The sequence below is a fragment of the Esox lucius genome, chromosome 12 (genome assembly GCF_011004845.1).
Source record: "Esox lucius isolate fEsoLuc1 chromosome 12, fEsoLuc1.pri, whole genome shotgun sequence".
Lineage (NCBI taxonomy): Eukaryota > Metazoa > Chordata > Actinopteri > Esociformes > Esocidae > Esox > Esox lucius.
In genome coordinates, this window is record NC_047580.1 from 6,007,864 (window position 1) to 6,079,952 (window position 72,089).

Below are 72,089 nucleotides of genomic sequence, written 5' to 3' on the forward strand. Positions count from 1 at the left end.
CGTTTGATGGATCATTTTAGTCTTTTTCGAATACCTCTTAAGGGGGAAATAAATTATTTTTGCAAACACAGCCATTAACCAACTATGTGCCAAAAATGCCAGATATCCCACATCAGATTCATCACAACAAATTCTTCTTAAAAAAAACAAAAAAAACAATAGAAGCTTTAATGTGGGTGGATTAATTTCCTGCCTGTTGGGCCCTGTCCGGGGCCTCCCCCGGGTAGGGCCACAGTGTCGCTGGAACCCCCATCTCAGTTCCAAGGTCTTACACTGCTATACTATTGTGCTGGGGGATTGGGTCAGTTCTCCTTCCCCACTAAGTTCTCCTTCTCCACTATGAATCGTTGTTGATATGAGGAATGCATTTTCTGAATTTTCCCAGTCTCCTCCCATTTTAAACTTTAGGAGGACATGAGGTCCTGGTCCACACCTGCGGAATACCTGGTTTGGGGGGCCCTTTGCTGTCCCTGTCCTTGTCCATCTGGTCATACTTCTGACCTACTCTAAATTTAAATAGACTCTGGATTTAGCCCACATGCATTTATTAATTATTCCAACTGGACTCTTAATATCTCACCCGGCACAGCCAGAAGTGGACTGGTCACCCCTCTGAGCCTGGGTCTTCTCTAGGTTTCTTCCTAAAATTCAGCCTTCTTAGGGAGTTTTTCCAAGCAACTGAAATTCAACACTACTGTTGTTTGCTACTTGGGGTATAAGGCCGGGTGTCTCTGTAAAAGCACTTTGTGACAACTGCTGTTGTAAAAAAGTCTTTATAAATAAATTTGACTGATTGATTGATTTCAGTTTGTCAAACCCATTTCTAATCCTCTGCCCTGTAAGTTTATAAAATCGGTGGCAGCACACAGCAGTATAACAGTTACAGGGTCACAGCAACAAATTACAAAATCCAAACTGCAGTGTTTACCAAAGCATTAACATTTTAATTGCATTTAGTCACCATTTTTACTAGCCGGATGGTCCCGTACTGCTTGGTTCAAAAGGGGTGTACAGATATTTTACTCAGGGAGTATGGACTTCTTGCTGTACTTTATATGTTTGTGTGTCTACAATTATGGGAACACATACAGACAACTGACACATTTAAGGAAAAACCTGAATAAATGAGTAGAGGAACATAACGAATGCAGATGCTTACATACAGGTGTATGGCATAATGCATTAAGCAATTAATATCCTATCATGCTCGGTGGCAAGCATATAATGCTGAGCAGGCCCAGTTGACCACGATTTTAGATCCAGATAGCAAGAGGAAAGGAGTGACTTTGAAAGAGGGTTAATTTTTGGGGCACGGATGGCAGGAGCTTCACTCACTAAGACTGCTCAACTGGCTAGTGATTCAATAGGAACTGTGGCTAAACTTACATCTGCATTCAGATCTATGGGACATTCATAAGGTAAATATGACCCAAAATTGTGGTTGAAAATGTACATTGGATGACCGTGATGTTTGTGCATAACTGCAATACGTAAGGAAAAATATTTGAGAATAAGGTCATTTTTTGTGAGAAGGAAACCTTTATACTGCAGGCTAACCTTAGTCTCTAAAATACTAATAGTTTGTGAGAGGATTATCCACATTATTAAAAGAGTAAGGCAAAGTAACAGATTACCTTATTTTATTTGGTACTGTTGTGAAAAAGTAAAACCCCTGCAAATACTTTCTTTTTAATAGTTGTAATGTCATTTTCACATCAACACTATTTACAGGTAATGGTAATTTAATTTAACAAATGAGAGTGAAAGATTATACATTGCAATCAAAAGTCAACAGAAATGCATTTTCATAGGTGGTGTTGCCACCTCCTACTTCATGTAGCTGTTACTGAAGTCTATCAGTCTCTTACATCAACTGGGAGGATTTTTTGCTCACTTTTCTTCACAGCACTGCTTCAACTGTGTCATAGTTGAAGGCTCTCTTGCATGCACTGACCACTGCAAGCCCCCCAGCATTTCCATAGGATTGAGATCTGTGCTTTTACTCAGATGTTCCATTGCATAAGTTTCTATTTCAACTTTTTGAGCTATTCTCTATTAGCGTTGCTTGTGTGTTTTGTAACATTGCCCTGTAGGAAGATTTATGTTCGGTTCAGCTTTAGTTTTTTGACAGATGGTTTCACATTCAAGAATTCTTTGGTACAATATGGAATTAATGGTTGACACAGTTGTAGCATGTATGTCTGGCCCTGAGCCAGTAAAGCAGCCCCAAACCATAACACCGCCACCTCCATGCTTTCTAGCTGGTTTGAGGATCTTCTGTGTAAAGGCAGTGTTCAGTTTTCTCTAAACATGGAGACTTGTACTGCAGCCAAAATAATCCACTTGATTAAATCACATTGTTGCAGGAGTTTCAGTCTTTAGCCAGGTGTTATCTAGCAAACAGTGGTTGTGATTTTATTTTTATTTTTGAGAGTAAAGGCTTCTTCCTTCTAGACGTCCCAAATAGGCCACATTTGTGCAGTCTCTTTCTGACAATTTATTCATGATCTGTCGTACAGTCTCATGATGTACTTCATATTTCTTGGAAATTATTTTGAAACCCCTCCCAAACAAGATAATTTCTTACCACACACCCATATGATCAACCCAGGACAGGTTTTTAATCTTTATAAGGTACTGAAACCTCTGACTTCTATAATTATACTTGTTTTGGTGCATCTGATTCAAATTTTATGATGATATGATTTATGTGATGGTAAAGCTAGAGGTGTACTAAATTTCCCCCATAAGAAATTTGCATTTCTGTTCATTTTAATAGCAGGAATGGTTTCAAAGTTGTTGTTTTTTGCAATTTGATAAACTGGTTTCCCATTATCAATAAAAATGGTTAGAATTTAGCTCACATGACTGTAAATTGATGGAGAAGACATTGTCATTTGCAGTAGGCGACTTGGGGAGCTATTAGGGTTAAGTGCCTTGCTCAGTGAATGCATTTTTAACTTGGGATTTGCAGTAGCACGGATATATTCCACCCCGAAAACCTAAACTGATGAAGGTTTCCATTTCCTGTGGTGGGGGATTAAAGGCTGAAGGCAGTGGAGCAGTGTTTTCCTACTGCTCCACTGACTCAAGACTGCAGCCAACCTGGTGCCTTTGGCAGGTTCACTGTTGCTTGAAGGTATGGTAGGGCAGGGCATGCCTCCCACTTGTTGTGTCTTAGACTAATTCCCAACAGTGCACACTTACTGATGGGCTACACTCACCTTCTCATACAGATAATATTCCTAACATCCAACCAAGTAATTCACAACCAAGTAAAACAAGCTTTTTGGAAGAAACAAAACCAATTTGTGTGTGTGTGTGTGTGTGTTATAGGGAAGTAAGGGTTGGACAAAATAAATTGTCATTACAATTTAACTGCCAGTTAGTGATTAATTCAACTCAAAAGGCTGACTTTAAGAAAGCACAGTTCTACCATTACCCTCTTTAATGCCAAGTCAGCTGCAAATCATCTCACTTCTTCTCTGCCTAAGAACCCATTCTAATCTGACTGACAATACGAAGCATGGTCCACCTGTCAATACATACACCAACACCGCCTCCTGCTGTCCCTACAACACCATAAAGGATCTGTTGACCATCGGCAATATCAAGCACTGGCGGTTATTGGCAACCAACAGTGCACATCATCAGTTGATTGAAAGCTTGGATGTTTGATTGTGACAGGCATGGATCTCAGGAATTGGCCTCGGGATTGACCTCATATGTCACCAGACACAGACGTAGTCACTGAAATTTGACTGCTGACAAATCTCTCTGTCTGTCTGTTTCTCTGTTTCTCTCTCTCTCCATTTCTTTGTCTTAAAAACACTATTTATATGATATTTATATGCAGTAAGCAGGGCCGGCGGCAGGATGACATGACTGAGGGTGAATTTTGTATAAATGTTTCGATCACTTGTAAAGGCAATCGAAACGTGTTGGTCTATGATGATTGTAACATGTTGACTGTGACGAGCAGACTGGGTCGAACTCATCGGTTATGTATATGGAGAAACAGAACTGAGGGGGGCCACGAATAGCATACAATGCCCCCTTTTGCCCCCCCCCCCCGTGTAACCGGGCCTGGCAGTAAGACAAATCTAAAGAGAATAGTACACAGATTACACAATGTGGTCAATGTTCAATGCATTTCACAGGAATGTTTAAAATCTGACAATTTCAATTAAAAAAAGCTTAACATTTCATTTGAAATGTTTTATATTGAGTTAGATTACAATGCTCCTTTTTCAAAATATAATGCAAAAATGAAAATGTTAAAATCACAAGTAGACATTTAGCTAATTATGGCTAGAGGGCGCTACACGTCACATATTCAAACACATATTCACATCGCTGAACAATCTACTAGTTGAACAAACTGATGGTCAAAGTCCTTTTCATTAAGGAAAGTTATTCTTCTACCATTACTGGGGTGGAAGCAGGGACGATTTTAGGATTACATTCGTGACTAAGCATGATGCTGCCCTGGGCTTAAACCCCGGAAGACAACACTATCAGGGACGATTTTAGGATTACATTCGTGACTAAGCATGATGCTGCCCTGGGCTTAAACCCCGGAAGACAACACTATCAGGGACGATTTTAGGATTACATTCGTGACTAAGCATGATGCTGCCCTGGGCTTAAACCCCGGAAGACAACACTATCAGGGACGATTTTAGGATTACATTCGTGACTAAGCATGATACTGCCCTGGGCTTAAACCCCGGAAGACAACACTATCAGGGACGATTTTAGGATTACATTCGTGACTAAGCATGATACTGCCCTGGGCTTAAACCCCGGAAGACAACACCATCAGGGGCGTAAGAGTGAGTTTGATATCGGGGGGGACATTTCTTGATAAGTATTTTTATTATTGGGCTGCGGGGGCAATTCACTTGCTTCCAACGTTCCCTTTGTTGTAGATAGAACATTTTACCAGTAACCAAAATATTGGTTAATTCAATCTCTGAGCCTAGAAGTTGAGAAATATGTTGTTCTGTCCTTGAGGAAGACAGTTAACCACCATTATTGCTCCTGTAAGTAACTCTGGATGATAGTGACTTAAAATGTAAATTAGTTATTTCCTTTTGTGTTTTTCGTTTGATACTGATATTGATTGTATAATATTGCTTGGTCTTGTCATGCAGAGCTCACTTGTAAGATAGACATTGGTCTCAGTGGGAATTGCCTAAGTAAAGGTTTAATAAAATGAATAGTAATAATTGTTCCAGGCAATGGTAATTAAGTACATAATAGCCTATGGATCACAGTTTGGCAGTATAGTCAGTGAACACCTCAAACAAACAGAAGCTGCTAGTACTTTACATACATTCTAGATCAAAGCGCTAGAGGAACAATAGCAACAGTCATAATAGTCTCTGATTATGCCTTATTCCAGCACAGAGCAACACAGAAATGACACAAACAGAGCGGGTGTGATTCATTGTAGATAACAGGACACAACATGTGAAGTTAGGTAAACTCTGCTCATTTCTGACTAATTATCCTTCCAAACTGTACTAGAGCATTGCTACACTGTATGATTTCACCCCATTTCTACTCACTACACCAGCGACTCTACCTTTGTCAAGCAGCTACTCAACTTTGCAGATACACTGTAAACCCAAATAAGTGTTTACAAATGTTTTTAAAGCAACTGATTGCCTTAATAACTGTATTTACTCAAAAGCCATTTGTTTGTGGAACTTACATATTTGTAGTTACTTTTACATGCACCTTTTGATTACAAGTCAATCGAATGGCTAAAACAGTCAACTGAAATGTTTTCAGTTACTGAAACTTAAAATAGTAATTCTTCTCACTAAGTCAATATCGCTAAACAATTACAAAGTACAGTAAATGAGTATTTAATGTTGGAAAAACCCAATGTGTATGTGTCCATCATATTTATACTGTAATTTAAAGGAAATTAAATAATTGAAGTAATGACAACTAATATAAAACTTAAACAACTTCCTCAAACTAAACAGTTTGAAACCAAATCCACCCTCACCAAAACTGGCACCTTCAATCTCAGGATCGATGACACCGTTGTTTCTCCATCCCCCCACACACGTAACCTTGGCGTCATTCTGGACTCTACACTCTCCTTTGATCACGTCTAACAGACTGTAAAATCTTCATTGTTCCATCTTCGCAACATTGCCAAACTCAGACCTTCCCTCTCCCGTCCTACTGCTGAAACCCTAATACATGCATTCATTACCTCCCGTCTTGACTACTGCAACTCCCTACTCACTGACATCAAATCTACATCCCTCCATAAGCTCCAAATGGTTCAAAACTCTTCAGCCAGACTACTCACCTACACCAAGTCCCGGCAGCATATCACCCCTATCTTCTGTGAGTTACACTGGCTTCCTATCTCCCAACGCATCAACTACAAGATGATCCTATTGACATATAAAGCCCTAAACAATATCGCACCTGCCTCTCTCTCCGACCTTCTTCCTCCATATCAACCAACACACTCACTCCGTTCCAGTACTGCAGGCCACCTCCTAATCCTCAAGTCCAATCTCCAAGGCTTTGGTGACAGGGCATTCGCAAGGGTTGCTCCTCGTCTCTGGAACTCTCTCCCAAAACCATCCGTGTCTCTGAGACTATCCCCATCTTCCAGCAACGCCTCAAGACTCATCTGTTCAAAATCGCCTACCCATAGCCACGCCAAATCCCACACTCTGAATCTTTTTTGTTTTCTCATAGTATTTCTTTTGTTTCTGTTTGTTTTCTGTTCCATGTCACTTTTGTACAGCGTCTTTGGGTCCCTGAAAAGCGCTATATATATATATAATGTATTATTATTATTATCATTAAATAACTAAAAACCTTTTGGTTCTAAACTTTAGTGGCAGCTGATTGCATCAAAAGCAATTAGTACTACTCACTTACATTGTAAACATCAATAAATTCCCAGAACATTATTATAATTTTTTTATTCAACTTAAACAGATTTTCAAATTTGAGCTGAATTTGCTTAAAGGAATTGAGTAATATACTAAGCCACATTTAAAATATAATTTCCCAATATGCATTGACCTTTCAAGTGAACTCTAGAAATACCACCCATGACTGTATTTGTTAATGACAGAGACATGGTTACTGAACACATTTTCTGTAATTTAACTTCCTTGACTGTTAAAAATAAAACAGTCAACTGTGAATACTTAACATATCCCATAAATCCTTACTTAGAAGTCTTGCCACCCACCTAGCTCATGGACTTTTAATTTCAGATGTCCTCAAATACACTGTGCTGTCAGACTGAAATCTCAGCCCAGTTGCTGGAAAGCCATGGTTAAAAAAAATGTACTTCAGAAAAGTAGCAGATTACCAAAAGTGAAATCAAAGGTTCCGCTGAGATGTCTGGATAACCTGGAAAAGTCACCAGAATTTCACAAAGCTAACCACCAGGTATTAGGTTGCAAGAAGGAACTCACAATTCCCATTGGAATCCAGCTATGGTTTTGACAGGAAACATTTTTATGCAATTATTACAATCATTTCAATAGTGGGTGCAAAATATTTGTTTTACTACATGATTAGATTACTTTAGACAAATGTATGTGTTTGATGTTTGTGTAGCTAAGATGAATGAATCAGTCACTGTAAATGCAAAAAAAGGATAATAAAACAATTCCAAAATGTCAACCTGAAGCAGAGCACGCTGGGAACATTTTCATTTTAAACTTACAGAAACTGAGTAAAAGTCAGTAAAACATAAACATTTGAAGTTATTAGAAATATTTCTCTAACTTTGAGTTAGACTTAGTAGAAACATTTGAGTAAGAAATACATTAGGGTTTACAGTGTAACACCACTCTGGTCTGTGTCATCATTGAAAGTGACCAGTCCATGTACCTTAAAGAATAAGACCTGCTGGTGGCCTCTTTTATTCTGTAATACAGACAAACCCGTGGAGTTGGTGTTAATTGACCTCAGAAAATGATTCTCAGCGACTCTGAGGCCTAATTTGTCAAGAAATGAAGAGAAAAATATAGCAAAGTTTTCTATCAGTTTGGAACCTGACCTGCAATTGTGGGTATCTACATGCTAATCGTAGACCATAAGTTGGCCTACACACAGCATGGCATAGTGCTTTTTTATGCATGGGAATTATGATAGTCATAGGCTAATAACAAAAATATTAACATAGGACTCGGGCCTGATTCGAATCAAATGCACTTGGAAATATAAAAGCTAGCATACTAGTTTAGTGTAACTTTTTATTTGACTTTTATGATATAGCCTAGGCCTGAATCATAATCATATTGTTTACAATTATTAGAAAGCAGAATAAATATTGCATATTTTTTAAATCACTATAAAATATTAAAGGTTAATTATGCACACATCTCTACAGAAATGTCAACACATTAGAAGCATGACCAAGTTCTTTTCAAAATCTATCGTTCAAGATCTTACAAATGTCATGTAGGCTATTTGATTTTCAATACAGATACTCTATGTACACAAAAATGTTGGTAGCGGCAGTTTCATGAATCCGAATAGTTTGTTGAGCAGGACAATCCTAGAATCACTAGGGAACCGAGAATTTAGTAAGACATTTAGCCTAAGCATGGTTTATAAATCAGGCCACGATAGATTCGTTTTTTAGTTGAGATTTACCTTATTTAAGAAACTGTAGCTTTTGAAATAGGTTCCTGGAAAATGAAGGTACTAAAACATGTTCTTCAATATTTTCATTTACACAACATTTACATCTGCCCTCATATGTATCATTAAATAAAGTGCTGCAACTGACCCATTCCCAGGCTACAGCCAAGCTGGACTAGTGTTTGATGATACATGTAAACGCTGCTACCTCAAACAGAAATGTAAATATCTAGCAGCATGTAACACCTGTCCCGAGAATCCACCTGGTTAATACTAGATATCGTGACAGGCTATTCCATGATGAAGCACTTAATCTAATCGTGATCATCAAAATGGAAAACATTAGGATATTATTTTAGCTTACTGTAATTTTGGCCAAAAGCATTGAAATGGTCGTACAAATATATAGATGTTGTTTATTTTAAAAATTACTTTAAAAATAACAATACCATTTAAAATAGAACTGTTTCATTCCTACGCGGATTAGATGTTAAGCCAATTAAGCAGCAACCTTCTGTCAGACCCTCTGTAGCGTAAGAGAGAAAAGGTGGTGGTGGTGGTGGTGGTGGTGGTGGTGGTTGGGGGGGGCGGTGCGGTGCGACGCAAATATACAGGGATGCTTGATCCGCGGCCACTGGCAGCTATTCGGCTACAGTGATCTTCATTATTTGATGTCTAATTTGATAGTAATAATATTTTCATCCTTGATGCAGAAAATATATTTTGATTATTTTATCTCCATCTAGAGCTCTAAACCGCCTCTCACACTACGCGACACGACACCCATCATATTCCACATAGATGTTTTTGGTATCACCGTTTGTTCCAAAAACCCCATGTCTGTGTGCATCCCGCCTCCCTGCGCTCTCAAATAGATGGTGCAAGTCAAAATGTCCAAATCGTCCGCAGACCCACTGTCTGGTGTCGAAACAGGCTCACAGTCTCACAATTTTCAGGTAGGTATCTTCATTTTACATAGCTCTAAGCAAAGTATAGCTTTAAAATGGTTATCGTCTGGCTACTTGTTGTTAAAATGAAAGCGTACAGCCTTGGCAATACTTTCTACCTACGCCAATGGAATACCGTTTTTTAACTGCCGATTAATGCCAAAATAGCAGTATAAGCAATATCTGTGCCACACGATATGTTATACTTGATCAGTTGTCTACAGTATTTGTTTTTTTATAGACAAGTAGATAATATCCTTTGTAGGCCTACGGTGCCATTTGGTGAGTGTTCCCTTCCCTCTCTGATATAATAGCAAATCAGGCCATTATTATTCTGATGTTCTGTGCATAGTGCTTTTGAGTTTTATAATTTATTTTAATGCATTTGTTTGCATTTGTTTGCCTAAATGTGCTTAGAATGCGCTATAAGCCTACCAACCAAAACGGATCTATGACCATGTGTGGCAACATTGCATCGTTTCATCTGTAGCGATAAAGAAACCGTGAATATGAAGAACGTCTTGACAGGTGCATGTTGGAGTAGGCAGAGTTTGTCTCACCTGTAGCCTTCTTCTGAGAGCGCTTCCAATTAAAACTAAATTGCTAAGGCGATGCACCGTCTGATTTTTGGTGTAAAAGTAACTGGTAAAGCTGTGTAATTAAATAACACTTTGAGTTGAGTGGAGTCGGATGGGTTATGTGTTTTCTGTCTTTTGAACGCATGTCCAACGTTTTAACCTCTAAAATCCAGTGCTCCTACTCAGTTCACGCCAGGACAAGGTGTGTCTGTAGCCAATTCTCACCCTTACGTGTTCATTTTGTTCTGACACATCCTTTGTTTTCAACAGGCTTAAGTGTTCCATAATAGTTATTCTGCTGGGCCAGCATTGAAACTCATTGTTTTTGCTCCAGATATAACTATTGTGGGTGTACCACCTAGAACCTGGGTTTAGTTAAGTACCAATAACCACCTAGAACCTGTGTTAAGTATTTTACCAGTAACCAATTTCAGCCAGTAACCAAAAACAATTCTATTCAGAAAAAAATGGGTTCCCCCACAGAGAACAGACAAAAACTATTTTGGATCTTGTTTCTTTTAAGTGTACATTCAGAAAAAGTTGTTCCAAAGGGGTTATTTGTTTGTCCCAGTGCAGGAACCCCTTGAACAACATTTTATGGTGTACCAGCTAGGATCTTTTGATTTGCGAGCAGAACCCTTTATGTTCCAAGCAGAACCCTTTATGTTCCAAGTAGAACCCTTTTCGGTTTCGCATATAACCCATACCAAAGGTTTATGTATGGAGCATAAAAAGGGTTCTGTCTGAAACCAAAAATAGTTCTACCTAGAAACATAATTATTTCTCTCACCATCAGGACAGAATAAAAACTATTTTGTAAACATTTGTTCATTTGGTAAAAAAGTGTGTAGGTAAAAAGGACCAATCTATTAACTCAGCACTGTTGCCTTAACACTGTTGAACGCTACATGCAGGGTGAAGTGACTACCGTCTTTATAGTGATGCTGTCAAATCCTGATATCTGTCATGCAGTACTGCCTCTCATCCCCTTCTGTTATTTACTCAGTTCTCTTTCATTTTCATCCTTCATCCTCACCATGCTCTTTCCTCCTCCTCCTCTTGGCTCTTATTTCTCTCTTATCTTTGTCCTCATGTTTCTTTACACCATGTCTTTACCCCTATTCTTTTATGTGTTTCCTGTCTGCTTCTCATTCTTTTCGGTCTCCTTCCTCCCTTCTCTGCTTCAGCTGCCAAGGAAGTTGCCAAAGAGGAAGAGTCGTTTCAAACGTTCAGATGACAGCACATCCTCTGACACCACCTCCAGCTTCATCAAAAGACAGGTATCTTTAAAGTACTTCACTAGTTCCTATTGCAGTGGTCAGTCATTAAATAGCGCGAATGGCACAACTAAGGATCTTGTTTAATTTCATTAATGAAACAAAAGGGTGTTGAAATACTCAGAAGTTTCTGGGCCATTGGCTTTGTTTTCTTCCTAGTCTTATGCTAATTGACTGGTAACCCTGTGGAATTGGCTTCTAGTAGCTCAAGTATGTTGTTTCATTATTGTGATTCTCAAAAATGTCCAATAGAGTGCAGTGTTGCATTTGTAGCCGCAGTGTGTACATGAAAATCCCAACCCAGCCCTGATTTTAATTCATGTTTTCAGGTCAAGCTGGTGTGAGCTGCAGGGGATGAGATTGATGTTATTTAAAAGAAGCTCAAGAACTGGAGAGAAAAAGCAAGAGAAATTAGGTTAAGATAATACTGCATCCATATTCAGTTTAGTCATCATGCCTAAAAGACCAATTTCTTCGCTCTTTTCCTCCTAATAAATAGACAGTAAATTCTGTATGTTTTCCTCATCTTCTTTCTGTATGTTTGATCTGTGTTTAATTGCCTGGTTCTCCATGCTCTGTGTCTGCTGATGAATCCGTGCTGCTACTGTATGCATGTCAGTGCTGTATCCAGTCAGATGGAAGCAGTTTGTTTCTGCAGACTATTTCTATGCATTTAATCCTATCCAATAGGTGAATTTCACACACATTACTTATAAAACTGGGGCACTGACATACAAGAGCGCATGGTTCTGTGGCTTCCTCATCCAAACAGTATCCTGCAGTATTTCACCCATGTTAATTTAATAACATGGGAAAGTTTTTATTGGGCATTAGACCATCCCAAAATCTACCTTTAAAAAAGGTTTCACTTTAATATGTTAAATACACATTCTGTTAACAAGTCACCCAATGTATTTTTTCTTGCAATTTTTTGGCTATTTCCAGTGTACTACAACCCTATTTCCAAAGAAGTTGGGACACTACATAAAATGCAAATAAAAACAGAATGCAATGATGTGCAAATCATTTCTCCCTATATTTCATTGAGAATAGTACAAAAACAACATATCAAATGTTGAAATTTGATGCCAGCAGCACGTTTTGAAGAAGTTGGGACAGGGGCATGTTTACCACTGTGTTGCATCACCTCTTCTATAAACAATACTCTGTAAGCGTTTGGGAACTGAGGAGACCAGTTGCTGTAATTTTGAATGTGAAATGTATTCCCATTCTTGCTTGATATGGGATTTCAGCTGCTTAACAATTCTGGGTCTCCTTTGTCACAGTTTTTGTTACAAAAATGGGCCAAATATGTTTTCAATGAGTGACTGGTCTGGACTGCAAGTAGGCAAGTTTAGCACCTGGACTCTTTTACTAAAGCACCATGCTGTTGTGCAGAATACGTGCAGAATGTGGTTTAGTATTATCTTGCTGAAATAAGCCTTCCCTGAAAAAGACATCATCTGAATGGCAGTACATGTTGCTCCAAAACCAGTATATATTGTTCAGCATTAATGGTGCCTTCACAGATGTGCAAGTCACCCATGCCATATGCACTAATGCACCCCCATACCATCAGGGATGCTGGCTCTTGGAGTCAGCGCTGATAAGAAGCCTGATGGTCCCTCTCCTCTCTGCGGTGTCAATGATTCCACAGATCAACAGTTTTCCACTTCGCCTCAGTCCATCTTAAATGAGCTTGGTCCCAGAGAAGGCAGTGGTTCTGGATTTTGTTTTTATCTGGTTACTTCTTATCATGGTAGTTTTAACTTGCATTTATGGATGCAGCGATGTACTGTGTTTTCTAAAGTGTTCCTGAGCCCGTGCAGTGATGTCCACTACAGAATCATGTCTGTTTTTAATGCAGTGCCTCCAGAGGGCCCGAATATCACAGCCATCCAATATTGGTTTTCGGCCTTGTCCCTTGCATACAGAGATTTCTCCAGATTCTCTGAATCTTTTTATGGCATTATGTACCATAGAGGATGAGTTCCCCAAACTCTTTGCAATTGTACGTTGAGAAACATTATTCTAAAATTGTTGCACTATTTGCCCGCAGTCTTTCACAGAGTGGTGAACCCCTCCCCATCCTCACTTCTGACAGACCCATCCTCTCTGGAATGATCTTTTAATACCCAATCATGTTACTGACCTGTTGCCAATTGACCTAATTAGTTGTGTGATATTCCACCAGGTTTAGTTTTTTAGTATTAGACAACTTTTCCAGTCTTTTGTTGCCTCTGTCCCAGCTTTTTTAAACGTGTTGCTGGCATCAAATTCAAAGTGAATGATTTGCACCTTTTTATTTATATTTTACGCAGCGTCCCACCTTTTTTGGAAACGGGGTTGTGTATATATAAACATTTACAATGTAGTCTGGATGTGGTAAACTGCTTTTTCAAAATAACTGTTTCTCTAAGCATAGCTTTAGTTTAATGTTTTTCAGTGTAAAGTAATTGATGGCTTAATGAACAATCCTTTTAAAGTAACAACCCCAACACTGCTTACATCCTTTAGATTGCGTGCGTGCGTGTGCTAGACACCAGTTAGCAGGGTTGGGCTACCACATTATATGACACCTTTCGATCCTCTCACAGGACAGTGAAGTCTCAATTACTTCGCGCACAAAAATCTAAATGTATCCACTTATTCAGTCAGCATACATTGCAAACAGAAATATGTACAGTAGCAGGAAGAAAATGTGCATATATAAAGAAAGAAAGTGCAAAGAGTAACTAGTTGTCAAAAGTGTTGGTGCGAGGGACTGAGAAGAAATGACTGAACGCTTTATTTCTGATGGGATATTAGTTATAGGAGCTCGATGACAACCTCCAGATTCCCTGAGGATATCAGAGGTCCTGAAATTTTAATAGCACTAATTAGCAGGCCCAGTTTAAGCAGGCTTTAGGTGTTAAACATGATTTTAGATATCACCAGCTTCATGCCACACCTTTATAAACGTACTGTTTGGTAACTTGCTGTGAGCTCATTGGGGTTGAGTGTGTGTGAGTGTCTCTGTATCGGATGATTTGCTAGGTGGTTGTCAGTCATTTGCTTGATAATACCAAATTATCAAAAGAACAGAAAACTGCGGTAACTAGAAAGGTACTATGTACTGAAAAAGGTTTTCCTTGTGACAGGGATGGGGTGGGGTTCCTTCCCATAGAGGAGCAGTATGACTCATTACTGCAGTAGAATAACATATAGTGTTATGTTTCCACGAGTACAATGTATAGGACATTTATACAACAATGATGCAACACCCCCATGAACATAGCAGTGCTGGACATCCTGCTAACGTTAAAAAGGACCTGGTCCAGTTCTCAGTGGCTGTAGTGAGTGGAGGGAGTGTTCCAACTACCTTCCACATATCACATCCTTTGGGTGGGTTGGGACAACCATGATTAGGCTGACGTGGTGAGACATGATCACGTTTTCCTCTTACTACAGGACTCAGAAGACAGCAGGGACTCAAAGGCAAGGGACAGAGAGATAGAGAGAGAGAGAAAGAGAGAACAGAGCACAGGCAAGAAAGAGAAAGGTAGAGAAGAGAGGGAGGTAGAGCGTGAGGGAGTGTATTACAGGAGTACTTTCCACTGCATGTCCTCCTTGGTTCTGGGAAGGAGCACGTTTAAAAAACAGCAGTTAGCCCAGAGGAGGACACCAGAGTGACTGCATACAGCATGTAGCCCAGAGGAGGACAGGCTGCCTCCTCCACCAAAACAGTGAGTTCGTATACAGACTCCCTCTGGAGACATCTCCATTCTCCTCTCCTATTACTCTCCATCTCCCCCGTTTCTGTCGTCTCCCTCATTCTTTCATTCTCTTCTCACTCCACCTCCTCCACCTCCTCCACCTCTCTGTCAACCCTCTTTTTCTTTCCGACCCGTTCACTGCTGTAATTCTAGTCTTTCTGTTTCTCTCTGTTCTGTGTCTGTAATTCTAGTCTTTCTGTTTCTCTCTGTTCTGTGTCTGTAATTCTAGTATTTCTGTTTCTCTCTGTTCTGTGTCTGTAATTCTAGTATTTCTGTTTCTCTCTGTTCTGTGTCTGTAATTCTAGTATTTCTGTTTCTCTCTGTTCTGTGTCTGTAATTCTAGTTGTTCTGTTTCTCTCTGTTCTGTGTCTGTAATTCTAGTATTTCTGTTTCTCTCTGTTCTGTGTCTGTAGTTCTAGTTGTTCTGTTTCTCTCTGTTCTGTGTCTGTAATTCTAGTATTTCTGTTTCTCTCTGTTTTCTGTGTCTGTAGTTCTAGTCATTCTGTTTCTCTCTGTTCTGTGTCTGTAATTCTAGTATTTCTGTTTCTCTCTGTTTTCTGTGTCTGTAGTTCTAGTCTTTCTGTTTCTCTCTGTTCTGTCTGTATTTCTAGTCTTTCTGTTTCTGTCTGTTTTCTGTCTCTCTTTTACACCTTCCCCTTTCATTCCATTGAATCCATGTGAATTAATTAAAACAGTTAATCCTGTGAGTGTTCCAATTTCACACGGAACCTCAGTTAGTAGGGTTTGTCGACGCTGTGGTCTTTGATCTACGTATGTCTCGTTGGCTGTAAGAGGCACAAGTCGCCATCTTTTAACCACCTGTTTCACAACTTCTGCAGACGTACCCAGTGAGATTTGACACCTTGTGGCACCATACTTGGAATATTAGAAACAGTATTCTAAAGAAACAGAGTCATTTGTCACAATGATGTGTTTGTGTGTGTGTGTATTTCATGAACGTGTGTGCATCTGTCTATATGCTGATACTTTTAGCCTACTGATGATATTATTGGCTGATGACTGATACGCTTGTCAGTCACTACCCCTGTGCCCTAATAGACTTGTGGGTAATGAGCTCTGGGGTAAAATTTAGCAGACTAATCACACGCAGGCTGAGAGGAAAGTAGCTGATTTAGTTGGACTGAGATATTAGCAGTGAAAAGCTACTGTTTGGAGCCTGTGTTTCAGCCTGAAGGCAGTCTGTTACATGGTTTGGACCACAAAAAGCAGTGACTTATAATAATAAGTAGGCTGAATATGTATCATAATAATAAATCGATAAGAGACAAAGCCAAAACATTAGACATGCCAAAATCCACTGAGAAAAATAAAGGAAAGCTAAGGTGAGCTCAGCAATGACAGCTCAGCAATGGCAATTAAATGGGTATACCCAGGAAGTCCTTTAAGTGGATTACCAAAGAATGCTCACTATGAAATGTAACTGTTCAATAGATTAGGAAGACTCTCCAGAAGGTAGGATTGGATGTGTTAGCCACTACCATCTATAGCAAACCTTGTTTGGCAGTGCTTCATCATGAAGCATGACTTGGCCCCAAACACACTGCCCTAGCTACCAAGATACTTGTGTAAAGATCTTGAAAGTTCTCCACCCGATCTGCATCCAACTGAGCATGTCTTTCACAAAACCAAACTGAACACAAAAAGTGCCCAGAAACAGGCAGGAACTGCAGTACAGATGTTGCACAGCATCAACAAAGTTCTGGTGATGTCTATGGGTCCCAGCATTTAGTGCATGCAAATAATCTTTAAAAATGAATACTTTATCATTCATAATTTTAACATTTCTAAATACATTTGGCACCGAAAATGGAGGCAGTATGTACAAAGTGCCTTCATAAGTTATGTTTTTCAAGGGATAGTATGTGCCAGGGTGGGGTTGCGTGTGTCTGTGTTTGTGTGGGTGTGTTTTATGAAGCTCCCTATAATCATTAAGAAGCACTTAGACCCAGCCTTTTACTGTTTCCGCTCCTATCATGTACGGCTAGTGAACATCTCTGAGTGTATGTTCGATAATGTACAGTATGTCCGCACTGAAGGAAGTGCCTCTATATGCAGCAGGCATACAGTTTGATGTCTGTGTTAGGGCGCCAATGCCACTTTTCTAATCAGTTTGGTAATGGACAGCTTCTTGCCTGCCTGTCAACCTGCTTGTTTCTCTGTCTGCCTTTACATTGTTTTGTTTTGCACTGGTCTCCTAAGATCACCTGCTGAGATCACCTGTTTATACATTTTTATTTTCTCTGTCCACTGAATTTCCTTTAGTTTTAATATCAATGTGTATCAACTTGCTTATCTCTTTCTCACTGCTTTGTATGTATGCTCTCTCTGTTCCTCCCCTCTTTCACTCTCTCAGTAAGGGTCAGACCACACTGGCACCAGTGTTAGTTTGAAATGTTTGAGTGCTGAGAATCTGATTCAGTTACAACACCAAAACCTTGTTATAGAGCATTCTGTGTGTGTGGGTGTATGTGCTTATACATTGAAGGCTCCCCCTGTGGGTGTATTGAAATGACTATTGTGCTCCCTCAGCATTACATGCATAGCACTGTGCAGGTAAGAACATTTAAGGCACCGCTATAGATCTTTGTTATCGGGTACTGAGGCATTTCACTAGTACAGGTGTAGGAAATACAGTAGAAGTGTGTGTTCTTTCTTCTCTGCCTAGACACCCCCTCCCATGTACCTCCCTCCCTCACCGCGCTCAGTGTTCTGTAGTGTTGACAGATTTAGGGCTGAATTTCTTCATAGGAGCCAAATATAGGAGAGCAGAGATCTAAACCACCAGAACAGCACTAGACCACTTCTGTATGTCTCTTCTGTACAAATACTAGCAAGTGTTTCCCCTTTCTATTTCATTGGTGGATGGATTTTCATTTATTTCAAGGTTAAGAATTAGGGTTGATTCTTTTGAGAACCGGTGCTGTCTTTTGGCCTTAATCGGGTGAAAAACTTGACATGATTTGATAAATGGGCCTAGTGGTCAACTCATGGTGCAGGACCATTAGCTACAGCGCTCTGAGAAGAATAATATAAAGAAAGCACAGCAAAACATTTCTGGTGGTGTTTATCTACTAAGTCTTTGTTTTCACCTGCCTCTCTCACAATGCCGTTATATTCTGCAGACTGGATCCTGTGGTGTGCCTGTCCTGATAGTAGGCCACTGAATGGTTAATGAGAGGGACATTCAATATTTTACCCACCAGATTGAATGTGTGTACGGCACTGCATTGTCAGGCACTCATCGAGGCAGACGGGAGGGCAGAGGAAGCCTTAGTGGTGTTGTTGGTTTACAGCATAAGGAACTTGTGTTGGGGAGAGTAGACCAGTGAGAGAGTGGATGTTGAAGAGTAAGAGAGAAATCCACAGAAAGAAAAATACGTTAGGAACAAGGCTAGGTTGAGGGGCTGTGCTGTGGGGCTAACCGTGGCTGAGGGCTGTTCTTATGCGCGATGCTTGAACCACCTGATGGATACAATGTGCCTGTGTGTACCCCTGTCCTGAAATGGACCGCAAGCACGCCTTTTTACGTCTCATAGCTAACTACACTCCCTCCCTCCTCTCCCTCTTCTGTTCGTTCCTCTCCCTCTTCTGTTCGTTCCTCTCCCTCTTCTGTTCGTTCCTCTCCCTCTTCTGTTCGTTCCTCTCCCTCTTCAGGGGTCGGCTGATTCGTACACCAGTCGACCGTCGGATTCCGACCTGTCAGCAGAGGAGGACCGCGAGGCGTATCGGCGCGAAGCCGAGCGCCAGGCCCAGCTCCAGCTCGACAGAGCCAAAGTGGGTTTCGTTGTCACACTTGCAAAGACATACAGTTAGGTCTGGAAATATTTGGCCACTGACACAATTTTCATAATTTCGTCTCTATGCCACCACAATAGATTTGAAATGAAACCAAGATGCAATTGAAGTGCAGACTTTCAGTTTTAATTCAAGGGGTTGAACAAAAATATTGAATGAAACATTTAGGAATTGGAACCATTTTCATACACAGTCTCCTTATTTCAGGGGTTCAAATGTAATTAGACAAATTAACACAAACATAAATAAAACATTTTTAATACTTTGTTGAGAATCCTTTCCAGCCAATGATTGCTTGAAGTCTGGAATGCATGTACATCACCAAATGCAGGGTTTTTTCCATTGTGATGCATTGCCATGCCTTTACTGCAGCTGTCTTCAGTTGTTGTTTGTTTGTGGGTCTTTCTGCCTTAAGTTTTGTCTTCAGCAAGTGAAATGCATGCTCGATTGGGTTGAGATCAGGTGATTGACTTGGCCATTGCAGAAAATTCTACTTCTTAAAAAACTCCTGGGTTGCTTTCGCAGTATGTTTTGGCTCATTGTCCATCTGTAAAGTGAAGCACCATCCAATTAACTTTGCTGAAATTGGCTGAATCTGAGCAGACAATACATCCCTAACCCACTTCAGAATTCATCCAGCTGCTTCTGTCTTCCGTCACATCATCAATAAACACTAGTGACCCAGTGCCATTGGAAGCCGTGCATGGCCATGCATCACACTGTCTCCACTGTGTTTTACAGATGATGAGGTATGTTCCGGATCATGAGCCGTTCCAAGCCTTCTCCATACCCCCCCCCATCATTCTGGTACAGGTTGATCTTAGTTTCACCTGTCCAAAAAATGCTGGGTGGCCACATTGGTACATTCTGAGAAACAATAATGCAATGGTGAGCTCTGCAACACAAGAAGGCCTGGACGTCCACGTGGATGATTGTAGGATCCTTTCCATGGTAAAGAAAAACCTCTTCACAACATCCAGCCAAACGAAGAACACTCTCCAAGTCTACCATAAAGAGAATACTTCACAAGAGCAAATACAGAGGGTTCACCACATGGTGCAAACCATTCATAACCCTGAAGAATAGAAAGGCCAGATTAGACTATGCCAAAAAACATCTAAAAAAGCAAGCCCAGTTCTGGAACAGCATTCGTTGGACAGATTAAACTAATCAACCTGTACCTGAATGATGAGAAGAAAACAGTATGGAGAAGGCTTTGAATGGCTCATGATCTGAAGCATACCACATTGTCTGTAAAATATGGTGGAGGCAGTGTGATGGCATGGGAATGCATGGCTTCCAATGGCACTGGGTCACTAGTGTTTATTGATGATGAGACAGAAGACAGAAGCAGCCGGATGAATTCTGAAGTGTGTAGGGATATATTGTCTTCTCAAATTCAGCAAAGTTGAATGGACGGCACTTTCCTTTCCAGATGGACAATGAGCCAAAAGATACTTTGAAAGCAACCTGGCGTTTTTTAAGGCAAAGAAGTGGAATATTCTGCAATGGCCGAGTCAGTCACTTGATCTTAACACGATCCAGCATACATTTCACTTGCTGAAGACAAAACTTAAGGCAGAAAGACCCACAAACAAACAACAACTGAAGACAGCTGCAGTAAAGGCCTAGCATCACAATGGGGGAAACCCAGCATTTGGTGATGTCCATGAGTTTCAGACTTCAAGCAGTCATTGGCTGGAAAGGATTAAAAATGAAAATTTTATTTATGATTGTGTTAATTTGTCCAATTACGTTTGAGCCCCTGAAATAAGGAGATTGTGTATGAAAATGGTTGCAATTCCTAAACGTTTCATACAATGTTTTTGTTCAACCCTTTGAATTAAAGTTGAAAGTCAAATGCATCTCTGTTGTTTCATATCCATAGTGGTGGCATACAGAGACACAATTATGAAAATTGTGTCAGTGTCCAAATATTTCCAGACCTAAATCTATGTAACAATATCTGCCGTCCATGCAGTCTAAATCTGTAAAAAATATATATGTGCAGTCTCTGCAGTCTATATTAGAAACATTTGTTGTCTGCTATCCCTGCACTCTAAATCTGTTACATTTGTTGTGTACTCTCCTTGAAGTCTGTAGCTGTAACTCTTGTTGTCTGCTGTCCCTGTAGTCTAAATCTGTAACATGTGTTGTCAGCTGTCCCTGTAGTCTAAATCTGTAACATTTGTTTTCTGCTCTTCCTACAGTCGAAATCAATAGCATTTGTTGTCTGCTGTCCTTGAAGTCGAAATCTGTAACATTTGTTTTCTGCTGTCTCTGCAGTATACATTTTTAACATTTGTTGTCTGCTGTCCGTGCAGTTTAAATATTTTACATTTGTTGTCAACTTTCCATGAAGTCTGTAGCTGTAACTCTTGTTATCTGCTGTCCCTGTAGTCTAAATCTGTAACTTTTGTTTTCTGCTGTCCATGCGGTCTAAATCTGTAACATTTGTTGTCTTCTGTCCCTGAAATCTTAATCTGTAACATTTGTTGTCTGCTCATCCTACAGTCAAAATATATAGCATTTGTTGTCTGTTGTCCTTGATGTCGAAATCTGTAGCATTTGTTGTCTGCTGTGCCTGCAGTTTAAAGCTGTAATATTTGTTGTAAGCTATCCATGCACTCTAAATTTGTGACATGTTGTCTGCTCTCCTGGCAGTCTGTAGCTGTAACTCTTGTTATCTGCTGTCCCTGTAGTCTAAATCTGTAACATTTGTCGTCTGCAGTCTCTCTGCAGTATAATTTTTTAAAATTTGTTATCTGCTGTCCCTGCAGACTAAATCTATAACATTTGTTTTCTGCCGTCCCTGCAGTCAAAATTTGTAACGCTTGTTTTTTGCTGTCCCTGCAGTCTAAAGCTGTAGCGTTTGCTGTAAAGACCAATGTGAGTTACTGTGGGGCTCTAGATGAGGACTGTCCAGTTCAAGGAGCTGCAATAAACTTTGAAGCCAAAGACTTCCTCCACATTAAGGAGGTAAAAGACCATGGAAGGAGGACAAAACTCTTTCTCTCTCACTTCCTTTCCTCTCACTCTTTTTCTTTCACTCTCCTCATCTTACTATTCTCATTGCATTGTCTCCTTCAATAACACAGAATCTAGCTAGCAAGATATTTAATTAAAGTAATTTGTTCATTTGTGTTAATTTTGCTAAATGCTAATTTGCATGAACTATCTTCACTTTCAGCTTTGTGGTGTGGAGAGCTATCTGTCCAAAAATCTGTCCAGCATTCATCTTCCTGAAGTCATCAAAATAGCCCATCGTTGAAAGTAGCCCATAGTCACTGTTATCGAGACTTAAAGAAATAACAGCAGGTGTAGAAAAAGTCAATTGGTTCCATGTAATTCATGTTATAAAGTATCACCATACTGGTATCAAATGCCAGGTGATATTGTGTCGTAATGATGTGTTATATTTCCAAAAGTAGCTACAACAATGATAGGAATGAAATAGTGCCAATGGTGTCGTGCTGATATATGTTGTGTTGTAACAGAAGTACAATAATGATAGGAATGAAATAGTGCCAATGGTGTCGTGCTGATATATGTTGTGTTGTAACAGAAGTACAATAATGATAGGAATGAAATAGTGCCAATGGTGTCGTGCTGATATATGTTGTGTTGTAACAGAAGTACAACAATGATAGGAATGAAATAGTGCCAATGGGGTCGTGCTGATATATGTTGTGTTGTGACAGAAGTACAATAATGATTGGTGGATTGGTCGTCTGGTGAAGGAGGGTGCAGACATCACCTTCATCCCCAGCCCTCTACGCCTTGAGGCTATGAGACTCAAACACGAGCAGAAACAAAGGTGAACCAACAACTAAGTTATTATACATTATGTACAACATTTCCCCCAAATGTTGTGTTTGCACACTGTCATGTTGTTTTTAAGAATTCGGGCAATAAAGAAATATCAGGGGCACATTTTAATACTGTTTTATATCTTCACACACATTGAACCGCCCTTGTTTAGACGTTTGTTTTACTGTTATTTTACCAGGTAAGCATGCTAAGAACAGATTCTTATATACAGCAGACCTGGGAGCAATTAGGGTTAACTGTCTTGTTCCCTATTTCCCATTATGGTGTCAGCTCAGGGACTGAACAAACAATTTCCCATTTACCTGCCCAATGACTTTGACCACCTGATGTCCCAGACTGAGTACCCTTAACACCATAAGTTATACACCCTAGTTATGACCCAGGCTGTAACCCCTGTCCTTTGTTTTGTCTGGAAGGCCATGGACATCGCCATTGAAGGCTTTTGCCTATGTTTAGTGTATCAAGTGGGCAGGACTTCTAATTTCACCCTTCCAGCTGACCTGGTTTGATGTGATTGAAAGAAGCTCATCAGGAAGGCTCAGCGAATGAATTTGAATGACCACACATTTGGCCAGGTCTCTTACCTTCTGTATGTTTGTTCAGGAAATCCGGGGGGAACTCTACTAGCCTGGGTGACATGGTGCCAGGGAACTGGAGGACCACGCCGCCATCTGGTGGTGAGTAGTGGTATTACATAGTTAAACCTCAATCTTAATGTTTTTTTTATCTAAAATATCTGATGCCACTAATTGTACTTCTTATGTTTTAAAAAGACAAACTGAAGCAAAAGCAGGTAGGTTCTTTCTCAGATATTTCTTTAATAACAGCCTGAATAAGACCTGATTTACCATTGTAACAATTTATCCAATTAGCATATAGGAACATCTGGCTTTGACTGTGTTTCTCTTGGTCTCTCCTTCCACACAGGAACACATTCCTCCATACGATGTGGTCCCGTCTATGCGGCCAGTGGTGTTAGTGGGGCCGTCGCTAAAAGGCTATGAGGTAATGGCCTGTCCTTTGAAAAGTGTTTCTCTGCCATGGACAGGCATCCTCTTCTTTCTTAAAATATACTTGAATATGGTTTGAATTACACTTGAATATTGACAAAAATGGATGTCAGCAAACCCAATTGAGGCAATGGTTAGTCAATAGATATTGTCTGTCCTAAAACCAGTTCAGAGCAGCCTCTAGTCTGCTTCATCCAGTATAACTGATTTCATATTTCTCTCCCAGCTCCACAGCTGAATAATATCCCATTCAGACAGTGGAATTAAAACCAAGCATTGATCTATATTTAGATGCTGTGTGATAATGATTTAATCTGGGGTCCATATTCAATTAATTCCCTAGTACTTCTCTTTAGGGAAGAGGATTTCTCAAGCAAACTTGTTTATTGTCTCACCAAGTGGACATGTTGAATTTGAGAAATCGGGTTGAAGTTCTATGTCGTCCCTTGGCAGTTATAATTGATTGACTATGAAATGTGTGTGTCCATGTTGTCGGATTCTTTGTGTTTTTCTCAGGTAACGGACATGATGCAGAAAGCTCTGTTTGACTTCCTCAAACACAGGTTTGATGGAAGGTTAGTGTACACAGGCCTGGTGATAAACTGACATCCAAACATTAAGCAGCTACTTAATAACTCTCTACACATTTAGAGGTTTAGACAGGTGTTATTTAGTTCTTTAATGTGCTTGATCTGTTTGATACTTTTCTGAAACTCCATCACGTTCACCACTGTGATCATCGATCATTAGAGTGGATGAGCGTTTGTTTTGTATTCTGTGTTGTATTCAATATTTTTTTTTATCATGTCTCGTTTCCGACACCTGCAGAATATCAATCACACGTGTCACGGCAGACCTTTCTCTAGCTAAGAGATCTGTCCTCAACAAGAGACCCATCATGGAGAGATCTAACACACGCTCCAGTCTGGGTGAGACACATTAACATGCATCACAGGCATTAGTACATGCAGTCACTGTAGCTTGTTTAGTGGCCAGGGCGACCGGCTAGATCAGATCCAGTAATGTTTTGTCTCCCCCTACAGCTGAGGTGCAGAGTGAGATAGAAAGGATATTTGAGCTGGCCAAAACCCTTCAGCTGGTGGTTCTGGATGCAGACACCATCAACCACCCAGCCCAGCTCGCCAAGACTTCCCTGGCCCCTATCATCGTGTATGTCAAAGTTTCCTCACCGAAGGTAGATACGACACACCCCCTCACTTCACATGTAGGTGGACTGTGGGCCTCATTGGGTATATACAAAGTAGTTGTTTTCACCTTTTCAATTTCTCTTCTTTTGAAGCCTTTATAAAGCCTTCTTTATAAAGCTACCTTCATCCTCTATCTTTCTATCTTTCTTTCTATGTATCTATTTATCCATCATCTCTCTCTGTCTCTCTGTCTCTCTCTCTCTCTGTCTCTCTCTCTCTGTCTCTCTCTTTCTCTGTCTCTCTCTCTATGTCTCAGGTGCTCCAGAGGTTGATCAAGTCCCGGGGGAAGTCACAGAGTAAACACCTGAATGTGCAGATGATGGCTGGGGACAAGCTGTCTCAATGCCCCCCTGTACGTGGACACCTCCCCCTTACAATACTATTTAGAGTCACCATTACAATCGCGCCAACCATCTGATGCTGATCTCTCTCCCACTTTTCCCTCATAGGATATGTTTGATGTCATTTTGGATGAGAACCAGTTGGAGGATGCATGTGAGCACTTGGCTGAATACCTTGAGGTCTACTGGCGCGCCACTCATCTTCCCAGCCCCACCCTCATCAACCCGCTATTGGAAGAGGACCATGTGACCCCGCCCACAACTATCTCCAGTCTACAGGTGATACCCTTCTGTACGGATGGAGGACATTTTCATTGTTGCCGTGACGTATGTTGCATCTGTGTCCCCTACAGTCTGTCCGTCAGTCCGTCCTCTCACTCATCCCTGCTTAACGTTTTTTGCAGTTTTCTGAAACACAGGGATTAATTGAATGTGCAGTAGTTTTAGTTAGTTTTCTGTGTCGTGTGCGGTAGTTTTAATTAGTTTTCTGTGTCGTGTGCAGTAGTTTTAGTTAGATTTCTGTGTCGTGTGCAGTAGTTTTAGTTACTTTTCTTTGGGATAGCTTTAACCATTATATTTGGTGTAATGTGGACAGTAAAAGACACTTTAGGAAGTTCTCTTTGAATCTGTAATGTGGCAGTTGTTTCAACTTGTTCCCCTCTCTCTGCCTCTGTCCAACACCAAACCCCAGAATAAGAACCAGTCCCCAGCTCAGCATGGTAATGTGGGGGAGAAGAGGAGATGGGGGGACGAGGCCCATTCCCCACTGGAGCAAGACAGCCTGATGCCATCAGAAGAAGGAAGTGACTCCCTGTCCCGTGGCCTCCGAGGGGGCCCACATGTACAGAAAGGCGAAGAGGATGAGGAGGAGGAGCTGGTGGAGGAGTTAGAAGAGGAACTGGACGAGGAGGACGAGGAAGAGTTTGAGTCGCCCTGCAACACCCAAACCTACAGGTACCCCCCTCAGCGCGGACACCATGGGGGCATCCACAGCGCCAACGGGCACGAGTCCCAAGACAAGCTGCTGCAGCGTGACGCCCAGCAGGGGCACAATGAGCGCAACAATCGCCAACGCAGCCGCCCTTGGCCCCGAGACAACTACTGACATTTCTTACGTACCCCAACCCCCCCCCCCCCTTGGCCCCGAGACAACTACTGACATGTCTTACGTACCCCAACCCCCCCCTACTCCTCTGGCCCTGAGACAACTACTGACATGTCTTACGTACCCCAACCCCCCCCTACTCCTCTGGCCCTGAGACAACTACTGACATGTCTTACGTACCCCAACCCCCCCCTACTCCTCTGGCCCTGAGACAACTACTGACATGTCTTACGTACCCCAACCCCCCCCTACTCCTCTGGCCCTGAGACAACTACTGACATGTCTTACGTACCCCAACCCCCCCCTACTCCTCTGGCCCTGAGACAACTACTGACATTTCTTACGTACCCCAAACCCCCCCCCCCCTTGGCCCCAAAACAACTACTGACATTTCTTATGTACCCCAAACCCCCCCCCCCTTGGCCCTGAGACAACTACTGACATGTCTTACGTACCCCAACCCCCCCCTACTCCCCTGGCCCTGAGATAACTACTGACATGTCTTACGTACCCCAACCCCGCCTGTGGTCTCCAGACAACTACTGACATGTCTTACGTACCCCAACCCCGCCTGTGGTCTCCAGACAACTACTGACATGTCTTACATACCCCAACCCCCCCCTACTCCCCTGGCCCTGAGACAACTACTGACATGTCTTACGTACCCCAACCCCGCCTGTGGTCTCCAGACAACTACTGACATGTCTTACGTACCCCAACCCCGCCTGTGGTCTCCAGACAACTACTGACATGTCGTACGTACCCCAACCCCGCCTGTGGTCTCCAGACAACTACTGACATGTCTTACATACCCCAACCCCGCCCGTGATCTCCAGACAACTACTGACATGTCTTACGTACCCCAACCCCGCCTGTGGTCTCCAGACAACTACTGACATGTCTGACGTACCCCAACCCCGATGCAACTAGTTATCCCCAGACTACAACACCTTTGGCTACCACACCACTCAACATGGGCTGGAAGTAAAGAAACAACGTGGGTTTAGTTGGGTTCCGTTAACAGTCACTGCTGTGTACAGTGCACCTTCTATGATCCCACACCTCCAGGCTTGCTTATCATTCTGGGTACATCGGGTTATTTTACTGAGAGGAAGGCTATATGTCGACAGGGCTACTCGCCTCTACCATGGGCAGCCAGTACTCCAACTACTGGCTGTCAGTACAAATCAAACTTTAGTTTGCTTCATGTAAAGGGGCTCTATTGTAGAACCACACATTTACTGGCCTTAAAGGGATATTTCAGTTTCGACATGTTAGATTTAATTCTTCACTTTTAGTGTTGTAGAATCGTCCAGACTTGTTTTTCTCCTTCAAAGTTACATTCCTGTTCTTTGTTGGCTAGCTTGTTTGTCAAAGGACCCACCTCCCCAGAAAAAACGACCCTTCTTCAAAACTACCCCACAAAATGTAACCCAGTCGCCTGTGGGTTCTTTATGGGCTATATGGGAAATGAGGTCAAACATGCAAACAACTCAAATGCCCCTTTATATTCTTCAGACGTTCATGTATCTTTATAATTGCATGTCCGCTTATGATTATTTTAGGACCGTTTGCACATTGTGGTCAGAACAGGAACCATGGACTCTGGATAAACAGATGGAATGTCTACTTTTTAGTAACTTGCAATGGGAAATAGTCTTGCATCTAAATATAATGTACATATTGAATGGGCATCTGGTTATAATGAGTAGTTCTGATATTTTTTTCGTTTTTGAATTTCTCTCACTATGGATCTGTTCTACACATTTCAGAGATTTTTTTTTTTTTCGTCCAGATAGTTTTAACGAGAAGTTGAATGGTTTTGGGAGAACCACAGATATGGAATCTTTTAAGGTACATGGTTACGTATTTATTAGCTGCATAAACCTGCAGTAAATGTATTTACATTTCACTTCCACTATCTTGTTTCTGTTACACATATCACACAGAGAATATCATAGTATTTACTCTTAACAACATGCGCATATATATAGAGACACATACATATATACACACCAAATCTAAGAATGTACTTTTGCATGCCTTTCCACCTCCAAACTCTCCTTCGTGGCAGGGGGATCTCACTCTTTCCACTGATGGTCCTCCTGTTGATTGTAGCACATTTTTTGATTGTAGCATCCACAATGTCATTAGCACGCTCACATCATACAAGTCTACCGACACCTTCTCGACAAGGAAGACAGCAACTCATACTAAGTATGTATATTCTCTCTGTTTAGAAATGTACCAGTTTGTCACAAACTCATTTCAGCTACAGCACTTTGTTTACCATCAATTATAGTTTTACTGTCTGTGGTTTACGAGGCAGATCCTCAAGTTGTCCTGTACCACAGGCATGTTATTGATCCAACCTTTATTAATCGTGCTCAACTGATGCTCAGCTCACTTTTCTCCATTGGCTAATTTGGTGAAGAACTTGTGGTGTGGTGTTCTTCGAAAGGACTCAAGCTGTAGCAACTGTGACATGGTCTCATATGTGATTATTTACCAAGCGATCAGTTGGGCATATTGTGGAATAAAGACCTGCATGAACAGGGGTCCCTGAAGACCAGAGCGGAGCCTATGGGGTCCACAACTTCCACATCTTAATAGGTTCTTTTTTTTTGTGTTCTGTATTTTTTGAAATATCTCAGCATGATGGAAAAAATACCAGAAAAAAAAATTCTATGCAAGTGTTGCATGAGACCTGAATGCTTATTTTTTTTGCAGTTATACAGTTTATTATTGATGACTGATTCTATTTCTCCTTGTTATTTCTTAGTTATATTATTGATGTTAGGACAATTCTCTCTGTTAAAGGCACTGGGTCACTCCTTTTGAATTACAAATCAACCACCACTATTAACCACTAAAAAATAATAAATATCAAATATTGTATGTAACCTGAGAACAACCTTGACTGATGAAACATTAGATTTTTGTTTTATACAAAACTTCTGTATTTTCCTGGCCCCGTATTATTTCTCAACAGGAAGGCAAACAGAAAGTAAACTTTTTATATCTCAGATGTTTTACTTTAGAATCAAATGGTTTATATTGCCCAACCAGGATTGGATCTAAAGATATTCATTCCCAATGCACCTTGACCACCAACCATCAGAGATTAAGTAGATTTGGTGACTTGCTAGATGCAGCCTTGCATGTCTTTGTTCACTTACAAACTATTTTCACCGTACTTTGGCAGTATGTCATTGTGAAAGTGGACCAATGTAGTCATGGATGATAGTTAAAAACAGAATGAGGTTATCAATTGATGAAGCACAATTTTTACATGGGTAAAAGATTATATTCTTTATGCAATACAAAGCCTGACATTGAAAGACTTAAAATGCCTTAGCCCATCTGGACTTCTTTCTGTGTAAGTAGAAAAAATTGCACTAATTAATTTTTTGATGGTTGCTTTGTAATGCAATACTGCACTAAATATATGTATTCACTATACACTGGACTTTATCACAGCGTGCTGGTGTGAACAACACGCTCATTTCTTCAATTTTGAAAAATAAAAAAAGAAATGTCCTGCCTAATGCTGTATAGAATGCTTTCTATTTAAGGATATATTTAAAAATGCTAAGTGAAACAATTAGTGAAATAAAAATGACATTTTATGTACTTTTAATGCATCGGTTCTCTTGTGCTTTGTTCAACCTCTAATTGTCTTTCTGTTAGTAGATTCCAGGTAGTTGATGTAAAGGATCTGCTGTAGTTCTCCGATTATGTTTTATACGGACTGGATCCAACATTCACATCAAAATATCTGTGGCTTCGGTGTGTGCCCAATAGCAGCTGACTGAGATAAAAGACTTTTGGAGAATCAAGCAGAAAGGATCTTTCACAAGTTAAACATACATTTTCTATGCTGATTAATGGAATATTTTTTTTTTCACAAAAGGTCACAACATACTATACTGTCATATTTGGTTGTTATTTAAAATACTGTATTCTTTGTAAGGCCCAATTTATGTTTGAATGGAATTTGAATTAGATGATCAAAGTTGTACATAATTGTTTTATTTAATGTACGGTAGCAAATATTACAGTATATTCATCATTATAACCAACTGACTGAAGTAACATCACATCTATCAGGTTTCTCTGGGAGACAGTGATATTCATTGTATTGGTCTCTACACCATTTGTATACTCTCAAAACACAGTTAAAGCTGAAATCTGCTACGTAAAAGCTCTTGTTACTGAATCTTTTTGTCGATGAAATGAAAGAGGGCAGGGATTTTAACTTGCAATATGTTTTTTGAAGTAACTTTTGTGGTAATGCAAATGTAATTAAATGCAGATTTCAGCTTTTAACTCAAAACATTTGTTTAAAAAAAAAAAAAAACATGAAATACACCAATGTTCTGCTTGGGGTTAGGAACCGGAGTGGTCACAGGGGGTCGATGAAACATGGAGCTTTAAATCGAGAACGAATTTCTGTAGATACCTTCCCCTCCATACATTCAAAGATTTTATATAAAGGCCGGACTACAGCAAAGACATAAGAACTGAGGAGGTATGAGACAAGAGTAATGAAGACAGGAACTGAGGTGGTACGAGACAGTAGGAGAGAAGACAAAGGAACAGAGGAGGTGCTAGACATGAGGAGTCAACAAGGTGATGAGGCAGACAGAGAAAGAAAGAAGATGAGAAATGTAAAGAAGTCCTGATGACTAGAATAACAGTTACTGATATATTAGGAGACATGATAAAAAAAAAGAAAAAAAATATTGTGTGTTTGTGTGTGCGAGCGAGCGAGCGAGAGAGAATGAGAAAAAGATTGGGTGTGTAAAAGCACTCTGCAACCACTCCGGTCCCTGGCCGGTCCATGCGAGCTGTCCACACGAGTTGATGGACAACATCAGGCAAAGATGGTCTCCTCGCGTCGCTTCTTGGTGAGGATGGTCCCAGGCTTGTGCTGGGCGTCGGGGTGGTTGGACAGTTCTGGGGGGCAGGTGGACACAGGGCTCTCCAGGAAGGCCTGCTTCAGGTCGTAGAAAACAGCAGAGTCCTCCTTGGTGAGGAAGGTCAGCGCCACGCCACTCTTCCCGGCACGGCCCGTACGACCAATGCGATGGATGTAGTCTGCCAGGGAGGGGAAGGGTCAGAGCATGAACGGAGGAGATGACCGCAAACATGGGCTGCTGTGCAGAGTAACTGCGACGGAAGAGGTGCCAAACATGTAGGCGGGTGACCCCAAGGTCAAAGGTCAGAGGGGCGGGCTTACCCTCGATGTTCTTGGCCATGTCGTAGTTGAGCACCATGGACACATCGTGGATGTCGATACCTCTCCCAGCCACGTCGGTGGCCACCAGGATGTCTTTGGCTCCGGCCTTCAGGTTGGACAGAGCGAACTCTCTCTGCTCCTGGCCCTTGCCGCCATGCAACGTGCAAGCATTGTACTGAGGGAGAAACAGTTAGACAAGGAGTACAGCCAATTTAATGAAGTCCGGATTCCAGTGGTTAAATTATACCTAGTGAACCTACTCAAGCACAATTAAACCCAGGATATAAATATGTGCCAGGAATAAATAGCCTGGGGCCTTACCCCCATCTTCTCCAGAGACTTGGCCAGCACGTCGCAACCCTTCTTTTGGTTGACAAAGATGATGATGGGTGGCTCGAACCCGCGGGCCAAAACCTCCAGCAATCTCTTCCTGAACGTTAGGAAAGCAAGGGACGGCTCAGCGTTAGCTACAGAGCCAGGAACAGGCACGGTCTGTGTATTGTGTTTTGTGTCAGAGCGTATTACCTCTTCTCTCCCTCCCCCATGAGGATGACCTTCTGTTCCACTCTTTCGTGGGGTTTTCCAGCGGAGCCGATGTACACCACGGCCGGGCGTCGCAGGTAGGTACGGGCCAACCTCTCCACTGCTGCCGGCATGGTCGCGGTGAACATGACCGTCTTAGAGACAAAAAAGGTAAATTGTTCGTCATTGTATTGGTATAGCATCAGCAGTCATTTTCTTTGTACGTTTAAGCAATAATCACAGATAGCCAGTTGCTGTTTAGTGAGTAAATGACCCTATGTGAGTGACACTGACCAAATTTCACACTTTGTACCAAAACAGTCCAATAGCATGACAATCTTAGTGAAATTCGCTAATTAAAAATTAAAAGTACTTTTTAGCTACTTTTTACTTTCACTTGAGTAGTTTTCTACACAAGTAGTTGTACTTCTACTCGAATAAAAGTTAATTAAAGTAAGAGTACTTGTACTTGAAAAGATATTTAAGAGTTTTTTCAACCTCTGTAAATAAGGCACAAGGGTGTTGAAATATATTGTCAATAAGGCACAACCCTTCATTGAGTACCTGAACACAGTGCTTAGTCGTGGTATATTGGCAATATACCACAAACTCTTGAGATGCCTTGAAATCACCAACAAAGCAGTAAAAGATCCCTGGCATTAAACCTGTGGAATATGAGCTATCAGCATTCGGGACTCAAAGATCCTGGTGATGGGTTTTGTCTCTCCCTGTCATTCTACTGGGCTGACTGTGTTGAACTCTCACCTGTCTGTACTTGTGCTTTCCCATTTCAAAGTTCATCTTCATTTTCTCTGGGTCCTCTGCTTCATCTGTGTCTGGCTTCTGATTGGTCACAGGGATGTACTCTAGGATCTTCTGGACGTCAGGCTCGAAGCCCATGTCTATCATGCGGTCAGCCTCGTCCAGTACCACGTAGGTACAGCGGCCCAGGACCAGGTACCGGTTCTCCAACACGTCAATCAGACGACCCGGGGTGGCTATCACTATCTGGAACACAAACACGCTTTAAATCCCATTTACTCAAACATTACTAATGCAGCGTGCGTGTTGGTGTTTTCCATTGTCTGACCTCACAGCCCATTCGGAGGCGGAAGCCCTGGTCCTCCCTGGAGATACCTCCGATGACAGCCACAGTGCGGATGCCCAGAGGTTTCCCAAACTTCAGCGTCTCCTCCTCGATCTGCTGGGCCAGCTCACGGGTTGGGGCCAGGATCACAGCATACGGACCCTGGTCCGAGTCCTCGATCCTATGGCGAAGGGCGGAAGAGGCAATGAGATAGGGGGAGCGTGCGTGCGTGCGTGGGTGACCCCCCCCCCCCCCCCAACCAGACTGGCAAAGTGACCTCACCTGTCGTCCTTGGGTAGCGTGGTGATCCAGACCAGCAGGGGGATGAGGAACGCCGCTGTTTTACCGCTACCTGTCTCAGCCACGCCTATGATGTCACGGTTCTGCAAGCCAATGGGGATGGCTTGTCTCTGGATTGGAGTTGGGTCCTGTGTGGGTGGCCAAGAAAACGACAGTGTTATTGAACGCCGCCGGCACTAAAGCGGCGCGTGTCTGTATGCCTGAGGTGGGCACGGCTGACCTTGTAGCCGCAGTTGTCGATGACCTCCACGATGTGTGGGGGCAGGTCATACTCCTTCCAGTTCCTGATGGGGTTGGGGATCTTGCCGCCTTTGGTGGTGATGCTGTAGTCCTCCCTGAAGATACGCCAGTCCCTGTCAGCCATCTCGTCTAGCTTCTTCTGAGACCAGTGTCGGTCATCCCAGCGCTGTTTGGCCTCCTTCTTACGCACCTTCTTTAGACGCACCCTGAGGAGCAGGCGGGCAGAGGAGGAGGGTGGGAGAGAGAAGGGAGGAGACAGAGGTTGGAGACACGTTTGTGTCAAAGCCATGTATGTTTATGTGAGCTCATGGTGGTTTCAGGTGTGTGTTTGTCTCACTCTTCTTGCTCCTTCTCCTCCATTGTGCGTCTGGTCTCCATCAGGTCGCCATAAAAATGGGACTGATCTCTCTTCTGTTGCTTCAGGTCGATCCCAGCGATGAAACCCCGGCCATAGAGCTGGACCTGGTGCTTTTCTTTGTACCTGCAAGGTAGAAAAGGATGTTAGATGGCCGCACAGAAGACAGGACATCCAAGTATTTAAGGAAACAAGGGGTTAAAAGTTATCACCAGGCTCCATTACGGGGCGTATAAAAGTGCAAAATATGCAAAACTGTGTGCGAAACTCCGAACACGTCGCCATGGCATTCACATGCAGACTCACAGGGGGTTGTAGTCAGTAGACGTGTCTTCAGAGGCATCCCACTCAAAGACAAACTTCCTGTCGTTCAGGTGGCGTGTCCGCCTGCGCTTCTTCGTCCCACCCAGGTAACGCTCCTGATTGGACAGAGACAGATAGCTGTGGAGGTGGCACCGTATCCCTTCCCAAATGCCTAACTTGAACACAGACCTAGTCTGAGAGTCTAGAGTGAGGGATTCTAGGATGGTCTGGGATACCAACGAGGTCCAAGTAAGAACCCAATCTCAAGACTGACCTTGATGGCCTGGAGCTCTTTGCCTTTATCCTTCTCCTCTCTGATCTTCTGTCTTCCGTCGTCCTCCTGGTCACCGTTGTTTTCTCGCTCCATCCGCTCCCGGCGCTCCCGGCGTTCCCTCTCTTGAGGGTCCTCTGCAACAGACATGCATTGTGAGCCAGCAGTGGTGTCACAGGTCAAGCTATTCCCACAAGGTACTTCCCACCTTACAAGTGTCCAAACATAAGAATTAAATGCTCGGAAAGACGAATAAAGAGAAGAGCCACGCTCCTCCTGCAGAATAGGGAATCACGTCAGCTCAACACATTCTATCCACGACGTTCAGTATGTTGAGCTCTCCTGAACAGAGTAACTCCAACATCCTGCCTCTCCCGTCATCTTCCTCCCCCTACTTACCCATCATCTTCCTCCCTATATCCTGGAACACCCTCCTCTTCTTCCGCTCTTCATCAATGGCTTTCTTTCTCTCCTCCATCTCCAGCTCCCTGCGCCTCAGGGCCTCCGCCTCACGCTCAGCCTTGGACAGAAACTTGGGCTGAGAGAGATTGAGAAGGGAGAAAGGTTTCAAACAGTGAATACAATTGAATCAACATGGTCAGAAATGGCTCTTTGTCTTCCTTTAACCTGGTCTCACCTTCGCTTCAGCTTCCTCTTCTGCTTTTTTCTTGGCTAGAAGTTCCTCTAGAGAGAGTGGCTGGACCTGAGAGAGAAAGAGAGTCATACCTAATAAACACCATCACAACTCAGGATGTACCCTTCTGTGCCAGTTAGCTGGGCTTGAGGAGTGACTTACCTTGACTTTCTTCTTTTTGTCATCTTCCTCATCCTCCTCTTTTTTCAAATCCTTCTCCCTCTTTATCCTGTCCTTGGACTTCGGGGAAACACTTCTGGAAGAAGACACCACTCAATTTGAAGGGCTTGAAGGAGACTGCAATTACATTCTGAATATTTTAAAGCAACATAGCATCCACTCAACCAGACATAAGCCAACACACCTGGATTTCTTGCTGCGATCTTTGTCTCTGCGGTGACTATCCTTGTCTCGTTCTCTGTCCTTGCGACTCCTTTCTCTGTCCTTGTCACGCTCCTTCTCTCTATCCTTGTCCTTCAGACGGCGATCTCTGCAGAGGAAAGAAAGATATGTAGAGATTTTATCAATGTGAGACATTTTCTAAACTCACTGGACACCCTTGGCAAACAGGGGAAAGACAGCCTGCTGTGCATGCACCTACTGACAATTGTGGGTCAAACAAACCTTTCGGCAGATTTAGATCTGTTACGTTCACGAGAGCGTTGGCGTGGTTTCCTGTCCTTGGATGGGGAGCCTTTGCGCTCACGTTCTCGTGAGCGACTGCGTTTTCGCTCCCGGTCTTTGACTCCTGAGGTCTCTGCTGCATCTTTCTTGTCAGTTGTATCACCAGCCATCTGTGAGGACAGTCAGAAGGAGCAGTCCGTGATCAAATCGTTTCAGTTTATTAAGGTATATAGCCCCACGTGGAACTCTATTTACCAAAGAAGCTATGTCAAACACCTAAGAGTAATCATTATACTACCAACTAATTAATTATTTAAAAAAAGATGTTGAGTTTGTGTTGGGCTGGAATATATTACTGCTTACTAGCTACCTAACCTAGCTACATCACATGCTAACTTAAGATAATTTATTTACAAAAACTGGTAACTGGGGTATATCACGTTTCATGGATAAAATATAAGATTATTTTTGATAAATGGAAATGCGATGTTCTACAGCATAATGATAAAAACGCATTCATAAAACACAAACCTTAATCTTTTATAAACAAGAAGATTGCGAATAGTGTTCGTTCATCAAGCCGCCATGTTGCATGTCGTCGAACTATGACTCCCAACGGAGTAGAGACTATTAAATCTGGGAATTGTAGTTTTCAATGGGCGTTAGAAAGTAGATTTGTAACGGGCACTGTGTAGGACCCTACCTCTAAACAATAATACAACTTGTCTCTTCCTCGTCTTCCCTCACTGAACGAGCACGGTATAGTATTATCTAGTCCAGGGTGGTTTAGGGTTGGAAGGATCGTACTGCAAGTGTATTAAGCAAGTATAAGGAGATTACATGTCAATGTAAACTGATAGACGGACTGTCAGGAAAGTTTAAAAGGGAAGTATCAGTCTTTCTGATTAATTGTGTAGAAAAATAACATTTGATATATTAATTTAAAACATTAACTGCAGATGTCTACTGATAATTTGTAATTATTTTTGTGCTAGTAGTACAGTACAAATCTCACATATTGCCCCTTTAAGAATGGCTATTAAACCGGTTTCAACCAGGTTTCCTACAGTTCCCAAGAAGATACGCTTCAGAATTAGGACCCACATTGTTTACAACAAGGATACCTAAATGCCTGCGCGATAATTTATTGAGCTGTTATGTACTTTTACAACACAAGGTGGCAAAGTTGCTCATGTTTTCAGCAGAGAACAGAAACCACTTCGCTCTTTAATAAAGTCAAGGATGTAGTGGTAGCACACGTTTATTTTCAAATTGGTAGTATTATAATGTAGGAGCCGGCAGAATTTTTTTTTCTTCTCACAGTTAGCCTAGTGTTCTGTATGCATGTGAATATTACTGTTATTAAAATGAATATTTAAGTATTCAGTGAAAATTGACAGATCTTGGTCCTATTGATAAGTAAACATAGCTCTTCCAATTAATGGAAGACTGAATTCTAATCAAATACATATTCAATGGTGTGGTCTTTGTTTGCCTTTCTTTGAGAGGAATTCACCTTATTATAATGCAAATGATTAGGCCTACATTGGTTGGAATGGATTTTGTTACATTCCGCTCCCCTTATTTCACTATTCCTTTGGTATAATATTAAAAGGGATGGAAATCCACATGCAACATCTAAATCTGTACCTAACTCAGTTGTTATGGTTAGGACTTATCTCCCCATGCAGTACTATGAAACAGGTAGGCAATATTGTGAGAAGCCCAGATCCATTTCACCCTGTGAGATTCAGCCAGCCCTTTGACGAAGAGCCCGCAGTCAATTTAGTTCCAGTCAGTGAACAACAGGTGTTTCTCTCAGAACCCGAATTCTGCTTGGCAGCCTTCTCCATTTGTCCTTGGGAGTGATTCCTCCATACCCTCCCAGAAAAGTCTCTCAAAGCCAATACTTTTAGATACTCCTGAGTCTCTTTCTCACTAAAAGCTGTTCCCTGTAGCCCCCACCCTCTACCGAGTGTCTGCACCATGGTCAGCAGATTAAAAAAGAAAGAGAACGTCTCTCTCTGTGATTAAGCGCCATTTTATCTGGATGATCTGATTAAAGGATGTTTTGCTTTGCCATTCGAAGCCACAATCCAACAGCTAGTCAGAGAAGACACACATACACACACACAACAGCAGGCGGGGCCTTAGCAGGCTACACCAGAGTGGCTATTGTGGGCTAACAGGAAATTGATGGCTTTCACTGGGTATCAAAGTATCAAAGTCACTGTACTCAGCACTCTTCATATCAGGCTTCTCAATCTCTACTCTGGAAGGATAAATGCAGAGTTTGGAGAGTAGAGAGGACCTGATTGTTATTCTGGGCCTGCCTGGCTTCCGGGAGAGATTGAGAGGGAAGTGTGGAGCTATGGAGGTGAAAACTATATCAGCCTGGAAAAAGATCAAAGTGAATGCTAAATAGGGGTGAATGGTGAGAGAAAGACACAAGGGGTAACAAGACAATGATTAGTCACTACGTTGCGTAGTAACAGTGGGTGCTGCTATGAATGTGGGCTCATAATGAGAATCTGTCTCTGTATTTTGTTTTGTCTTCATCTGTGGACAAAATGGGACACATCATTAAAGGTGTGAGTTAGGTGCAGCTATAGACAGGGTTAGTACTACATATCTGAAATGGCTTCAGTAAGTGTTATGAAACAAATTTCAGGCTACCAAACATTATTTATTTAATTGTAAATAGAATATAGGTGTAATAGAATTTTGAGGTTGAATGACAAAAGACATGTTGAGGAAAAGGATTTACTCGCACACACACACACACATACAAACACACACACACTTTATGCTGTCCTACTGTTGCTATGACTACAGTTCTTGCCACATAATAATTTGTCTGACAAAGATAGATTTGAGGGAAAATGTCATGTTATCACATGTTCTTTGCTTGCTCCTGGCTAAATCCTAATAAGTAATGAGTAAATAAAAAAATCCTTTCATATGCTACTGTCATCAACCTAACACAATGTATTCTTAGTGGATAGCTGTTCAAGGAGATATAAGCCTCATTCCTTGAGGAATGCCTAAAGGGCATCCACTTTGGCAGGGGTCTCAGCCATAATCGCTGGCACCAAGTCATCAAAGATTGGACAATGCACTGGGCAGAGTTCACCATTGGCCTCCCTTGACCACAGGGTGTCAGTGGGGTCTGTTCTGCAGTGTTCTGTGTTCTGAATCCTTCAGTGAATATAGTGTGCCAATGCAGGAACAAGCATGAGACCTGGATTGCACACAGGTGACTTTCCATGAATATTCCAACGCAACTGGGAACTGACCCAATTAGCTTCTCTTTATCCAGCCAGCTTTATTCACCTCTGTTGTTATGTGATTTTGTAGTTCTGCCAATTGGTCATTCAGCAGGATTTTTAAAGTGTGTACAAAATGAAGCACTTCTAACAAATGTAGTAAAGAACCTACCGCTAGCTGTCTGTTGAAACTCTTGGCTTCAGGACATCAACGATTGGTTTTTAAAGAGAATGTAGTGTTGCTTAATGTTAATTTTGATTGGAAAATCATTTTTTTATCAACTTTGAAATGTACTGTATCAGTTTGAGCCATGTCCTGGGTCAAGTGAATGCAGTGAAGATAAGGTATGTTTCAGGGGAAACTAGGACTACGATTTGAACTAGACAAAACATATCCTCCAATCAGAAGATGAGCCACAACAACTTGACCTCCAAACACAGCATCTCTACACTTCAAACCTCCAGCATCAACCCCCCACCCTAACAGTCTTCCACACCCCCACCCCTTGGCCCTGATGCCAAGCTTGGTTGTCTAATTAATTACACGGCTAAATAAGAGCATTCACTGCGAACATGCCCACGGGGCATGCCAAACTGTGGAGGGATGTGGTGGGGGGGTTATAGACAGGCAGGGGGAGGGGGACAGGATGGTAAACGTATGGGGTCTCTGCAAAAGGGCAGATGGTGCAAAGGGTTTTGCTGGGGGGTTTCGGGGGAGGGTCTGGGGAATCCTTATAGTTACATTGCTCTGGCAGACGGGAACCAAGGGCAGGCATGCGTGAGCCAACAGGGCCGCGGCTGCTCACCTACATCCCACACACATGGGAACGAAATACGCAGAGCAAGCAGGATCAACTGTTTAGCAGTGTACACATGCATACATGCAAACAGGCTCAAAGGAGCCACACAGGACTGAAACACATCCGGTAGATACGAGGCAATTAAGGTTCTGACCAAACGTTGTCGATTACCCGACGTGCAGTAAAAAATAAGCAAGACAGAGAGTTAACTGAAAAATACAATTTGTAGTAGTAATAAAAGCCATTTGCTACCAGTTGAATTCACTCCACCATAAATGCTGCGCAAATTTAGTTTTGACTGTGAGTGCCTGAAGTGTGCTAATATTACTGAAAACTGTTCATATTTTTATGGCTCTGTCGCGCGGGTGTGGGGCCAACAGAGCGGCCCTGGCGTATGCAGTCTGGGGAAGTCGATGCGCTTCATTGGGCAGCCCGGAGCACAAAGCCATGCGCAGACTGACGCTACAGGGCTGCCTGAAGTCGTTACATCAAAGTGTCTCTGGATAGAGAAATCAAACAGGAATGTATGGGATGTCATGCCAGACGTTCATTGAGATGAAGTCCTATGCGATCCTGGAGGCGCCGCTTCATTTCTCATTATATTTCGATGTTTCTCTCTCGTACGAGCTGGGGATGTTAAACTTGTCAAACAGACATTAACACACACACACACAAACGTGAAGATACAAACAGACACAGATATACAAACACAACACACAACAGGAAGACAGACATACAGAGGGGGCAGACGTCAGTTCTGCCTGCTCACTCTACTGAGTCTGTGTCATTGAGTGCCAGTTCTACACTACTGTCGGATAGAGGACGTGTATGTGTGTGTGTGTGTGTGTGCGTGTGTGTGTGGGTGTGAGAGAGAGAGACATGTCTGATAGATGATGTACTTATTTGGTAACAAGCCTTGCTGCAGAACAGCCATTTTTCCCAGGCTAATAGTTGAACCCCCATCGATCCCCAAGAGGATTTCAGACCTCTCGGGCAGAGCTCTGCCCCTAAATCACCCTCACACTGGCTCCTGATCCCCTCGCCTGCACCTCCACCTCAGCTAACCCCATCTCTCTTCCATGGTCTAGGGCAAATTGCCCTTTGTCTGGAAATGTCTTTGTTTTATATTACTGTGGATGTGGCTGTATCGTCACTGCACCCAGCCATAATGGCTGGAATAAAATGTAGTCGTATATTCCACAGTTGTTGTCATGATGTCTGGACCTTTCGCTGACTTTGCTGTTTAAAATGACAAGATGTAACATTGTGCACGATTTATTGTTTTTTATATATTATTTATTTTATGTTTTGGGTTTGAACACATAGTATAAAAATTCTATGAAAAATCCTGAATAAATAACTGGGCTAGATACTTTATGGGAACGTCATCCACAGCTAATTAGAGGGTCTGTGTTTTTATCCAAACATTTCACACAATAATAACAATTGTCCAAAAACATAACGGCATCCTTAAACGGCTGTGGTAGGAAAGTTTGGTCATTCACCAATTCACTCATGCAGGCCCTGGAGCAAATTGCCACGGCTCACTGGCTAAATTAAGTTGCTGTGGCTAGCCAGATATTTTGCCTAATTTACCAGCACTTCTGGCATATGCTGTGTGTATTTGCATGCCTGCATGCATCCATTATAATGAGTGCTAACAGACCTATTTACTGAATATAGAAAGAGACAAACAGACAGGCAGACAAAATAATGGTCTATGTCCACAAACGTTCTATATAACTAGTAGAAAACTTTCAGGTGAATAAAATGGTGTGCATCCAGCGTGCAACAGTTAACCGAGGATCTTTGGCACTGTCTGGCAGGAGAGGAGGTCTGTGGGAGAATGTGTTCCCACCTTTCTGCTGGCTTTGCCTGTATCTCAGACACCGCTACAGACACAGATAACCCCCCCACCCCAGATGCTCTCTGAGCCTGGACAGATGTGGCTCTGCCCCTCTGTCCCCTTGGAGGAGATGAAGGTGTGCATCTGTGGAAGCAAGTAGATACATGCATTATCTGCTTACTTTTCTGTCTACTACAGGGGGTATATAGCAATGATGGGGACAGAGAGGCAAGGATGAGGGAGCGATGCAACACACATTTAGAAGGGGATGGAAGAACCCTAGACATCATCAGGGAACCCTAGTTTATTGTTGTTCATATTTACATTTTGGAATTCAGCTTTTATCAACTTAAATTAGTGAAGTGTTCTGAGAGGAATATTTCAATGTACTGTAGCAACAGATTCCTGAACCCTGGAGTGGATGCGTTGTTTAAGGAAGTGACTTTAATATACATATGTATATAAAAACAATATGTAATATTTATTAATATTTAAGGACATTTTATTAAGCAGGCTACAAATTGAACATGATGAACATAAGTTACAATTATGCTAATGAATGAATCTACTAAACCAAATGGATGCTTGAATGGTGCTAATTTGCCAAAAAGGTTATTTAGGTTCCGAGCATTATCAGATGATAATGGTATATGACTAAAATACCCAACCTGTGTCGGTATGTCTTTGTGTGTGTCGGCATTTCTGCGTGTTTTTGGGGAGGGGTTACCCAAAGGCTATAGTCACGCTTCAGTGACTTGTGCCATTTTGTTTTGACAGAAATACGAGCTAAACAGCCATTTTGGTTAAATGCAGTTTCCACTATTTCAGTGTTAAATCAGTAGACTCAACGGCCAAACATGTAGCAATGACTACTACGTTGTTCCCTTGAACCAGGGATAAAACATTGATGTCAGTCTTCTTAGAAGACTAAACAAACAACGAGTTGGTATCACTATCTTACAGTCATTCACTGTAAGGACCTTGATGTTAGATTTGTTGACCTGACACCACTTTGATATTATGGTTAAAGACACACTTGCAAGACAAACAGGTAAAATGTAACCTTCTGCAGGCTACAACTGGATTATTTTACGTTCTACTAAGAGGAGATTTAATTCAAATACAGATTTACATTGATTGTCATGAAAAACCCACAAGAACAACCCACTACATTTCTTCTTATTAGCATCTCAAGTGACTATGATCACAGACAGCTATAGTTACATATGTCAGATATGGACTGCCTGAAAATATGGACTGCCAGCCTCCATAAGAAAGGACTATGTTGGTTAAATAAATAACATAAATTGATAACTTATTAAATATTAAGACTAAAGTAGGCTACGCCATCATCATTAGTTTTCCTTGTACGATGTGTAAGTTTTAGTTTAATTTCAGTGGCGGTTCAGTTGTGATTAGCTGTGCAGGTGAATTATGGACATATCAACATTCTACCAAGAGTTCAGCTGGTATCTAGTTGCCAATCCCCACTGCGATGGTCACACCACAATTAGTTGGAATTGATTTACCCTACAGAAATGCTGAAAGAACCGTTAAAAAACTGGACCAATTTCAGTTTGCACACCACCCTAGCAGAGCCACGGCATTGCACACTGCCCTATCCTACCAGAATAGCAGGAGCAACAATGCTGTTTTCCTACTACGGCTTGGCCTTCAACCTGGTCCCCAAACCGCTGCAATCGTATCCAACCCCAGGTGCTGAGGCTAGGAAACGTGACCTCTACAGCACTCGGTCCCCCCAAAGGTGCATGCTCAGCCTTTAATCGCTGCTCACCCATGACTGCGTGGCCAGCTAAATTATCCAAATCTGAATGCGGATGACACTATAATGTTAGTAGGCCGGTTTTTCAATGATTTGGGAACACCTACAGGGAGGCTGATGGAACCCTGGCACCCCCCCACAACAAAAAACTAAAACTGATATGATCCAACCATAACAAACACTCGTATGGCTCTTTGGAAGGCAGTGAGGACCACCCAGTGGGCCACCAGGGTTATGTTGCGTCTCTTCCAGAAAAGATCATCCACATCATCACACAGAAAGGCCATTAAGACCATCATGGACAGCCACTGTAGGCTGTTATCGTAGCTAACATAGAGATGGAGATGGTTCAGGACTGGTCCTGTATTTATATATTGTTCACTTTTGCATCTTTGTGCTTCTTTTCAATGGGTAATAATTGTAGATTTTCTTTAGAAATATCTCTCTTTATTGTTTTGTGTTAGAACTCAGTTACTTCATTTAGATGACGGCATTGTCACGCATTTCACTACAACCACGGCAACATCTGCTATAATGTGTAAGTGACCAAGAAACCTTCAAACAAATTGTCACAATATAAATGAGCATGAAGTGTCTGAAGGTTTCTCTGCAGGTGGATGTGCTGCAGAAATGTAATAGCCCTGTCAGCGTTAATAGCCAAATTATGTCCTTCTGAGCACACTTGTGTGGATGGGAATAATTCACATAATTACAGCTCTCAGTATCACTAGTGCTCATGTTTTTTAGTTAAAGACCATGAAATTGGGCGACTAAATTACAACACCCCTCAGCAAAAGCTTAGTCATTAGCAATATATCTGGATGGCTGTCAGATGTACAACTCTTCGGCAGAAGTTGAACATCATTGTATTCACTTAAATAGGCACTGTGTAAAATCCTGCCCCGACATTTAACAAGACTGAATTTTAAAGTTCTCTTTCCCTAACCAAACAAGACTGGAATAGTATTGATTAGTCCACATCGAAAATGAGCAGGTTTAGGTTGCAAACTGATAGACGGACTGGCGAGAAGGTTTCAATGGAGAATATCTCTAGTCTTCTGAACAATGTATAAAAAATATTTAAAACATTAACTTATAACATGCACTGCTATGTATGTCTTCTGGTCATTTATACTACAAATGACCCTTTTTTGGTGCGTTTTTCTCTTTCAATACTTTAGTTATACATTTAACTTCCATAGTGCACCTGAAGAAACATGAAATGACCAACCAAGTATGAAGTGTGATGTTGTAATGTTTAGTTATAGGATCTGATTATAGCCAAGTATTCCACTGAATAAAAAAGGCCTTGATGAACGGGGGGTGCTGCTGGGGTTCTAGAATGTTCCTCATCAGCAGTGTTGACTTTGAGGATCGCAATCAGAATCCAAATGGCCTTTATTCACTAAGTACATTTACACATACCCAGAATTCGACTTGGTGTGATGGTGTTGCTGGTGGTAGACAACATAAAGACACTATACACAAAATCACAAAAGTCTACATACACAAAAGTTGACACATGTATACCTAGCAACCTGCTGAAATGTTATACTTTATGTGATGTATGATTACACACTACTTAATGCACATCCATGTTTTAGTGCCTCATTAACATTCACAGCAACTTGTATATGACCCACCCATTAACGTTTGAACCCAGAAAATCACAAAGACATCAGAGAATATGATGAACAAAGTCAAGCTTTATTCCAAACACAAGAGAAAAAGAATGGACTAAAAACTAAAATCTGTGTCAACAAATTATACATTTCCCAAAAGTTTAAAATGTACATGTGAAAGGTAAAACAACAACATTGAGCAATACAGTATTTCATCCATAAATTAACATTGCCAATTTAAAAGCCAATTTACATATTACAAACACAAAGTTCTGTTATTTTAACAAATGGTATATAAATCAGAATATGTACAACCAGACATGGTCTGTCTTAGTTAAGAGTGGAGCAGATGCCACTGTAACATGAAGGCTGGATATCTAGTGACTGGACATCAAAACAGTATATCTACAGACAGATTTGGAGCTTCTTCACTTACTCCTCAAAAAGAGGGTATTTTGGTGGGAACTCAGGTTTGAAAGGTACTCTGATCCTTGTGTTGTTCTCACTCCTGCCACAGAGCTGCCACTGAACTGGTAGGCTCCTGTTTTTCAGCCATGTACAAACTGAAATGTCCAGCCGTCACCTTAGCGGTCTTTGTCTGATGCTACGAATGGAAGGTGAGACGCCCAGTCGGAGAGCCGTCTTTTCTTTTCTCCCGGAGACAGGAACTGCACCCCAGTCACACCTGCCCCTGCTCGCACTGTTGCTAAGCAACACATTGAATTCCAGTGTTCAGTACGACCAAACAACTCAGAGCTCCTGCCTGTGCAAACCAACAACTCATGACGTCCTCCATTAGCTGAGCCATAGACAGCTCCTAATGGAGGATTACTTCCTTTAATACGACAACAGCAGCAAACACAGGAAAGACAATTACAAACTGGTCAAAAAAAGGACTGGACTGAAAGCAGACTAGAAATCAGGAAACAAAAAAGGCATTATACTTAAAAGATTACGAAGCAGAAAAATTGAAAAATAACGTCTTCACACAGGACCAGCCTGTTAGTTCTTTTTTGACTTAATGCCGCCCATCCCACCCCACATATTTAGCACCCACCCGAAACCTGTACCAGATCAACATCTATTAAGTTCTTCGCAGAGTATGAACGTAGCATTGTAAAGGCTTGGATTAAGCACACTCATCGATAATAACTAGCTTCAAGAGAACCTCATCTCAGGTGACAAAACATGGAGCAGGAAGGTGACTTCTATTTCAGCTCAGTGTTGACAATAACACACTCAGCTGGTCAGGTGACCTGGTGGAGGCATAGTGAGACTGAGATCTTAACTCTTCCAGTGTTACTGTTAAAAATGATTCATTTCTCATTCATATGTTTCGTAATGGCAAGGCCAGAGGATTTAGAATGATCAACATTATCGATGCTTTAGTGAAACTGGGATGACTTGAAGGAGCTCATGTGAACTCATTATGTGGGTTGGGGAAAACCAGCACCAATGCTGCAGTCAGCCCAATAAAGACTCTCAGACAGTATATAAGTATGGGGACTTTTTTATTGTCCCTCAACTCCATTACTGTCTGAAGAGTTGTAGATGAGAGGCCTTCAAGACAGGGGAAGGGAGAAGAGATGAAACTAGTATTTCAATCGTGCCCTGTGGTTTCCCAGTCACAGCAGAACGTGCCCCCCTCGCTTAACGTCCACGACCCATGTGAACACGAGTCACACTGCACTTCTTCAGACGTGCACTCTTAGTCCACCATTCCCGTTGCCTTTTAAGAGAACACCCACCCTAGACCATTTTATACACTGACAGATTCCATTTCTATTGCAGAGTTCACCATGGAAATCATTTCTTAAAAGCCCTCTTTAAACCACCTTGGTGTCATTACTGCTCCCTCCCCTTGCCAGGAATGTAGAGGAGGCCACATCATTCTTTTTCACAGGTATCATCTTTTAACGTCAACATTTTTATATTCTAATCCAGACCAAGGATGAAGGCTAGGTGACGGATAGCACACAGATCGACATTCCATCGAGGTCTCACCGAAGAAACTTGAGCTTCCCTGTAAACAACAGCCATTTTCTCGAAACAGAAAGTGTGTAGAAACTGACCTTGAATCAGCCTCAACAACTGGCACACTGTGCAGCTTGGAGAGAAATGTTAGCTAGCTGCCATAGATACAGAAGAGGCCTCCTCAGCATTCCAGTGTAACACCATAAAGTGTTTGTACCCATGGGTAGTCGTTTCTAAAACCGGAATCTTGCAAATTATCACCTCCCAACAGTACACACCAATCATTTGCGGAGGACATTATTATTTGACAAATAGTTGACTGTCATTAGAAAAAAGGAAGTCTACGCAAAGCTATGCTGGTGAAGTATGTGCCTGTGCCCATGTGTTTGTGTATCTTTCTCGTGGGGCGCTTATCATGACGAAGACCAGCATAATACTATGAAGGGTAGCAGTGTTTTAACAGGGGTGTCAGTGGGCGTATGGAGGGTTTCGGGGTCGGTCGAAGGGGTTAAAGAGAAACCCCTTCCTTCCCCCTCCCCTCTCCTCACCATCTCCCACCCCACACACACCCCTTTTGCCTGCTGGACCGTTCAATGGAGCGACTCTTAGGCCACCGCTGGGTGGTTCCCTGCATCACATGATGGAGCAGCCCTTGGCCTTGTCTTTGCCGAAGGTGGAAGAGATGAGGTCCGAGCGGCTGGGCAGGAAGAGGAGTCTCTTGGAGAGGCGTCGGGCGGGGCTGGGCTTAGTGGAGGCCTCCACGTTGTTGAGGCAGGCCAGGGCGGCCGTGCGGAACACACTGTGGATGCTCTTCTCCGAGGTGAAGGCTGAGCACTCCAGGTAGGCCTCGGCTCCCAGCTGCTTGGCCATAGAGGAGCCCTTCAAACATGACGGGGAATAGAACAGGAGTGAGACGGACAGAAATACAGAGAGCGGGAAAGGGAGAAGAGGGATAGAGAAAGACGGAAAAAGACAGAGAGAAAGGGTGCGCGATATGTTAGGCCCACCTGGTCATGTGTGATGGGTGTCTGCTTCTGATTGGACAGCTCCATGAGGGTGCACACATCTGTGCGCAGGTCTATTTTACAGCCTATCAGAAGGATGCGTGTGCTGGGGCAGAAATCCAGGATCTCAGTTTTCCACTGCAACGGGAAGGACACGCGACTGTCATAAGGTTGTTATAATGCATCACAGCAACACTGCATCGTTCACAGAAAGAATGACTATGTTGATTGTGATGATAACAACGATGACTACGAAGAAGAAACTGACAACAGCAGTTGACCACCGCAGTGACAGAGGTCTTACCTTTTTCAACGCACCATCAAATGAGTCTGGGCGGCTGATGTCGAAGCAAAGGAGCACAGCGTCGGAGTCACTGTAGCACAGGGGACGGACGTTATCATAGTACGGAGAGCCTGTAGGAACAAACAGATCAACTGGGGTCAGTCAGCGGGCCTTGAAATAGGACGCTAGTAAGAGATTAAGAGAGTCCACCAGCTGCAATAAGAAGGTACCAGAGATGAATAAGGACCAAGATTGAGGAATGTTAGGTGGTTGGTGAGTATAGAGTTGGCATGGATGCTATTAGGCTTAGATGAGGGTTGTTGACCGACAAAGATGCCTTAGCACTGCGCTGGCGACGGTTAACCTGCCCTTGCACTCACATGACACCACCCACTCCCCTCGGGTAACTACAGCAACAGCCTTTGGTAGACCATCTTGTATCACAACACGCTCTTTCATACACCCCCTAAACCTACACCCAACCTTTTTCCTGACACACACACGCACACACTCAGTTGTCTTCTTCCCTCACTCTCAGATCAACAGTAAATCATTGCACTATAGCTCCACGCCCCTTCCCACTCACTAGGAGGATTCTCCAATAAATCAATTAGCACAGAGACAAATGCCACACACCACACACAAAACAGACCCACACACACACAGATACAGACAAACACAGACAAGCGTCACAGTACCCAGCAATCCAATCCCCTCCTAGCATTACCAAAAGCTTTCATATTGAAACTCTTGTTGGGGGAAAAAATCCCACTTCAATCAGAGTAAAGAATAAGTCCGGTTCTCTGGAGATCCCCTTTTATTGATCTTTGCATTTCTGGTTGTCGCCTTCTATTTTGGTTGCACCAAACGGACATGACACTAACTAGTCCACCGTTTCTTCATTTTTGGTGTAACAAATTGTTATAACAAATTGATTAATATATGTGTGTTGATGTGTGTGTGTGTGATACAGGAAGATTACCAGGGTTAAAAACAGACCCTGACAGGATATCCATCATGCATTGTGTTCCCTCAACCTTACTCACGAATAAATAACACATCAATTGTCCCCTATTGCTTCTTAACCTACCCCAGAAACTAAAACTAAACCAGGAAATAATGAATGAAGAAATGCTTCATCTGTGGATGTATACCCCTCAATGGGCAGTTTTGGCATAGATTTGACATGATATAGAATTACATCCTGCTACTGTATTCATAAGAGGCTTCAGTTTCAATCCATTATTAAAAGCCAAACAAACATTCTCCTTTGAGGGAGACACTAGTCTGACGTTCCCAATGTTTAAATGGCTGAATAAACAGTTAGTATGTAGGCAAAAGAAGAGGCAGCTGAATGGTAGCAATTGGACCTGTTTTTCCAGTAGGAGACCATGACAACAATAAGAGACATGGAAATGGCTTTGAGCTGGGACTGAGAGTGAAGGGAAGACTTAACACCTGACACACCCTCAACACACATACCTGCCCTTCCTGGACACGGACAAACACACACATATTGGAAGGACAACTCTTAAATGATAAACTATTTGTTATTGGAGGCTGACTGAGATCACTGTGAGATGAGGAGAACAGGCAGCAATAGCAGAATTTATTATGAGGTCACAGAGAGGAGTCACTGCAAATCGTTAGGCACATATCCCATTCCACACCAGATGAACACACGGACGACCAACCCAAAAAAGCCCACTGCTTCATCAAAGACCACCAGCCAGGGAAAACAGTTGAATAAACTAACATATCCATTTGTGGTTATATTTCTCCAACAAAAAAAGTGACTTCCTCTTTAAACCCAACCCCTTAGAGTGGAGAAGTGCGGGAGCTGCCACACTGGATGACTGGGGAGCAACTACGATTAACTGTCTTGTTCAAGGAAAGAGTGACCGATTTTTCCTTTGACGGCTTAGGGATAAAATCGTCAGACATTTACTGGTCAGATGCTCTAACCGCTAGGCTATGTGTGAGATTAGCAAAGTACTGTATAACAACCAATCAGATAAAAACATGATTTGGCCAGGAATGATGAGGTGACTGCCAGAACAGGATGACCGAGATAAAGAAGTGACAAACAGGACAACACGGAAATGGACATACAGGTGCTGGTCATATAATTAGAATATCATCAAGAAGTTGATTTATATCAGTAATTCCATTCAAAACATTACATTCATTACACACAGACTGATATATTTCAAATGTTTATTTCTTTTAATTGTGATTATAACTGACAACTAATGAAAATCCCAAATTCAGTATCCCCGAAAATTAGAATATTACTTAAGACCAATACAAAAAAAAATGTGTTGAAATGTTGGCCAACTGAAAAGTATGAACATGAAAAGTATGAGCATGTACAGCACTCAATACTTAGTTGGGGCTCCTTTTGCCTGAATTACTGCAGCAATGCGGTGCTGGCATGGAGTCGATCAGTCTGTGGCACTTGCTCAGGTATTATGAGAGTCCAGGTTGCTCTGATAGTGCCTTCAGCTCTTCTGCATTGTTGGGTCTGGGTATCGCACTCTTCCTCTTCACAACTACCCCATAGATTTCTATAGGGTTAAGGTCAGGCGAGTTTGGCTGGCCAATTAAGAACAGGGATACCATGATCCTTTAACCAAGTACTGGTAGCTTTGGGCACTGTGGCAGGTGCCAAGTCCTGTTGGAAAATGAAATCTGCATCTCCATAAAGTTGGTCCGCAGCAAGAAGCATGAAGTGCTCTAAAACTTCCTGGTAGACGGCGGCGTTGACCTTGGACCTCAGAAAACACTGGACCAACACCAGCAGATGACATGGCACCCCAAACCATCACTGATTGTGGAAACTTTACACTGGACTTGAAGCAACATGGATTCTGGGCCTCTCCTCTCTTCCTCCAGACACTGGGACATTGATTTCCAAAGGAAATGCTACATTTACTTTCATCAGAGAACATAACTCGGTCCAGTCCTTTTTGTCTTTAGCCCAGGTGAGATGCTTCTGACGCTGTGTCTTGTTCAAGAGTGGCTTGACACAAGGAATGTGACAGCTGAAACCCATGGTGGTTCTTGAAGCACTGACTCCAGCTGCAGTCCACTCTTTGTGAATCTCCCCCACATTTTTGAATGGGTTTTGTTTCACAATCCTCTCCAGGGTATGGTTATCCCTATTGCTTGTACACTTTTTTCTACCACATCTTTTCCTTCCCTTCGCCTCTCTATTAATGTGCTTGGACACAGAGCTCTGTGAACAGCCAGCCTCTTTAGCAATGACCTTTTGTGTCTTGCCGTCCTTGTGCAAGGTGTCAATGGTCATCTTTTGGACAGCTGTCAAGTCAGCAGTCTTCCCCATGATTGTGTAGCCTACAGAACTAAACTGAGAGACCATTTAAAGGCCTTTGCAGGTGTTTTGAGTTAATTAGCTGATTAGAGTGTGGCACCAGGTGTCTTGAATATTGAACCTTTTCACAATATTCAAATTTTCTGAGATACTGAATTTGGGGTTTTCATTAGTTGTCAGTTATAATCATTAAAATTAAAAGAAATAAACACTTGAAATATATCAGTCTGTGTGGAAGTTTCACTTTTTGAATGGAATTACTGAAATAAACAACTTTTTGATGATATTCTAATTATATGACCAGCACCTGTATAACTGAAAAAACTGACAACACAGAGAAATATATAGAGTTCTAGAACAGAAAAACATGGCGACACAGAGTTAGATACAGAGCAAATAATTGAGCTTCTACACTCAAGAGATACTTTGGATAGAGTAGACGGAAACAGTGGAAAAAACAAAGGAGGAAAGAGTTGGATAAAAACATAGGTCATATATATAAATATATATACTGTATATACAACCCTGTTTCCAAAAAAGTTGGGATGCTGTGTAAAATGTAAAGAAAAATAGAATGCAATGAATGCAAATAATTTAAACCCTATATTCAATAGAAATTAGCACAAAGCCCATTCAGAAATCCATATATGGCCATATACTGTACATTAAAAGACTTGGTCCGCATTGCCGGCAGTAAGTCAGACTTGTTCCCAGTGCATGTTGGACTCTGGCAGGGCTGCCCTTTGTCGCCGGTTCTGTTCGTAATTTTTATGGACAGAATTTCTAGGCGCAGCCAGGGGCCGGAGGGTGTCAGGTTTGGGGACTACACTATTTCGTCTTTGCTCTTTGCGGATGATGTTGTCGTGTTGGCCCCTTCAAACCAGGACCTTCAGCATGCGCTGGGACGGTTTGCAGCCGAGTGTGAAGCAGTGGGGATGAGAATCAGCACCTCCAAATCCGAGGCCATGGTCCTCAGTCGGAAAAGGGTGGCTTGCCCACTTCAGGTTGGTGGAGAGTGCTTGCCTCAAGTGGAGGAGTTTAAGTATCTAGGGGTCTTGTTCACGAGTGAGGGAAGGATGGAACGGGAGATTGACAGATGGATCGGTGCAGCTTCTGCAGTAATGCAGTCGATGTATCGGTCTGTCGTGGTGAAGAAAGAGCTGAGCCGCAAGGCGAAGCTCTCGATTTACCGGTCAATCTACGTTCCTACTCTCACCTATGGTCATGAGCTTTGGGTCATGACCGAAAGGACAAGATCCCGGATACAGGCGGCCGAAATGAGCTTTCTCCGCAGGGTGGCTGGGCAATCCCTTAGAGATAGGGTGGGAAGCTCGGTAACCCGGGAGGAGCTCGGAGTAGAGTCGCTGCTCCTCCACATCGAGAGGGGTCAGCTGAGGTGGCTTGGGCATCTGTTTCGGATGCCTCCAGAACGCCTTCCTGGGAAGGTGTTCCGGTCCCGTCCCACCGGGAGGAGACCCCGGGGAAGACCTAGGACACCCTGGAGGGACTATGTCTCCCGGCTGGCCTGGGAACGCCTCGGTGTCCCCCCGATAGAGCTGGAGGAAGTGTCTGGGGAGAGGGAAGTCTGGGCATCTCTGCTTAGACTGCTGCCCCCGCGACCCGGCCCCGGATGAAGCAGAAGAAGATGAATGAATGAATGAATAAAAGACTTAATATACAGCTCTTTTTTTGAATTTTTCTTAAATCAGCATCTCTACATGTATGGCAGACATTCCATTCCAGTGTCTGTTAAATTCCAACACAGGCACACCTCATTTTACTTAATGAGGTACTAATTAGGTGGTTACCGGAACTAAATCTAATTTAACATGGAAAATTAGGTTTGCAACAGGACCAGCTGGATGGCAAAAACAGCGCAAGTAGTACCTCAAAGGTAATTTCAATTAAAAAAAAAACTATTCAGCATGAAAAAAGAGTTTAGAAGAAAAGCTTTGAGTTAGGAAAAGAAGGGTTCTATTCTGGCTTTACTGGCAGAGGGATACAGTGAGTGTCAGGTTGCTTCCATCCTGAAAATTTCAAAGACAGCGGTTCATAAGAACAGGGTAAAGCAACAGACACTGGGGACAACAAAGCTACAGACTGGCAGGGGGCGAAAACGAAGGTCCACTGACTGAGATGACCGCCAACTAATTTGAATGTCACTCAAGTGACCTACAAAAAGAATGGCAAACAGCAGCTGGGGTGAAGTGCACGGTACGGTTTGAAACAGGCTCCTAGGGGCAGGGCGGAAGTCATGCAAAGCTAGCCCTTCATCAATGAGAAGCAAAGAAGAGACTGGCTGAAGTTTGCAAAAGACCATAAGGATTGGAACGTAGAGGAATGGAGTAAGGTCATCTTCTCTGCCGAGTCAAATTTTCACCTGGTCATCTAATGTTTAGACAGAGACCTGGAGAGGCCTACATGCCACAGTGTCTGGCACCCACTGTTAAATTGGTGGAGGATCAGTGATGATCTGGGGATGCTCCGGGCTAAAGAGGAATGGGACCATCTGGCTTGTTATCAGCGCACAGTTCAAAAGCATCTGTGATGGTATGGGGGTGCATTAGTGCACATGGCATGGGTGATTTGCACTTCAGTGAAGGCACCATTAATGCTGAAAAATATATACAGGTTTTGGAGCAACATATACTGCCATGTGGACAATGTCTTTTTCAGGGAAGGCCTTGCTTATTTCATCAAGATAATGAAAACCACATTCTGTGTGTATTACAACAGCATGGCTTTGCAGTAAAAGAGTCCGGGTGCTAAACTGCAGGCAAGACCAAACGTTTGCCACTTTTTTAACGACGAAAAATACGACATAGGAGACCCCAAACCTTTGAGCAACTGAAATCCTATATCAAGCAAAAATGGGTTTAACATTTCACTTTCAAAACTACAGCAATTGGTCTCCTCAGATCCCAAACGCATTCAGAGAATTATTAAAAGAAATGGTGATGCAACACAGTGGTAAACATGCCCCTGTCCCAAGTTTTTTTAAACATCAAATTCAAAATGGGCATGTATTTTTCCATTTGATATGTTGTCTTTGTACTATTTACAATTCAACGCATGGATAAATGATTTGCACATCATTGCATTCTGCTTTTATTTGCATTTTACACAGTGTCCCAACTATTTTGGAAAATATAGTAATTGGGGTAGTAATTGTGTTCTTTAAACTTTGCTTTCGTCAAAGAATCTTCCATTTGCCTCAACTACAGCCCTGCAGACCTTTAGCATTCTAATTGTCAATTTGATGAGGTAATCTGAAGAGATTTCACCCCATGCTTCCTGAAGCACCTCCTACAAGTTGGATTGGCATGATGGGCACTTCTTACATATCACATGGTCAAGCTGCTCCCACAACAGGTCTTCTTTCTATTCTGGTTAGAGACAGTTAGTGATGTTCTGTGAAGGGAGTAGTACAAAGCATTGCATGAGATCTTCTGTTTCTTTAGAATTTTCTCACAGAACAAGAATAGACTGATGAGTTTCAGAAGTAGTTCTTTGTTTCTGGCCATTTTGAGCCAGTAATCTATCCCACAACTGCTCATGTTCCAGATACTCAACTAGTCTAAAGACCAGTTCAATTGCTTGTTTAATCAGTACAACAATTTTCAGCTGCTAACATCATTACAAAAGGGTTTTGTAATGATCAATTAGCCTTTTAAATGATAAACTTGTATTAGCAAACACAACGTGCTATTGGAACACAGGGCTGATGGCTGCTGATAACTGGCCTCTGTCCACCTATGTAGATATTGCATAATAAATCTACCATTTCGAGCTACAATAGTCATTTACAACATTAACAATATCTACACTGTATTTCTGATGAAGTTATTTTATATATACACATATATGTATATATGCTTTCTGCTCCCAGAAACACACAAATGTTTGTCATGAACACACTCAAGCACGAACACATACACTCACCCCTGCTCAATTCAACTCCCTGGCCAATAAAACCATTCCTCTGCAGGCCAATTGGCTCGACTAAGCTCCCTCTAGTCCAATCAGAAAGCCCCAAGCTATTATTTCTTATAGCAGCCAAACCACATGGAACGTGTTATGTTGTATTGGTTCAATTCTAGTGTGTGTGTGTGTGTGTGTGTGCTATAGGTGTCATATTTGATGTAGAGCTTTGAAGTTATTAGTGAGTAGCGCCATGGGGAAAGCAGCAATGAAAAGGGATTTGGCTTGTGTCATTCTATGCCTTCTGAACAGAACAGAAAGACAGGAATACAAATTTTCCTTTTGTTGTTTTCAAATATCATGTCATGTGTCTGGGAATAAAGATCTTTCACTCTTATCAGACCCCAGTAGCATTCACTAGCTCTGATAAGCAGCATGAGAGCAGTTCTGTAGGATCAACAGATTTGTATCTTGAAAAATAAACAATACAAAGCTACTAACAACAGTATGGTGGTCAATAAGAAGACAGTTAGACAATGGCGGATGGGCAGTTTTTGTTAACCTACTGTTGATTACACCAAGTCTTTGATTGCACTGTTTGCAGAGTGGATGGACAAGAAAAGAAAGCTAGAGTAATCTAGAATTTAAAGGTAATTCAGGTTTTTACAATAAAATTCCTCAGAGCAATGTTATCTTAACTTGAATGTTGAGACATATTTCAAATGGAGAGCTTTTGGACTCTAGGTAATTCAAAGGAGCAGTCTGAGAATTAATTGGAGGCACACTTTGAAAATGATAAAGACCCCACTATATGACACAAATTATGCATTATAACCATGGTTATAAAACATTATGAAGTCATGTTCCTGGATATGCCTAACTAAAGTATATGCTTTAACTTAAGTGTTATAGGGTGTATAATACAGGAAATGTGTTGAATGTTATGCTCACCGGACGTGTCCCAGAGACTGAGTTCTACACGCTGATCCTCCAGCTCCAGACACGCTGTGTAGTTCTCAAATACTGTTGGAACATATGTCTGTGTGTGCACAATGGTTTATTGGTACAACTGGGGGAAAGATCACTGTTAGAAAATGTAAGATATAGAAATTTGAATTACAGTTAACATGTGAAATAGTAACCCTAGTAATCATCAGTTATCACACCGTTCGATTTTCAAATAATTGTCATCACAATATTTTATCAGATGTGCCATAACACATCTGATCATATAAAATATATATTACAACTCCATGATAACAGACAAATTAGCCAATTAATTTAATGGATTTTTGTATTTTAGGAAATAGAAAAAGATTGTTTCCTAATGTCAGTTACATATATGAATGAACCAATGGAAATGTGTCCTGAGCTTTATCAACTAACTTAATATAACATTTAAAAGAAAAAGAAAGTTCCAGGAATTAGAACATACATTTAATCTGACACATTCTCTTTGTTATTATTAGATAATTAGAACATTTCTATGACTATTATCTTCTCTTTGTAGTCTAGTTTTGTAGCTTATTCCAGAACACATTTCGGATGTTAGTGTAATCCAGTCAGAGGAGCACGGTATGTTTAGGAATCGCATACCTCTGGATAGGAATCCTTGGCCAGGACTTGCAACATTGCCGTTTTTCCGCATTGAACATCTCCAACCAACACCAGTTTACATCTTGCAACCAGAGGTTGGGTAATTCTTCTTTCCTTCATTTTGAATAAGATTTAATTGATGAACACAATAAATTGATATGGTAAAGAAAATCGTCAGTCAGTTATCAGTGCCTTCTGCCGTTTTGCTATCCTTGAGCGATGATCTTCCTGCCAGCAGTATGCGGACGGAGTTATGGCACTGCGGAACTTTATATTGTCAGGTCAGCCAATGAGCGTTCTGCTGAAGGATAGTCGGCTGGCGCTTCCCGAACGTGTATCGAACATCTTGGGGCTTTCGACAATTAAATAACTAATGACGTATTGTCTTTACCTATTTAATGTGTCATAGCCTAGTAGAGGGACAACGTGTTATACTGGTTTTGATCTTACAGTAGCCAATAGGCTATGAGAGATTGCTGCCAGCAATGTTTGAAATATAGTATGTTGGTTATTAAGTATTATTTAAATTCTATTAGTGCACACAATAAAATGTCACAGAAATATATCAGTCAATGCCTACTACTCTCTCTTCATCTCTCTCTCTCGACCTGTTGCGCTGGTTTAGTTTAGTTTAGGGCGACTCACTTTTTTTGTGAGAATTTCGTTTTGTCTGGGAGATATCCTATATGCTGACAGAATATTTAAAAATGTTTAGCTTAAAATATTGATACACTATTATTTAATATAATTTTTACCGCAGCAATTCACCAGGAATCCTACTCATTTGCAATCCAAATTTTAACATTCACTGCGTTCAATTTAACACTCAGAGATACAGGCTGAAATCTTGTTTAAATAAAACAAAATGTTTTTTAATTATTATTATTTATGATTTTTATTTATTATTCAAATGTTCTCCCCTCCAATACACACTTATGTCCTTATCATAGACACGTATTTGCATGGAACTGGGAGTGATACCACTGGACTATGCTCGCCTTGCCAGGCTATTAAAATTTCCAACCACTCCGACTACCATGGTTTGAAGTCATCTATTTTCAAGTGTGGCTTGGATTCTGCAAATAATGAGCGCTGAGTTGCAACAAGTCTAAACTTACTGCTTTGGACATGTACTCCTCTTGGTGGAGGGCAAATTGATTGTTACTGTGCTTCTACTGTATACTGGCCAACCCCAAGGACTTTGGCCCAGAATACAGTTGGCCCACCCCAAGGAGGTTCTGCATTGCATAGTGTTTATTTTTTTTCACTGCCCAAATCTAGGAAACCAGTCTTAGACTTAAATTCTGCTTGCAAGACAGCTTTGCTATAGCGTTATAACAAATTAAATTCATGAATTTTGACGAGGTAATTAAGCTAAATCTGGGCTGAGGTAGACTTAAAAAATCTCTTGTTGCGTATTATGACAATTCAAGGCAAGTGTGATGTCTTTTTGGTCGTGTAATCCACCAGTAGCTGCTGGTATCTCTTTGATGTGCATTTTTTGGCCTTTGGAGGACCATTTCTGACATGGGTACACCTGCAAGAGTTATTACTGTTTTCAGGTCTTTGTAGTGTTTTGGGGAGAACCCAGGAGTAAGAGTCCAAAGAGCATAGCCCTAATGGTCTGGTTGAGATGGAGAAGTGGAACATGTTGAAGATTCTGCACTTTTTTGCTTTTTCTGTATGTTGAAAATGGTGTGGCTAAGGTCCTTCACCAGTTTCATTAGTGGGATGTAATGGACCCCGTTGCTCCCCTTGTCTTATTTCTTCCACACAGTCAGTTTTTAACCCATTCCCGGACGCTACCCTGGAGGAAGAGGAATATTACATGGTTGATCTTCCTGGTTACTGCATGGCAAATAATCCGTACCTATGTTGACAAGGATCTGGTTTGTAAAAGATTTATCACTAAACCTTTCCCAAGGATTTTAAGAGATTTCTCCAGATGTGGTGAGTATGGTCTAGTTAGACTCTGTTGAAGAGATGGACATTTGCTGAAAGCCAAAAAATTTGCTGTGTGCAGTGCAATCGATTTCATTTGAGCAGTTTTATGGACAAATATGGAAGAGTCAGTTTTAAACGTATGAAGGAAGGAAGATCTTAAGTTCTAACAATTATCATGGGTTACTATTATTCATAGGGGAAGGCATTTAGCTTCTAGAGAATGAAATACATTTGTTTTGAAAACCAGTAGAACAGGAGAGTGGATAAAAAATATTTCCCTGAACAGTCATGGTAGGATTTGGGCTTGGCTGCTGTGAATCAAGGTAAGACTTGTTTTCAAATATGAAGTAAAACAGGACAAATACACTACATACACTAATGATAGGTCAAATCTACCCTAGAACAATGCTCTGTTCCTGCCCGTTTCAATTCCTCCAACATTGTTCCAGTCCCAAAAAAGCAGGTTTCCTGAACTACTACAGACCTGTAGAACTCAAATAACCCATCATTAAAAAACAATCAGCACTTTTTGCCATTTAAACCCATCACTGACACATCTGTCGACTGTTGCCTAAAGAGCCAACAGGTCTGTGGAAGATATTATCTATATGGGCCTCCTCTGCACCCTCCAACACCTTGACAACACAAAGATGTATGCAAGGATACTGTGTGGACCAAATCTCTGCGTTTAACAACATCATCCCAGAACTACTACTAGACAAACATTTCCAGCTGAACATGTCCAGCTCCATTTATCATTGGATCACGGACTTCCTGTCCAACATGCTTGGCCTTCATTCACATCAAGATGGTCAAGCACGTTTCGGGCTCTGTCCATCAGCTTCGACACTCAGCAAGGATCCATGGTCACACATGTTCTTTACTCACTTTACACCAACAAATGTACCTATAATAACGCATGTATCAAGTTACTGAAGATTTCAGATGAATGTCAACGAACTGAGGTTTTCCCTGTTCTGGTTGGCTCACCACTGATGGTGTAATGTGGAGAGCGAAGCTGCTGGTGGCAAATTCAAAATAACCTGCAACTTCATACAAACAAAACCCTCAGACATAGTGAGCGACTTCGTATGTCAACTTTGCATTTACTTTGTATATTGTGTCTCTTCTAGTAGAAGCCCCATTACCCCGAGTGGACAGGGATAGTAACAGAGTAGTCTATCTCTGTCTGGTAGATTGATATCAAGAAGTGCATCAATAATTTAAAATGTTCAAAGTGACTAGGTGAATTGAGGACAGTGAAGCACATTGTGACACATTGATATTGGTGACACCTTTCTCTTCGTCTTCCATTATTCCTGTCAGCGACTTTTCAACAAGCATATGTAAATGATGTTTTCCAGGCAATCATTTTGGGTTGGAAAGCCTCGGACATCTGTCAATACTCTACATGTCTGTTCCCGCTCCTTCAAAAGTGCCCTATGTCCGTGTTTTTGTTTTCGCTATTGCTGTTTCTCCTCCTCTGACTGTATCTCACAAACAGTTGCTCACGCCTGCAAGGACGCAAGCGTTTGAAAATACACACAAACACGGACATATACACACACACACACACACGTTGCACAAACAAACACACATACACACAAACACGCTCTCTTAACTTTTCCCTTCATGGACTTGGGCATCACTGTGTGTGTTTCATAATGATGTGTTGCATAACTTAATCTGTTGCAGGCGCAATGTGAAGATGATATTCACTGTCCATCCTCCTGGGACTGATCTATTCATTATTTTCAGAGAATATAGCTTATTTCTTATTTAACATTAACTACATTTACCACAGCCTGCAGTGCTATTTAGAAATGCTGTTGTAATAGTGGGGTGCACCTCTGCCATAAGGTTTCAACAATTACAGTTTGACCAGATCTGTTGGTGATCAACCCCTTTCTGTACACCTTTAGCTTTTTGACCCACAAACACAGACAAAGTGACATCACTGAACCCCAGGCTTCACAACTTCTTAGACCCCACAGTTGTGTATTTGTGTGTTTGTGGTTGTTTTGTGTGTGTGTTTGTGTCTGTCATGGTGTGTTTGTTTGTGTGTGTGTTTGTGTGTGCGTGTGTTTCTGTCTGCCATGGTGTGTGTGTGTGGTTGTGTTTGTGTGTGTGTTTATGTCTGCCATGGTGTGTGTGTTTGTGTGTGCGTGCGTGCGTGCGTGCGTGTGTGTATGGTGGTGAGCCACACTAGTATTCAGAAGGAGGGAACATGTGTGTTATGAAGCATATAGAGCATTAAGAGAGATTTAAATAAGCCAGTAATAGAGCCATGAAGGGCTGGAGAAAGAGTGAGCACAGAGAGGTAAACATCGTGTATCACATGAAAATACTACTATATAACGGTAGACTGGGCACAGCCAATAACAAGAAGAAGCAATCACAAACAGCATGACTTACAGATTCAGAATTTGCATAATTCAACCAAGAAACGGTTGAGAGGGTTGGATTATTCAAATTCGGCCTTGATTAAATGGTATTCCGTGCAATCATAAAGAGGAAATATAGAGGGAATTTTTATCTTTTAGTAATTGGCTTTGAACATGCTACAGTTTATGGATGAAGCTATTAAAACATGTTAGCATTTGAATAAAATGTGAATTGCTATGACGTTAATTTCCTTGCAGTATTGTGAAAGGGATCATTTGGAATTTTTACCTATTTGAGGTGAAAAGCAATCTTTATTAGTTTGCCTGGACAAATAAGTGTTTCTGTTTTATAAGATTTATCCAAGATCCACTTCAGAGTAAAGAAAAAAGATATAAGTCAGAAGGAACCACAAATACTGCTAGTTAATTGGTTTAGCTCACTGCCTAAACATCAATCAAGTGCATAATTGGTCTACCTAAATCACTATATGGGTTTGTTTCCCTGTGTAAATATGTTTTTCAAACAGTAATGGAAACCACAGTATTGGAGCATAGCCAACATAGCCAACAGGGCTATATTCAGAAATCAGACCCTGTTGCAAAATACAATATATAGTCTTTTGCAAAACGTTTTACTCTATGCTCTATGGAAAGTGATCCATTACTCTATGGACCAAACAAAAGCCAACCAAGAAAACTTAGGTGAGTTGTTGTTGGTGATGAACGGGGTTATGCGGAAGAGGTTATTATGGATCACTTTCAGGATCCCAAGGAGGAAGGAAGTATTCCGTGCACAACGCTGCCAAGGACAGGTGCTGGAAGTCATACAAACAATGGAGTTCCACCTGCTGGTGTTTGGCTCTGTGCTGTCAGTCTGCCTGTGGTGGTCAAACCAAAGTATGAAACTTTCCTGTTATTAATTCTGTTCCATAGAACAATGCAGGTAATGTATTTATTTTCTACGTAATAAGAACAGCGGGCGGACTGTAAGTAGAGTAGGTATGTTTTTACCATATAATGAAATGAATGCAGAGCTGGGGGGAGTAGCCAGGTCCAAGAGGGACATTAGCTTGTTGCAACCAAATAATTTGAGGGCTCTAAGGTCAGCCATTCTGTATGACTCCTGTATGACTCTTCCCATGTGCATGTAAGATAAAAGCCCTTAATGAAACCTCGGATTCAAGATCAATCATTTCCACAACACTGTCTAAGGGGAAGTCCCACATTACCTCTTTATGATCTCCACTTGCTACAAAGCACCACTCATATTTTCTCAAATGCACCCCCTGAACTCTCCTTGTTAAACTGTAAAACCATTGTTAATTACAAAACAAGACCTGCAACTCTTTTAGATTGGCCTTTCTAGTCCTCAAATACCAACCAGTCATGGATGTCTCACAGTTGTGTTCTTTGGGGTAAAACTTAAAATCCTCACAGAACCATGTGTTTGTTTCCAACAGCTATTGTATTTTGATATATTCACACCTCTACAGAACACAAAGGACCAGTCAGTATGGATCATACATTTTTAAACTATTGTATTTGCAAAGTCTGAGGCAATCCACTCCCAATCCTATCACTGGGTGCTTTTAAAATTTTTCATGCAATCCCAAAGCTGGCACACCTCATTCAAACTGTCAAATAATCAGCATGCCATTGACTAATCAAATCAGATGTGCTTCATGTAAAATATGAAAATACGAAAGTAGAGTGTTGGGAAACCCTGTCCTATATTAATCCAAGAAAAGACATGCGTGACTTTGTTATTACATAAAGGAAGAACAGTATTGGATTTTTCCACCCTTTGCAGCGCGAGCACTGTTTTATGTTTCTGATTCCAAGCCTGTTCTTTTGGCTAAGCACTACACACAGTGTAGGAGTGGTGGAACAGGAAGATAAGTCAGTACCTGATTATGAGGAGAGAATGGAAAAAAACTGTGAAACTGGGTTACAAGGTCCAGAATGTAAGAGATATTTAGTTACTGTTATTTTACTCATTCAACAGACCCTCTTATCCAGAGCAAATTACAGTTAATGTAATCATGTTAAGATAGCTAGGTGGAACAACTCACTAGTAGTACAACCCTGTTTCCAAAGGTTGGGGCGCTTTGTAAAATGAAAATTAAAACAGAATACAATGAAGCAAATCATTTAAACCATTTAAACAATAGAAAATAGTACAAAGACAATATATCGAATGTTGAAACTGAGAAATGTTATTGTTTCTTGAAAAATAAATATGCCCCCCTTGAATTTGATGCCTGCAACATGTTTCAAAAGAGTTGGGACAGGGGCATGTTTACCAATGTGTGTCACAGCTGAGTGTAGGCAGGACATGAGGCACAGAGATAACAAACATCCTTTTAATTGTGCAAACAGAAAACTACAAAAGGCCCGGTACAGACCATAAACTGAAGGGCCACTAAACTACACACATACTCCAAACAATGGTGGACAACTAAGGGACACACAGGGCAACTTAAATAGGATCCCCAATCAGAGGCAATGGGGAGCAGCTGCCTCTGATTGGGGATGATTAAACAGCAATGAACATAGAGGTCCCAAGAGGCACCTCTGCAGTCAGGACCACATAGAGATGTCTAGAGGTGCCCCAGCCAGGACCTGACACTGTGTTGCATCACCCTTTCTTTTAACAATACTCTGTAAGTGTTTAGGAACTGAGGAGACCAATGTGGTAGTTTTGAAAATGAAATATTTTCCCATTCTTGCTTGATATAGGATTTCAGCTGCTCAACACTTCAGTTTCCTTTGTTGTATTTTTTGTTTCATAATGCGTCAAATGTTTTCATTGGGTGACAGGTCTGGGCTGCAGACAAGTCATGGAGCCATGCTGTTGTTATACGTGCAGAATGTGGTTTTGCATTGCCTTGCTGAAATAAGCAAGGCCTTCCCTGAAAAAGATGTGACCTTGATGGCCGTATATGTTGCTCCAAAACCTGTATATATTGTTCAGTATTAATGGTGCCTTTACAGATGAGCAAGTCACTCATGCCATGTGAACACATACTGTGTTCACAGACAGTGGTTTTGGAAGTGTTCCTGAGCCCATGCAAGGATTTCCACTACAGAATCTTCTCTGTTTTAAATGCAGCACCGTCTGAGGGCCCGAAGATCACTGCCATCCAGTACTGGTTTTAATTTGTGTCCCTTGTGTGCAGAGATTTCTCCGGATTCTCTGAATCGTTTTATGCTATTATGTACCACTGATGATGAGATTCCCAAACTCTTTGCAATTTTATGTTGAGAAATTGTATTCTTAAATTGTTGCACTACTTGCCTGCGCAGTCTTTCACAGAGTAGTGAACCTCTCCCCATCTTTACTTCTGAAAGACTCATCTTCTCTGGAATGCTCTTTTTATACCCAATCATATTACTGACCTGTTGCCAATTAACCTAATTAGTGAGATGTAAGATGTTCCACCAGGTTTAGTTTTTTAGCATTACACAACTTTTCCACTCCTTCGTTGCCCCGTCCCAGCTTTTTTGAAACATGTTGCTGGCATCAAATTCAAGTGTGTATATGTTTTTCAAGAAAACATTTAATTTCTTAGTTTCAACATTTGTTATGTTGTGTTTGTACTATTTTCTATTTAATATGGGGTTTAAATTATTTGCAACCCATTTGCTTTGGTAATGGGGTTGTATTTGGCATGTTCGGTCTCTTTCACTTCCTACCTTCTATTTTAATTTCCCTCTCTGTAAACTTTTATATTGGAAGTGTCAAATAAATACAATGATTTAATAAACACATAAATATAGTATTTCTAAGCAATATTCAGGCTCTATTACTTTTAACCAAGGTAGCTTTAGCCACATAGTTTACTAATTTCTGTTTACCTCTGAACGTGTATAACAAGAACCACAACATGTCCAGTAGATGGCAAGCAGTGGGCCTGTTTTGAAAAAAACGTTATATTCCGTGATACAGTTATATATGGATGAGAATAATCTTATGACCCCTATCTGGCTCAAGAAGAGACAAAATATAACCAAATTGATCACAGAGTAGCTGGGACTTCCCATGAGTAAGTCATATTGACTAGCATTGCAAGGAGACCAGAGAATCCTCATCAACAGGGATTTCCTGATCTCATCACACTCTAGCAACTTCCTTTAAATGGTTCAAGTGCTTACAAGATCACTGATGTCATCAGGTAACCCTGCTCTCACACCCATGTGATTTCTTGGTCTGATAAAAACATTCAATGGATTTTTGTGGATACCTAGGAGTTCAGTTTGTGGTTTCTGCAATGAGACAGGGTCATCGATATGATTGGATAAAATGAAAATAGGGAAGAGAAAAAAAAACTTCAGCCTCATTGATATGATAGATTCCACAATCCTGTTAATTCTGATTCAGATAATAAAATATGTAAAAACATAATAACTCATCCAGTAGACAGCAACAGAGACCTCTAAAAATTTATCTGACTCTAGAATATTAAAAATGTGATATATGGATCTTTCACCATGGGGCCCAGCCGGGCTCAGCCCGAAGGAGCGACGTGGGGTCGCCTTCCCGTGGGCTCACCACCTGCAGGAGGGACCATAAGGGGCCGGTGTGGAGAGGGGCCTAGACAGCCCGATCCCTGGACATGGAAACTAGCTCTAGGGACATGGAACGTCACCTCGCTAGCGGGGAAGGAGCCTGAGATTGTGCGTGAGGTTGAGAGGTTCCGACTAGAGGTAGTCGGGATCACCTCTATGCACGGCTTGGGCTCTGGAACCACACTCCTTGAGAGAGGATGGACTCTTCACCACTCTGGAGTTGCCCATGGTGAGAGGCGGCGGGCTGGTGTGGGTTTTCTTATAGCTATCCAGCTCTGCCGCCATGTGTTGGAGTTTACCCCGGTGAACGAGAGGGTTGTTTCCCTGCGCCTACGGGTCGGGGATAGGTCTCTCACTGTTGTTTGTGCCTACGGGCCGAACGGCGGTGCAGAGTACCCGACCTTCTTGGAGTCTCTGGGAGGGGTGCTGGAAAGTGCTCCGACTGGGGACTCCATCGTTCTACTGGGGGACTTCAACGCCCACGTGGGCAACGACAGTGACACCTGGAGGGGCGTGATTGGGAGGAACGGCCCCCCTGATCTGAACCCGAGCGGTGTTCAGTTATTGGACTTCTGAGCTAGTCACAGTTTGTCCATAACGAACACCATGTTCAAGCATAAGGGTGTCCATCAGTGCACGTGGCACCAGGACACCTTAGGCCGCAGGTCGATGATCAACTTTGTTGTCGTCTCATCTGACCTGCGGCCGTATGTCTTGGACACTCGGGTGAAGAGAGGGGCGGAGCTGTCAACTGATCACCACCTGGTGGTGAGTTGGATCCGATGGCGGGAGAGGAAGCTGGACAGACTCGGCAGGCCCAAGCATACTGTAAGGGTCTGCTGGGAACGTCTGGCCGAGTCTCCTGTCAGAGAGATCTTTAACTCCCACCTCCGGCAGAGCTTCGACTGGATCCCGAGGGAGGCTGGAGATATTGAGTCCGAGTGGACCATGTTCTCCACCGCCATTGTCGAAGCGGTCGCTCGGAGCTGTGGCAGTAAGGTCTCCGGTGCCTGTCGAGGCGGCAATCCCAGAACCCGGTGGTGGACACCGGAAGTAAGGGATGCCGTCAAGCTGAAGAAGGAGTCCTATCAGGCCTGGTTGGCTTGTGGGACTCCTGAGGCAGCTGACGGGTACCGACAGGCCAAGCGGGCTGCAGCCCGGGTGGTTGTGGAGGCAAAAACTCGGGCCTGGGAGGAGTTCGGTGAGGCCATGGAGAAGGATTATCGGCTGGCCTCGAAGAGATTCTGGCAAACCATCCGGCGCCTCAGGAGAGGGAAACAGTGCCCTACCAACGCTGTTTACAGTAGAGGTGATCAGCTGTTGACCTCAACTGAGGATGTCATCGGGCGGTGGAAGGAGTACTTCGAGGATCTCCTCAATCCCGCTGTCACGTCTTCCATTGAGGAAGCAGAGGATGAGGGCTCAGAGGTGGACTCGTCCATCACCTGGGCTGAAGTCACAGAGGTGGTCAAGAAACTCCTCGGTGGCAAGGCACCGGGGGTGGATGAGATCCGCCCTGAGTACCTCAAGTCTCTGGATGTTGTGGGGCTGTCTTGGTTGACACGCCTGTGCAACATCGCGTGGCGGTCGGGGACAGTGCCTCTGGGATGGCAGACCGGGGTGGTGGTCCCTCTTTTTAAGAAGGGGGACCGGAGGGTGTGTTCCAACAATAGGGGGATCACACTTCTCAGCCTCCCCGGGAAAGTCTATGCCAGGGTTCTGGAGAGGAGAATACGGCCGATAGTAGAACCTCGGATTCAGGAGGAACAGTGTGGTTTTCGTCCGGGCCGTGGAACACTGGACCAGCTCTATACCCTCTACGGGGTGTTGGAGGGTTCATGGGAGTTTGCCCAACCAATCCACATGTGTTTTGTGGATTTGGAGAAGGCATTCGACTGTGTCCCTCACGGCATCCTGTGGAGAGTGCTTCGGGAATATGGGGTCCTGGGTCCTTTGCTAAGGGCTGTCAGGTCCCTGTACGACCGAAGCAGGGGCTTGGTCCGCACTGCCGGCAGTAAGTCAGACTTGTTCCCAGTGCATGTTGGACTCCGGCAGGGCTGCCCTTTGTCGCCGGTTCTGTTCGTAGTTTCATGGACAGAATTTCTAGGCGCAGCCAGGGGCCGGAGGGTGTCAGGTTTGGGGACCACACGATTTTGGCTCTGCTCTTTGCAGATGATGTTGTCGTGTTGGCCCCTTCAAACCAGGACCTTCAGCATGCACTGGGACGGTTTGCAGCCGAGTGTGAAGCGGTGGGGATGAGAATCAGTACCTCCAAATCTGAGGCCATGGTCCTCAGTCGGAAAAGGGTGGCTTGCCCATTTCAGGTTGATGGAGAGTGCCTGCCTCAAGTGGAGGAGTTTAAGTATCTAGGGGTCTTGTTCACAAGTGAGGGAAAGATGGAACGGGAGATGGACAGACGGATCGGTGCAGCTTCTGCAGTAATGCGGTCGATGTATCGGTCTGTCGTGGTGAAGAAAGAGCTGAGCCGCAAGGCGAAGCTCTCGATTTACCGGTCAATCTACGTTCCTACTCTCACCTATGGTCATGAGCTTTGGGTCATGACCAAAAGGACAAGATCCCGGATACAGGCGGCCGAAATGAGCTTTCTCCGCAGGGTGGCTGGGCGATCCCTTAGAGATAGGGTGAAAAGCTTGGTCACCCGGGAGGAGCTCAGAGTAGAGCCGCTGCTCCTCCACATCGAGAGGGGTCAGCTGAGGTGGCTTGGGCATCTGTTTCGGATGCCTCTGGAACGCCTTCCTGGGAAGGTGTTCCGGGCCCGTCCCACCGGGAGGAGACCCCAGGGAAGACCTAGGACACGCTGAAGGGACTATGTCTCCCGGCTGGCCTGGGAACGCCTCGGTGTCCCCCCGGAAGAGCTGGAGGAAGTGTCTAGGGAGAGGGAAGTCTGGGCATCTCTGCTTAGACTGCTGCCCCCGCGACCCGGCCCCGGATAAGCGGAAGAAAATGATGATGATGATATATGGATCTGAATAATTCAATACGTTTTTTGAAATAAACAACAAATCCTTAAAAATCACAAGATTGAATTGATCCTGAATAGCAAAAAAGAGAATTAAACAATGCTGATCAAACCAAAAAAATTAAACGTCACTTTCTCTCTTCTCACTCTTCTCACATCAAATTGGAAAAATAAATAAATAATGTATTTTAAAAGGTATGCAAAAAAATGTATGTATATGTGGAGGGTTAGAAAATTGCCTCTATTAAAAGGTAATCCTATTATCAGACACCCCCCTTATTTTTTGAACATAGTGTACTATTTTAACAATTGTCTTACCAGTTACAAAACTGTAGTTACTCCACCTGACCAATAGGTGCTGCTGTGGAGTTGCATTAGGGAGGCAACGGTCCTGAGTTTGCGCAGAAATAAATATGTGCTCAGACCGAATGCACTAAAAGTTGTGCTGCCTCTCTTCTGCTTCCACAGACTTAATTGCCCGTGTGGCACTTGCTACTGGCCCAGGTAAACCCCTAGGCCTGAGGCCGGTAACATATACATATAAATTTTTCATGTATTTTCACACATTATAATACTATTTAAGTATTATACGTTTTTTTATTTCATTTATTCTGAAATTCAGCCCCAAAAGTATTTGAAATGTATATTTTTTCATACATGATATCAAACATATGATGCATTCAAGATGTATTCAGACCAAATCACTTTTTTACACATTTTGTTTTGCTTTCTGAAGGCAAATGACATGATACAAAGATTTGTATCTATCCTTGTAGGAAACTGAGTCCTAACTCTAACCTTAACCTCAATAGACTCTGTGCACCAGCGTAGTGAGGAACTTCTGCTTTTGTCTAGAAGTCGGTATTGCAGTTTCCGGTTTACTTACTAATACTCATCCGCATTAGTAAACACCTAAACTCACAACAAGATGAGTGATGCTGTTGTACGAAAAAAAAGAAATATAATGTACGTGACTCATTTAAGTTTAAAGGTACAAGTGGGGCATCATTTTAATCAGGAGAATGTCCTCTTTTTAATAAAATATGGCTTGCGCCATTCAATGACTTCAAACGCTGGACCAGAAATAGTCAGAAAAGGCAATTTTTTTATATACTTATATACTTGCGCCCTTTAAATGACTTCAAACGCTGGACTAGAAATAGTCAGAAAAGGGGATTTCTTAAATACTTCCACGTAACGCAGGTTTAAGCGCAATTAATACCATATAGGACCAGATGTTTACTTCCTATGCCAGTTGTTATTTTTCAGTTTTGTTGTGAAATGAGGTTACAGTAGTAAAATAAAAGAGGAGACCTGTTTTGGTGCTTTATTGAGGCTATGGAATTTTAAGCTTCATTCAGGTTGAAGAGGCTGAACGAAGGTTCGTTTCAATTCACTTGCTATGGGGACACGCTAGCATTCCAGCTCAGCCAGCGTTATTTTGCCGTTTTTGAGGCTAGGGTGAATTTTTATGTGTTCTATTGTCCTGCCTAATACTACACTAAAAAGGAACACGTCGCTAACTAGCTTAGCCGATAGCTGGCCGGCAAGTAAACTACTTACCCTCTTAGTTGTGCAGATAACTCTATACGTAGAGTTTGAATCCCTTGTTCCACTTACTTGTTGGAGCAGGGGACCAGGCATGAACAATTAGATGGACCTCACTAATGCTTATTTTAGGAAGGTCTTGGAGACTTCTACTAAAAACTGAAATTTTGGGCGATGCAGGTGATTGCCTTATGTAAACCGGAAAATGATATGCCGACATCTGGCTAAAGCGGAAGTTCGTCCATACGCTTGTGCACAGAGCCTATAACCTAACTTATGCCTTAACTTAATTTAGCCCTAAACTCTAAACCTAATTGGTAATGCCTAAACATAAAAATATAACCCCAATTCTAACACTATTCTAGCCCAATTATATGTTTTTCCCTAAACCTAACCCCTAAACTGAAAATCTCATTATCCCTATTATGGACCTTCCAAAAAATCTTGTTGGGCCTTACTTTTCAGTTAGGGTTTTACTATCTTTGTGGAGACTTCCAGACCACACATGTACACATATATATGGAACACCTTTTCCCCAAACTTAAGTGGACCAGAAATTTCCTAAACCTAAACCTAACCATTATCCTAAACCTAACCCTGAAGCTGCAAATAGCCTTTTGCCTTGAAGAGCTAAAAAAACATATGGTGACCGAATTGGCTGGTTGTACTATTTAGACCTGGATCTCACACACCCACACACAGACACACACATTTACAGTGAATTGGGGCTGTAGATTAGAGAATAGAAGTTACTTGATTCAGAATACAGATGCCTGTTGGCTGGGTTCTGAGGAGCACCGGAGAAACACATGAGTCATTCCTGTAACGGGGCACAAGCTAGTGTATATCATCTGCTAAGAAGCTGCAGTGCGGTGGGTGTGGAGGAGGGGGGATGTATGGAGAGATTATATGACACTATACCGCCATCTGATGGTCTAAATGAAAAAACACCCAATCCAGAAATAGACCTCTTATTTCTTATTGTCTTTGAACTGTACATGTACAACGAAATGCAATCAGCATCTAATCAGGCGTGCAAATAGAGGAGGGCAGAACATTTACAAGTATTAAGTATATGTATATTACCAGTGGGATGTGTAGATATTCAATAAAGGCAAATGCAATTCAAATGGCAATACTAAA

At 42.1% G+C, this 72,089-nt stretch overlaps 3 protein-coding genes across 4 annotated transcripts; 1 reads left to right on the plus strand and 2 right to left on the minus strand.

Moving 5' to 3' along the window:
• The first annotated feature begins 4,726 nt into the window (after positions 1–4,726).
• cacnb3a (calcium channel, voltage-dependent, beta 3a) lies at positions 4,727–26,778 on the plus strand. Its single transcript, XM_013136561.4, has 15 exons — positions 4,727–4,835; positions 9,393–9,602; positions 11,359–11,451; positions 18,879–18,998; positions 21,876–21,998; positions 22,721–22,836; positions 23,454–23,527; positions 23,624–23,643; positions 23,778–23,855; positions 24,377–24,435; positions 24,689–24,789; positions 24,904–25,055; positions 25,325–25,420; positions 25,518–25,688; positions 26,101–26,778. The coding sequence occupies exons 2-15, from the start codon at positions 9,522–9,524 to the stop codon at positions 26,512–26,514; spliced, it is 1,698 nt and encodes a 565-aa protein (XP_012992015.2). The 5' UTR covers positions 4,727–4,835; positions 9,393–9,521; the 3' UTR covers positions 26,515–26,778.
• Positions 26,779–30,526: 3,748 nt separating this feature from the next.
• Positions 30,527–36,746, minus strand: ddx23 (DEAD (Asp-Glu-Ala-Asp) box polypeptide 23). 2 transcript variants are annotated; one of them, XM_010897682.4, is made up of 17 exons: positions 36,624–36,746; positions 36,093–36,262; positions 35,833–35,958; positions 35,631–35,721; positions 35,472–35,537; positions 35,234–35,372; positions 34,838–34,971; positions 34,567–34,679; positions 34,243–34,386; positions 33,886–34,111; positions 33,648–33,793; positions 33,369–33,546; positions 33,044–33,286; positions 32,282–32,433; positions 32,078–32,186; positions 31,757–31,931; positions 30,527–31,614 (listed from the first exon to the last, which is right to left on the minus strand). In XM_010897682.4, exons 2-17 carry the CDS (start codon positions 36,260–36,262, stop codon positions 31,391–31,393), a joined length of 2,436 nt encoding a protein of 811 aa, XP_010895984.1. In that variant the 5' UTR covers positions 36,624–36,746; the 3' UTR covers positions 30,527–31,390. The 2 variants fall into 2 exon arrangements, with proteins under 2 accessions (XP_010895984.1, XP_010895983.1); XM_010897681.5 differs by having other exon boundaries at positions 35,631–35,724.
• Positions 36,747–46,903: 10,157 nt separating this feature from the next.
• Positions 46,904–57,829, minus strand: LOC105026312 (rho-related GTP-binding protein Rho6). Its single transcript, XM_010897680.3, has 5 exons — positions 57,522–57,829; positions 56,877–56,964; positions 48,692–48,801; positions 48,391–48,525; positions 46,904–48,262 (listed from the first exon to the last, which is right to left on the minus strand). Exons 1-5 carry the CDS (start codon positions 57,639–57,641, stop codon positions 48,017–48,019), a joined length of 699 nt encoding a protein of 232 aa, XP_010895982.1. The 5' UTR covers positions 57,642–57,829; the 3' UTR covers positions 46,904–48,016.
• Between the last annotated feature and the right edge of the window lie 14,260 nt (positions 57,830–72,089).

Bases quoted from the DNA above. Each gene is read 5' to 3' on its own strand.
- cacnb3a (XM_013136561.4), top strand. From the start codon at position 9,522: ATGGTGCAAGTCAAAATGTCCAAATCGTCCGCAGACCCACTGTCTGGT. The intron at 22,837-23,453 runs GTGAACCAACAA...ATGTTTGTTCAG, and splicing joins AAACACGAGCAGAAACAAAG to GAAATCCGGGGGGAACTCTA. The intron at 25,056-25,324 runs GTAGATACGACA...TCTATGTCTCAG, and splicing joins TCAAAGTTTCCTCACCGAAG to GTGCTCCAGAGGTTGATCAA.
- ddx23 (XM_010897681.5), bottom strand. From the start codon at position 36,262: ATGGCTGGTGATACAACTGACAAGAAAGATGCAGCAGAGACCTCAGGA. The intron at 35,725-35,832 runs GTGTGTTGGCTT...GTCTTCTTCCAG, and splicing joins GATCGCAGCAAGAAATCCAG to AAGTGTTTCCCCGAAGTCCA. The intron at 34,972-35,233 runs GTAAGTAGGGGG...TGTCTGTTGCAG, and splicing joins TATAGGGAGGAAGATGATGG to AGGACCCTCAAGAGAGGGAA.
- LOC105026312 (XM_010897680.3), bottom strand. From the start codon at position 57,641: ATGAAGGAAAGAAGAATTACCCAACCTCTGGTTGCAAGATGTAAACTG. The intron at 48,802-56,876 runs GTGAGCATAACA...TTGTTCCTACAG, and splicing joins CAGTCTCTGGGACACGTCCG to GCTCTCCGTACTATGATAAC. The intron at 48,263-48,390 runs GTGGGCCTAACA...TCATGTTTGAAG, and splicing joins CACCCATCACACATGACCAG to GGCTCCTCTATGGCCAAGCA.